Raw genomic sequence first — 72,089 nt, forward strand, 5'->3', positions numbered from 1 at the left:
ATCTTTTGTGAGTGTGAAGAGGAGTGTCTGTTTCCTCAAAACATTACAAAAAGACTCTACAGTAAATGTATAAACTGCCTAGGAACACCAATTACATAGAATGTACAGCACAGAAACAGGCCATTCGGTCCAATAGGTGTTTATGCTCCACACGAGCCTCCTCTCACCCACTTTATCGAACCCCATCAATATAACCTTCTATTCCTTTCTCCCTGGTGTAATTATCTAGCTTCCCCTGAAATGCAATCAACCACCATCCACATTTTAAGCCAGGCTTCATAGCGCAATGAACATAAGAACATAAGAAATAGGAGCAGGAGTGGGCCATTCGGCCCTTCGAGCCTGCACCTCCATTGAACAACAATAACAACTTGTATTTATATAGCACCTTTAACGTAGTAAAACATCCCAAGGTGCTGCACAGGAGTATTTTAAGACAAAAAAATTTGACACCGAGCCACATAAGGATAAATTAGGGCAGGTGACCAAAAGCTTGGTCAAAGAGGTAGGTTTTAAGGAGCGTCTTAAAGGAGGAGAGAGAGGTGGAGAGGTGGAGAGGTTTAGGCAGGGAACTCCAGAGCTTAGGGCTTAGGCAACAGAAGGCACAGCAATGGTTGAGCGATTATAATCAGGGATGCTCAAGAGAGCAGAATTAGAGGATTCAATAAGATCATGGCTGATCTTCGACATCAACTCCACTTTCCCACCCAATTCCCATATCCCTTGATTCCCCTAGAGTCCAAGAATCTGTCTCAGCCTTGAATATACGCAACGACTGGCTCCTATCTTCTATGTTTCTATGTAGAGAATTCCAAAGATTCACAACCCTCCAAGTGAAGAAATTCCTCCTCATTTCCGTCCTAAATGGCCGATAAATATAAACTAAATGGAGTTCATACTCCACATGGTGCCTACCCCAAGTGGTGTGAGGAGTCTACCTGGATGGCCATCTCACCTTGCTGGGCGTCAGTACATTGCGGAGTCAGGTGAGGACCTCTCACTCTCTCTTTCTGGAGTATTTGCAGCCACTTTCGCCGTTGCGCAGAAAGGGCGCAGAAAGGGCGCAAGTGCACCCACTGAGGTGGTGATTGCTCCAATTAACGCTGCAAGTGGTGTGTGTGTGGGGTGGGATGAAATTTGGGTCCAGTTAAAAATTAATTTCACCCCCACCAAAACAAACATGGGGAGCAAGAGAGAGAGGGGAGGGGAAAATGGGGAGCTCGGTTGTGGCGCGCACGCGCCTGCAGACGCTGCAGTTTAAAAAGCGGGAAGCTGCACCGCGTGCGGGAATCGGGGGCGCGCGGGGCGGGGCGGGGGGGGCGGGGCCTGGGCGTGGGGGGTTGGTTGATGGTGAGGGACGTCGAATGCGATTGGATGGTGCAGCTCGGGGGGGCGGGGCCTGGGCACGCGGCTGGAGGGCGCCCCGCCCCTCTCCTCCCCGCGCCCCGGGGAAGCTCGAGCTGGGCTTCCTGGTGCAGGTGGAAAGGTGGCCAAGCTGCGTGCTGCTTGCAGCCTGATCCTGGGCGGGCAAGACTTGCAATCCACCCATCTGCTGCTGCTTGTTTTAAAAAATGACACAATGCATGCAAATGCGCTGTAACGTTTAACCCAATAATGATTTTAATATTTGCACGTCATTTTTTTTTCATTTTCAACGTTCAATCCGGATTCTTATTCTGCACCCCCCTTACATATTTCCAACAAAAAAAATAGCTGCGCGTATAATGCAATGAAACGAGAGAGAGAGAGAGAGCCGGTAAAGTTTTCTTCAGAATCGAGCAAAAAAAAAGAGGGGGGTGGGTGGTAATTGAAGAAAAGCGCACGTCGGGAATGGGAGAGGGAGTTATTGGGAGTAACCTCTCACCCGGAATCAGTGCCAGAGAGAAGCACCAGCGACTGTGAATTAACACACAGCAAGAAAACAAAATTACAACCAGCAACAACACTAAGGATCAACGCAACATGCTTCCAACCAGCGCCAAGTGGGCACACACCCTTTTTATATTGCATCGCCTGATATTACTTGTACTTTTTCTTTATCACAAATACAATACAAATATTGATCTATATAACTGCAATAGTTCTTCATTCCATAATACATGCTAATTCTTACTCCCTAAATACTTATTTCCAATTTGTATGTGAACATTCAAAGAAACTCTACATTTCATACGCAAAAAATCCTAAGAATCACAAAGAAATACGCATTTATGCTTGATAAATGTATGATTTTGTTTGTGTTTTATAATTATTATTTATAACTATCATCACAATAATCATTTAAGTTGGGTTTTTTTTTAACTGACGCAGTACTATTACGGTCTACATATATACCCCATTGTTGGACTTACTTCAAAGTGACCCTGACAATCGCCTTCTTAGCAACCAGGCCAGGCTCTGAGCATTTTCTCAATTTAACCACTGGACCCCGCAGAAAGAAAAAAAGCATTTACTGAGTACTTCGTAACTGAGCGAGTTACTTTTGGAAAGTTGCGTATAGTAGAATTGTGAATTGTGGCTGATAGCAAAGAATGACTATGCATGTTACAGTTTAAAATGTGTGTCAATGCCAATAAACAATATGCAAATGAAATATACAAATAAACTATATAATTACGACACTTTTCGAAGTAATGTAGTGGGAAATTAAGTTGAAATGCACACTTCCCTTTTCGTTTGCGTTCAGCTCGTCGTTTGCCAATCAGATAACCGTCACGCAAAATCTTCCTTGGTGCTTCATAATCTTTCCTTAGCTACGTAGTGTTACTGGTTCTCCAACCGGTGTTTTATGGCAGTTTCTAAAATAATGTAGTGATGATTTTTGTTGCTCCCTTTTTACCTTCGGATCCTGCGGAGGAAATAATCTGGACAAATGACAACATACCTAAAGAGATGTATATATTTGAAACGCACGCATAAGAAGAATAAAAGAGAAACCAGGTTCTTCGTGACAGGTCTAGTACTTGTTGGTAAACATTTGCAGGACTGTAATGCATTACTTTTCGAAATGAAGAGTTGGTTGGACGCCCACACAAAGACTGGGCCTTTGGAAATTAAAACATTAGTTATCAAACACACAATCCTTGTGTATTATACAACATGCATTCGTTTTAACTACCTTTGTTGAACTTATGTACATTAGCCATACATCACATCACAGGTGTTTGTACCGATTGCCCCTGTCCTTACGATAGAAAGATAGCCGAGATTTTAATACATACTTTAAGCTCCAAGTTCAAATATGTATATAAAAACTGAGAATATTGCTGTGTTTTAATAAACGTGGCCTATATAGTGCATCTTTTAAAGAAATTAAGACACAACATCACATCAACAATTAAACCATAGAAGCCAGACAGTAAAAGCAATATTCATGTTTTTAATTTTCTACCCGTCTATTGATTTTTACAATACGCATGCAGAAGTTATTGTCACAATTATTATCATGTTAAAGTTTGTGTAACACACGCGGCGAAATATAATATTGCTTTGTTGAGTATTGTCTAGTGGGTGTTTTTGAACCGAAATTAGCAGCTAAAAAATAAAAAAAATAAACTTCACAACGTCAACACTGCATGTGAAAGAAAGCATGTAGTTTTACTTCCAGTAGATTCGAAATGCTGTCCAGGCAAACTGGCGGAAAATTCTACATTAAGCCAGCAACACACCGTTCATTTATTTTGCTTGAATAGTATTTACATGCACTAATATTGTTAACGTTATGATGGTCATGCATTGTTCGTACTCAGTAATAGCGGTTTATAATATTACATTTTTTGTGGCCACGTCAATCCAAACTTTTCCATGCGACCTGCAAATCCTAAAGAGTATTTCATAATTCCAAGGTTAAAAGAATACAAAAAAGAGATACACAATATTATTGTAATGTGCATAAGTCAATTGTTTAATGCATAAGGATTTGTACTTTCGTCGCTGTCTATTCAGAGCCTAAGATAAATTCAGCGAGGAAAAAAAGCTAACAAATCCGCTCACAAATTCTGCGCTTCTATTATTTATGCTGTATTCGTTTTCACTACAGGTGCTTATTTCGCGCGTTGGAGCTGCTACATTATGCGCATCTACACCTATGGTTGTTGCGGCGCCTATATTTTGTGGCATAATTCAACGATTAACAATATTGCTTTTTGACTTAGCCGAAATGTGTACTGTACTTAAAATGGGAGAGTTTATAAACAGCAACAATAAAGTGGGCAGAAATGGAAATATATTATCAATATATGTTAGATTTACTAAATAATTATTATGAAACTGAATCTAAATTAACCCGTATTACTTAAACTGGACCCTGTACACTGTCAAATTGAATAGACTGCGAGATTCATTTATTGTTCTGGCATATGATTAGCAATCTTACTTTCGGTGAAGTCCTAATTATAATCATATATATTATGGACATCAGCAATGCAAATAAAATATACTAGCGTGTACTAAATATACATGTATATGTGAATAATATAGCTTAGGACATAATACAATGCCACTTTGTTTGCCCCTCGATAACAGCAATCAGCATCCACATAGAGAACATTGATTCATCCAACATAATCTGCTTTAAAGATGCAATCCGCACAACGGTGGTTCACACCGGTGATATATTTTATAAATCCTGATAAAGTCCAAATACATTTTCCACAGACAAAAAGAAAAAGTGCTGATTTAACGTGAATATTATCCTGCCGTAGAAAAAAATATGACTTTTAAATCATGGATTGGTGTATATTTGAATAAGTTGGTCATATGGGAACTGATATTAAAAAATGACTTCACCGTATTATTTACACAAACTATCTGAAAATGTTTTTTTAAGTACTTATATCAATAGGTTTAACGTTTTAATTTAGATAAATGCTGTACATTTAATAACTATATCGCAAATCTATAGCTCAAGGAAGCAGCAAAAATAATTTAACATTTTGATTCTGGTTGTGTATTTTGCAAGTATAAATATGTATGCGGGGACATTTAAAGCATTATAATTTATACAGATTTAATTATTGTGGTATCACATTAGCGTGTCTTAAAAGCTGCCGTAAGTGACTGGTAACTAATTTGTCCTGCACGGTGTCAGAGGACAGCCTTTACTATAAGGTCAGTAGATGGTGATTGTAATAAATATTCACCAGCACGTGTAGCACTGTTGGCCACATTTCCACTCAGCACACTGCGCATGTACCGAGACTGGCTGCACCACAGCGCACTGTGACTCCGCCAAAGTGAAGTTCCAGAAATGTTTCACCCGAACAGAAATCTCTCTGGCACAAAAGTCATTTGGGAAGAGAAAATTTTGTTTTTAAATAACCGTAAACAGTATTCCTTTTCCTTCTCCGATTGCCTCGGTTGAAACTATTAATATTTGAACCTCTGAGTTGCCGTGGCAGAAATTGTAACGCGAAATGTAGCATTTTTTTAATGCAAATTCCCCTTAAATATTTTTTTGTGTAAAGTGCGTCATCTGGTAACTCCGTGCTATTTTGTGCTATCATTCTAACGCTGGAATAAATGTTACAAATTAATAACAGCTTCCAGCTGCAGGTTAAAAATAGCAGCGATGTTCCACAGGCTGATCGTGTTTCTTTAGTTAGTGAATTGCACCGCTCTCAAGAGCCTATGGGCAGTCAGCTTGCTTTCTGTAGGTAAACAGGGAGAAATTGTAAAGACACAAAGATCGAAACAGCAGCTTTTAAAAGCTCGGCGCTATTCGGGTTAATTTAATTTACAATGCATTGTTTAGTAAGTGAGCTTAAAAACAAAAATGCACGGCGATATCCTTTTGTAACGCACATACACGTCTCTAACTGAATTGATTCTAGTTACCAATAATGAGTTTCTGTGCGTAGGACTGTTTAGCAGAGATATGTACTATTTCTAAAATAATAACAACTCGTTGCACTGAATATGACAGATCAGAGTGAAGAATGCATAAAGTGCGACCCCCATCCCCCCACCCATCCCAAAACTATACCGGCCAATCAATGCTTGTAGACAAGGCTAGGATATTACACTACTTATTGTTATATGCGTTCAGTTATTCTGTCCCACCTAATAAGGGTAGGAATCGTCAGTTGTAAACACCAAGGTATTCGTTGCTTTAAGAGCGGTCTTGTGCTTGCAGATAGTGCATAGAGACGGAGATAAACATTTTATAAGTGTTTTGCTGTCCCTTTTGTTTGTCTCCAATATTGTATTTATAAATATTGGCAACAATAATAAAGATTCGTGTTTGGAGAACCGGTGATGCAAACAGCACCAACCCGCTCTCATGTTATCAGTACGCGCCTGTTTTAAAAAATATATCGTCATGTTCAGCTCCAAAAAGGAAAATGCACTGAGAGTATTCTGCTTTGGGCCTTCCATACGCTACTACTATATTTTCCACTTAAACAATGCAGAAATCAAAAATAGGTCTGAAAGCATTTTCTCTGAAGGAGGTCATTGACAACGTGGTCCTCGGTTTCTGCTAACTAGTGTTGGACAGGACATGCTATCGCAAACCCTCGTGGGTTTCAAAAATCAATAAGACATGAAGAAAATAGCAATAAAATATATTTTTTAGAATTTAAGCAAGAAATAAAATCCAATTGGCCAATAACGTTGCTCTTGTACTTGCAGGCCCGTTTGAGGTATGCCAAAAAGGTCAAAAATCTTCCGCTGTTTGCGATTCTTTGGGTTTGAGTCGCAATGATTCGAATCGTTGTGTTAGAATTTGAAACAGTTTTTCGTTTGTGCTTCATTTCCATTTATTAAAGCTATAAATGCTAAACTTGTGCTTCTATCGATCGCCAAGTACTCCTAATGGTCGACAAACCACCGATAGGTTTCGAACCGAGAGGGAAATAAAGATAAGATTTCGCATTTGCTATCAATAAAATAAAGGCAAGTAAATTTAAGAATGTATAACGAGAGTGGTCAGGGTGTTTGACCGTCACTCTCCACAATTTGGAGGAGTGGGAAGCCCACGATTGTGTCCGTGCAGTTTCGCAACCTGCAGACCCAGGTTCCAAACACACTGCGCCTTTCACGCAAACATCTTGCCTATAGTGGCCCCAGTTACTGTTGCAGTTTCGCACAGGTACCAAAAGCTAAATCCTGCACATTTGTTTAATTTACTGACGTATCAAAAGTGCTCAGGGCAAAAGTTACAATTTTCACTGTCAATGTTGTGCCTATTAAACAGTACTAGAACCGAGTTAATGTGTTTGTTTACAAACAGTACGCTCTCCTGCACGGCATAGCTGGGAGTTGGGGGGGGGGGGGGGTTTACAATGATGTACATTTACGTAACTCTTAATACTAAATATTTGCACTGAATGGTTTAAAAAGGGTTAAAAAAAATTTCCAGGTGTTTTATTTCCACACACCGATTTTGACGGCTCTGCTACTAGGATTCACAAATGGGCAAATAAATAAAAATATATCAATGCATTTAGGCATATGCAGCATAAAAGCTCTGCGAATGACCTTTTTCATGTTGTTGCTCAGTGAGGCTCCATCCACTCGCAGCTCAGCCTGCCTTCAGAATCCTCACAATCCTTCCTTCTGCAAGGTGGCGCTCTATGATATGATTTTACTTTGAACACTGCTATGGCTGACTGTTACCGGCTGCTGAAAAGCTTAATTTCAAAAGTGCCATTATTCACGAACATACATAAGGCACTTGCTTGTTTTTTTTAAACTATACAAGCTAATGTATTACTAAATAAATGGATGAAGCATATCTTCATTGGGCAGAATCAGCATTCTGCACACTGCCTGTTAGTCAGTTAAGACTATTTCAATCCGATGTTGTAAAACACAAACATTACGTTTCAGAGTATGATTACTGAACTAATATTTACGAATGTAATTGTACTTGGTGCTACATTGCGCTTTCTAGACCAGATGAACTTATCTTTTTCTCTAACCCGCCTGCTTACCATATAGCACTGGCCTTGCTAACCCTAATCCTTGAATAAGCAGTTAAACTATCAATCTCATCTCCCGGAAGGTCAGTTTCTGTTATGTACTCTATGGACATCACAAGCATTCGTAACTTTAGCTAGCATCATGATTTGTGTTGTCTGTTGATATGTTGTCTGCTTAATGGGGCGGTCATGCAAGCTACAATGAAGAACAAAGCCCAACAGTTCCAACAAGCGTAGCTAAGTTAGTGGAAGCAGTATAGCCTGCAAATCTATCAAAGTAAATAGCAAAGAAGACAATCTGATTTAGTGAAACAGGCGTTCGGCTACAGTCATTAAGCATAAGTAATTTAGATTTTTATTTTTTCCTCATTTAGTAATTTGCTATCAGAGCATCATCGAATGGAACGGATTTTTTAAAGTGAATGGGAATTAAATAAGTAAAGGCACATAAAGAAAATCAGATTACATAAAATAAATTGTGTTCTTGTAAATTTAATTTCGCACTAAGTGGTTGGGTTTAGAACCATTGGTTATAATTCACAGTAAAGAACATAAATTAAAAATGATTTCAATTAATGCCAGCTATTAACGATTATAATTGCAAAATATGAAACCACGAAGGCCTCAGCTAATTGTAAAAACGCATATATGCATTTTTTGCCCCTCCCTATGGAAAAAAGTTTGAGAAATCTGTCACAATTGAATCTTTAAAAGGTGTTTGTAATTATACATAATTATATAGATATGTTTTAAATTCTGTGGCTTTCAAAAAAATGCAATGCTGATGGCAATATTTATCAGCGCACTTCCATAAACAAATGTGTCCAAAAAGGAGACATTATTCTTTCGCTAACTTCCTGTGAAGTCAGGCGGTTGTCTTTACACGACGCATCAATTAAATGGCCAGCGTTAATATTTATGTCGGAAGAGTAATCTTTTTTGCCCCTCTAATATTTTATGGCTGCTATTGCAAGCTCTGCAAAGTTAATTTAAAATATTATTATATAGTGATCCAAAATTTTGGTTTCATAAATTTAGGTATGAATACTAATTACGCACTAAGCTAATATCAGCAGGGATGCTTTCATCCATCATTTTTATATCTCCAAAGGCACTTTTCTGATGGTTTAATAGAGACAATTCCAGCAAAGTAAAAATATGTATATATATTTTCACTCCGTTTCCTGGGTTATTTTATTCTGTGACGTGCAATAGTTTGCCGTTATGAATAAAAATACTGAATGCAACGCACTGGATTTTGGAATCTTTAATATTGTAGGAAATGTTATGGAACAGTTTGTAAACTAGGTTTTACATACGAATGCATCTTTCATAAATATCGAATATCTGTAACACGTAATACCGGTAATTTACGTACATGCGGATAAATATGGAGATTGGGAATATATACATAAATTTATCGCAACTGCGAAGGCAATAAACAGATAAATTTCTTATTTTGCTTTAATATCAAGTCTTACATAAAACAAAGTTACATTTTAACACGGAGTTCCAAGCTTGCACTACGATTTTTTTGACATAACAAGCAACACTTTGAACACTTCACTACTCCGACTGGACTTTGGGACGAAAGGTTTGCACTGGATACAAAAAGCACATTAATAACAATAGTATCTGCTAGCTTTCTGACGCTCAGTTGAGACTGAAATACAAAGTAATTCACATTTTGGTACACATCGACTATAGTAACTTTTTTTTGCCATCCATAAACAAATAATTGCATTTTTTCCAACCGTCGCCCAGATATGCAAATACCACGTTGACAAATCCCCTGTGATATGTCTATGTACAGGATTCAAACATTAGACTCTTAAACTAGTAATTCTATATTTACAAAAAGGAAAGAATAAAAAGGCCGCTGCCATAGAACACATGCAATTTCAGAGCTTTATCAGTTCTTTCTTTAAACCTAGCACTTGGCAATGGCTAGAGAAATAGCATCGTCCTACATGCATTTTAAGATTCGCTACTACACAACCTTTCAAAGGTTTTGATTTCTTCCTTTTTTTATTCCTTTCGGCGTCTATTGGCAGCTTTTTTTTTGTCTTTGATTCCTCGCGATCGTAACTTTGGAGTCTTTTTTGAAAAGTTTTTTGTATTTTTTTTTGTATTTTTTGATGTATGTTTACTTAAACGTACCATTCGTTAAAGTTCGATGAAAGCGTGCTGTGGTTGGATGTGTGGTGGACTGCAGAAGATGTTGGGGACATTGAACTGTTGGTCTGGTTTTCTGTGGAGGGCGACACGATGGTGGGGGGTGTTGAGGACTCGTAGCCAGAACTTGCCGCAGGAGAAGGCTGTGACCCTTGAGAGGATGCTTCGTGGACCTACAAAAACCATCCACCATGTAAAAAAACAGCCTTAAAGACAACTAGAGCGCTTGTGTGAGGCTTTGTAATAAATTTGTAAAATAGATATCTACACAATATACCGTTTAACATAACAAGGCCTTTCAAAAATTCTATCTAGATTTTTTTTTAATCTGTTGTGATATTCCAAAGTTTAAAGTAAACAAAGGTAGCAAAAATTGCCCGATACAATTTTTCATTGAGATGAAAGCTGTCAGAACTGTAAACGATGTTTAGGTTTGACCTGTGATAGAATAAAATATATTGACCATACCAGGCTATAAAAGGGATACTGGCTCTTTAATGTAATGTGCACAGCGCTGAGCTGTCAGCTATTCAAGATGACCATTCCCTTCCCTTATGCCCTATCAAAACACATTTGTATTTATTAAATGCAACTATAAATACTTCGCAATCCAAATTGCGATTTTTTTTATTTACCTTCATGTGTTTTCGTAGAGAGCTGGGATGAGTGTAGGACTTGTCACACATTTTGCAGAGGTACGGCTTGTCGGAAGTGTGCACGTGCATGTGCTTTTTGCGATCGCTGCTGTTAGCAAAACGCCTGTCGCACCCTTCGAACTCACACTTGAATGGCTTCTCGCCTATCAACGATGACAATTTTTTATTAATACAATTTTTAGCTCTTTGCAAATTCACTATTTATATAAAACCCTAAAATTACGATTTAAAAAAAAAACTAAGCAAAGCAGCCATCATGAAAACAAACACTTATTTTGAATCACCCTTCCTCACCAATCTACAACTATGCCTTGCACATCGCAGAAAACGGCAGCATTTTTTAAATATATGTCCATGCACACAGTTCGGAATATTATGAAGAATGAATAAGGCAAATTAATAAATGTTGATTATTTGCTTAATTTATGATATGGACAGGGACTGGTTACACGATGTTGCAGCTGCCGTAGCGGCCTTACATGCATATATGAATGCTTATTGCCCTTTTAAAATTGCAGTGGTAGGTTGAATAAAGTTGAAAATATGTACCAGAACAGTTGTAGGTTTCTATTTCTTATTTGTAATATTGTCCCTCTCTGATACAAGCATTGCTTCCATGATAGACTAATGTAGCCCTTGTAACGCAAACGCGGAAATAGCATTTAAAAAAAGACAACGGAAATGATTATTTGCTAATTCTATTTACATTTTCGCTTTAATTAAACCGTTTCCAATTCTGTTTATTTAAAGTACGAGTTAGTGGACATCTCATGCAGTGAAGTGAATTGTTGCTAAGTGCCCCTGGAGGTTTTATAGTCGAGAAAGTGTTAAATCTCGACTTTGCAAAATCTTTACAACTACCTAACCACTATGTGTCATTAACATCGACATTGTTGTCGAGTGCTATTTTTTCACAAACGCATATTGTGAACCAAGTTTTAACAAGATTATGAGCTCTTGGGAGCCCAAAATATATGTGTTAAGGCATACACACACATATATATATATATAATATATTCACACACACATAAAAATACGCGCACATATATTTACATGTATGTATACAACGTCTGCGTATCCGAAAGTTGATTTCGCAGTTATACATATACACGCACTTACATATATATATAATATATATAGAGAGAGATACAAATATGCAAACATAGAATGAGGCAGAGAAGAGGAAGCGAGGAATAAGAATATACTCAATTTGTTGGTTGTGAATTTATAACGAAACGAGGTAAACCAGCAACAGTGGGTATTTTTCCTCTTTAGATAAAATTAAGCTTAGTGATAATTTAATTTAAAATAAACTTATCACAATATATTTGTAGGTTAACTATTTTCCGTCAATATTGGAATAATTAAGCATAGCGTCTAATGTTGTAGAATCGCACACAGTGTAATACATTTCTATATATATTTAAAGCAGCGCCCATAATTCCAGTATACAGAGCACAGAGAGTTAAGCAAAATCAAAATACTAAACATGTTAATTTTATTCTGATATAAATATTTATCTGCACATGCATCTACAACACGTTTACTAAATAAATACTTGGAGTGTCCCATTTATTTAAAAATGAAAGTAAGATAGAAACGGCAATAAATGCTTCGCAGTATTTCATTTTCTCCCTCACTCTTTTAAATACAGTCACCATACCTGTGTGAGTTCTTTTGTGGATCTTGAGGTTTTCTGATCTGGCAAAGACTTTGCCGCAGCCAGGGAATGGACAGGGGAATGGTTTCTCGCCAGTGTGGACTCTGATGTGATTTACAAGTTTATATTTGGCTTTGAAAGGCTTTCCCTCTCTTGGACACTCTTCCCAGAAGCAGATATGGTTCGACTGCTCTGGTCCCCCAACGTGTTCCACTGTTACGTGAGTAACCAGTTCGTGCATCGTGCTAAAAGTTTTGTTGCAAGATTTTTTAGGATTCGTCAACTGTTCGGGCTCTACCCATTTACATATGAGTTCTTGCTTAATGGGCTGCCTCATATAACGAAAGAAGGCCCCGGCCCCATGGTGGGCCGCCATGTTCATGTTCATGGGGCCATAGCTGTGTAGCTGGGTCGAGGCGTAGTGGTCCGATCTGGGACTAGTGACCTGGCTGTATTGGTCTGCTCTGCCATACATGTCCCCAGAAAAGCCTAAGCGCATTTGGCCGTTCATTACATGTGCATTGGGAGAAGCGTGGGTCGTCGCCTGCTCGTGAAGCCCCGGGAAGAGTAGGTGCCCCGCAGCGTCAGTATGTCCATGGGGTCCCGCAAAACTGCCCGCAGCCGCCGCCGAAGCGAACAGGCTGTGCCCGGCGCTGGCTGCCGCCGCTTCCCCAAAGCCCCGATTGCGAAACAAAAAGTCCCGGGTCGAGTTGAACGCCGCGCTGCTGTACGAACTCACATGGCTGGGATGGTGACCTAGAGCCGCGGCGTAGCCTGGAGCCTGCGACGTGAAGGCAGTTTGACCCGATGCGAGATCGTGAGTGCTGGGGCTGATTTTAAAAGCACCCATCCCGTCAGCGAAAGGATTTATCCCCAGCCCCACTTCTCGATCGTTGACATCGCCTGTTGAGTGATGTCGGGATGATCCGAAGGTAGTCACTCCTAGAGTAGGATATTGAGGTCCAGCGTCCAGAAGCATCGTCTGGCGATGGGGGTGGAGAAGGAATAATGATACAAAATAAAGAAAAGCAAGCGACAAAGATCTCACAACGAAACTTGCTTAATATAAAATAGTCTCTGAGTCTGTTTGGAGGACTTGCAAAAACTCCTTATTTTTCTTTCTCCCTCTTCTCTCTTCGGCGTGTGGGAATTTGCTGGAGATATTTTTCCCCCTCTGCAAACGCAAATCATGCAATATTGTCTTTTGCGGTTTATCTTCCTGGGGAGAAACTTTCACCTCGTCAGCCGGGCGGTGAGCTCGAGAATGATAGCGGCAATCATTCCTGCAGATAAATGAATTGAAAAGACAACACCATCCCCTTGATGAATGGGAGTTGGGGGAGGAGTCACGTGGCGCTCGGCGTCTATGCCCATTGGCCAGCCCCGCGCTGCCCCGTTGCGCCCTGCCGCCAATCAACGGCCCGCGGCGCTCGTCCCGCCTCCTGATTGGCCCGCGCGCCTCATCAATCCCAGGTATTGTGCGCGCCTGACAGTCGCTCCTGATAAATTATTGTCGAGTCCAGATTTTCTTTCTTTTTCTCTTCTCTCTTTTTTTTAATATAATATGGAAAGAGGAGGGGGGGGGAAGGGGGGTGGGGGGAGAGAGAGAGAGAACTGAAGAAAAACTCTTGTCTTCTTCGACTTCACAATTCAGTCACCCCTTGTCAGACTGTTTGAAATTCGTTAATGTGCCACAACTCCAGACGAGAAAAAAAGCGGGCGGCTTCCTTTGTTGTTCAGTAGCTTTTTGATCGCCGGTGAAAATTCACTTACCCAGATGAGTGAGCAAAAAGAGAAAGAACACTCTTTTGAATTGGGTTAGGAAAATGCATATGTTTGGATTCAGTACAAACATACAACACTTGGTTGTTTTCGAGACGAAACCCTTGATTAACCTGTCTTTCCCCATGTAAAAGGCGATTGAAAACATCTTGCTTGGGCCTTTTTTTTCCATGGTGACAATGAATTGCTCTATACATATCTATAGGCTCTCAAACAATTGCAGAATAGCTGCAAGTAAGGATTCCCCCCCTTTTTTAAAAAAAAGGTTTGGTGCTCTTTTCATTGATTGCGAACAAAGAAAGAGAAAAATGGTTTATGAATACTCAGCTAAGAAAAATGTAGCTCCTTCCCACGTCATGTTTTAGTTTATACCTTGCCATTCACAACCCCAAATTTGTTAAAGTCCATCTTCTGTGTTTCTGTAAAGTAATTTAATTATTTACGTGAGGCCAACGGTTTGCATATTCATTAAGTCTAATTATATTCTAGTAATAGAAACGTAAAAAGCCAACAAAGAATCGGAATCGTTCAATTTACCTTTTGTTCACCACTTCAATGAGCTTCCTTGAAGCTAAATCTGTGTGTTAAAGTCTTATTTTATAACAAAGAAGCTTTACCGCATCCTTTAATAATTATCTCCGTTAGTAAACCATCACTTTGGAAGGACACTGATTGAAATAGTTGTCTTGTTTCCTCAACCCCCGCCCCTTCCCAATTCAGCCTTTTCTTATCGAAAAACATATTTACACGAACACTTGTGCTCGCTTACTTTTTTTAGCTAATACTTTTTAAAGGTTTTCATATAAAGGTACAACAGGTTAACTTCGAAAAAGGGTTTTCGCGCGCGAAGGTATTGGCGTAAGTGAAAGTGCCGGCGGTTTAAATGACTACCTTCCGACGTTCTACGGCAGCGAAGTTCCAGTTATATTTAACAGCAGCGTTATTGTCCAAGGAAACAAGTTTATCATTAAATGTTAGGAAGCTGAGGGACAATGTACACGCGGGGACCTTGTAGCTGCAAAGAATTTAAAGCGGGTGCCTCTTGAGTGCATATTCCCAGTTCACGACAATTTGGGGCTGTATGCTTACTTTGCCGCAACAATACCAGGCGGTGTGGATGTTTAATAGAGAATTGCAAATGTAGATTTTAGATGCTTTAATGATCTAGAATTGTCTTATGCGAGGGTATCTGTTATAGTTAATCTGACTTATCCGATGCAATAGATCCCACGCTTGTTGTGCACATAATGAAATGTTATTTTTCTGCTTTAGTCGTGTACTCTGCACCCGAAGAATTAAATGGAACGTGATATTGTCTTGCTGAGTGATTACAATAGCTAACATCATAGCATTACTTTAAATGATGCAATATACTGAAAACATGGATATTAAAATCACAGCAGTCAAGTAGCAGAGGCTGGAGTAATTTGATTCAAAAAGATTTACTGCTCATTGAAAGAGTGTGCAAATTCTAAAGGGACACTTTAAGAGTATGAAAAGTAAACGTTTCCCATCGCATAATCTTTAGGCTACATCTCCAAATATACAAAGAAGGGCTGATTTTAAAAGTTGTGGGATGGTAGAAGTTATCAAGTGGGATTTGCGGCGCTCTCCGCAGGAAACGCAGGCTGCTTGAGTTCAAAGCCACATGCACCGACGTGACATATAAGCCATTAAAATATCATCCTGACGGCTCATTTCTGCTTCATCATACATTCCCTAACTGCTTCCAGAAACCTTGAAAAGGCGAAATGAAGAATGACTACCTAGTCAGAGCTACAAAGTAGATTTTTTTTTACTTCGAAGTTACCTGAATTAAAAGATCGAAGACATCTTCTTCAACAGGTGGAGGACGGTAAGAGAGGCACGTGTATTCAAGTGACTTTTACTAAACGACTCCTGACCTCTGAATTTCCATCATCTTTCATGTAAATGCAATTGACTAAAAAGAGAATAGAGATATCAGTCAGATTTTTGTTTCCTCAGAATAGCCCTTGTCAGGGGCCATCATGTTCTAATAAAAACAAAACTAGGTGCGAGTGGCTCTGAATTATGCATTTCCATTCGAATGCACTTGTGTGTACCGATATTATCCCTCGGATTGTTTTCAGTCGATGGATAGCAAAGCATTTAGTTGTTCTGTGAAGGGAGGGTGGGGGGGGGGACATTTGCCTCGGGGTTGAAGTGTTAGTTTACAAAAGGAATTGTTTTTACTTGATTTAAAATTCTGGCTATTTTCATTGAGTCTAATTTAAAATTTAAATTTGATTTATAACTTGAAACGAAGTTAATCTTTCAATCGTTTATTTGCGACTAATATGTATGAACTGTTGCTCTCGTTAAAGTGCAGTTTTACTTGTACGTGCACTTGCACCTAGAATTGTTTTATGCGCGAATGTATGTTTGAGTACAGTGGAAGCTCTTCAAAAAGTGCGCTGAGCAACGCGTGTCCTTTATCCGCGTTCTCCTGTTAAGCAAATGCTTTAGAATATTGAGGTAATGAATTGATGTTTGCGTCCACGCTCCCTTTAAACACATATTCCCATTAACGGAATGCCATTTAAGTGAATTCAATTGTAATGCAAAAGTTATCTTGCAAATTTGTTCCTGATGACTGACCCCAGCACCGCATATTTAATTGATACCTTTTTTTAGACATGATTTTACGCATTATTTGAAATGCCCTGATACTAAATGCCACTGTAGAGTCAGGATTCTTTGTATACCGTTTCCGTGTGTTAGATACCGTTTCGTTTCTTATACTTATCCCTATTAAAACTGATTCGAATGAAGTTAGTCAGTTGGCTTTTGCGCGCTAGGATAGCTCTGATGTCGCCGACTTTTGAAATACCATATCGTTTGACCCCTGACCCGTGACCGACCACATGTGCCAGAGCCACACAATGCCACATAATGCATACCTTCGAAAATATTAGCTGTGCTGAAAGTAAAGTCACTGACCAAAGTTGGAAACAATAGTTCAAAATATAAGTGCTCTTTATTTTGACCAGCAAACGGATTGTATATTTTTTTCCTATTATCACGTTGATATAAATCTGTCCTATAGTTATATCCACAATAGGGGTTCCAGTGGTGAGTGCTTCAATGATTTGTTTCTTTATTGTGTGTTTTTTTTAAACTTTCTTTTCTTATTATTCATGCAACCGAGATTATGTATGATTTGTACACTTGCACTGAAAAAAAAACCTCAACAAAGCAAACCCAAATTTCAGCTCGTATTCCAGCGATGCCTGGGCAAACTCAAGTATTAACTGTGAGTTAAAATAGCACCCAACGCCTCGCATTTAAACAGATTATTATACTTCCGATTAGGCAGACACGCGCATTTCGAGTATTTTATTTCAAGCAGCCCATGACTTTGAATTAAAATTCCAACTGCCAAAGGTTTGTGTTAGAAACTTTGGGGGGTGGGGGGAAGTTTTGAAGGTCACCCTTGCCTTTACCCATTATCCGCTTGCCCGCCTTGAGATCTGTGCCTCACATCACCGTTAGAGATTTGATTGGTATTTGGGGCGATGTGTTCAGACAGAGCTATTTCCATTTTCTGAAATTATTTCCAACATATATAAAAAGTAATATTCCCATGTGAATTTCGCGTTACAATCTTTATAGGTATTTTACCCAACGTGTTGGAGTGTCCCGAGTTTGAAATAAAAGATTCTGACACTAATTCCTCTATCTTTTTACTGAATTTATTCACGGGCGTTTAAAGATTACGCAAAATGTTAAAACCTAGAGAATTCTACATTTTAGGGAGGACAAACTTTTTGTATCCTTGTTTTCCCCTGTTCGGACGTCTGTGGAACAGTAACCCTAACAGAGGCTATGATCACATTGGAAATACGCGTGTTTTTGTTGAAATGTATATTTTCGATTTTAAAAAAGCTACCGTAAAGTATATCAGGACACAAATGCTTTCACGTTGTACCCGAAAATTTAGCAGGTTTGGGGGATTGGGGGGGGGGGGGGGGGGACGAGTTCGTGAGGACTATCTCGGGCCAAACTATCAGCAGCTGTAGTTAAGTTTAAAGTTAAGGAGACAAATCTACAGCAAGAACTGAAACGTCACAAATATATCCTGCAAATAATATGGTATTGGGCCAAATAAAATTCGAGAAAAAAAATGTAAGCAACATAACTGAAAAAATAGGAAGCCATGCCTACTATGGCGGTTTTTGATCAATAATTTCTTCTGGAAAATATTACGTTCACACAGTAATCATTTTTTTTAGTATTACTAGATGCATGCTATACACAAGTAGCCTTTCAACTGTTCAACAGGACAAAGGTTCGCCCCATTAGATTTGTCCAGGTATCCACTGCGACGCTATGATTCCGTTCTTGTAGCATAAAACCTGACTAGAAGAAATTGAAACTAAAAATATAAGCGAACCGTGTCATTTTGTCAGTCTTATTATTTATTAAAAGAACATCTGTATCCTTAAAGCACACGCCCAACAACTTTCAACGTTGCTTCATTGGAATCGCTTGGTCTATCTATTTAGTTATCTGGCTATTTATTTACCTGGCTATTTATTTATCTGCAACATTGTACCAAAAAAAGTTACTACGACTGCACTTTTTTTTAGGTTGTCAAACATCCCATGGTGTTGCTGGCGCTGTCTGAGGTATGTGTAATTTAACGGAATGGACGTATCTTGGAATAAAGTGCAGACTCTTAAAAATTACACTTACAGTGAAAGATGACGCTGCACTGGGTATTTTGCAGGTCTGTGTATTTTTTTAAACTGCTACAGATGCACGCACACACACATACACACACATAAACACACTCATACATACACATATACACTCACACACACACAAATATACACTCACACACATAAACACACTCACATACAAATGCACACACACACACTCACACACACACATGCATACACATAGACACACTCACATACACACACAAAATCATGCTTCAAAAATAGAGTTGCTCGTCACAGTTTTTTGGGAATTTCTTTCCATCGACCTAATTTAAAATCGTGACTGTGTACAAGTTAAAATATAGGCATCGCCAGTTCCAATACAGGTGCGACGTTTAACATCATCGAATGATTAACTTGCAGCTAACTTAGAAATTACACTCACTGAAATCCAGGCTTGCATGTGACTGAATCAATTGTTCATCATATTCGAATTCCCGCAATTATATTTAAAACCACTGTTTATACTAAACGAATGTAATGGGTTGTTTCAGGTCTTACCATGGCATCATTGCACTCTCAATAATATACCAAGGAAGTAAAAGTTGTAATTTGCTCACTTGGTAAGTTATTGGCACAAAAGTTTATATTATCTTCTGAATAAATATGAATACGGTGAGGTCTGTGTAACCGCAATCGTTGCCTGACGAGACTATCAGTATAAAAAAACACTTACCTATGGAATTAGGATCAAACATAAACATTTTAAAAGGCACTGGGACCTCTCTTAACTCGTGGTTTTCAACCTCCAGTCTGTATCGTTGTCACTTACAGTGTTTTATGTGGTCGCATACTGTACAAATTAGTGACAGTACATCCCACAAGCAGCTGTTTGCTGTAGTTCAATGTTCTCTGCGTGGCAGTACTAGAATTAATATTTGACGACCATCGCATTGTAACAACAACCTTCGACCCGGTGTGCTTGGAATGCCACATTATTCTATGACACTTGCTTTCTTTAATTCATTTACGGACGATTTGAGTGTAATGAAAGTTGGAAGCGTATTTGGATCAATTTAAGACTGAGGCTTTGATCTCTTTGATGGGTTTCTACCCGCTTATAAGTCTCGGGGTTACAGGTATCAACATTGCAGTGTTTAATCACAGCCACATCCACTCGGACCGTATCAGAAAAGCTTTCCAAATTTACAAACTGTTTAACAACGATAGAGAGGTAATGTACAGAAGTTAGCAGAAATATATCTGTCGGTTTACTGTCGCCAAAACTAGTTGCTTGTGAAAAGCTGGCAGGAGGAATGGCCACAACTTTGAAAGTGTATTTCTTTTCCTCACAATCGTTCTGTATTTACACCGTGAGAAGACAGCCGCATAACTTGTGGACCCATTTAAAACTAAAGCTATCACAGCATTAATATTTTCTGGCAATACCAATAAGGATATCGCTCAAATTTGTAGACTTCACAAGTATATTTTTTGTAAACTGGTCTGTTGTTGTAAAATATTTAAAATATTCGCAAAGATAGTGCTTTGCATTCGTTACACAAATACAACGGCGAGTTTAAACGTGCTTCTTGTTAGAGTAACCATTCTGCATTGATACAATCGTGTGCATATTATATAGAATGAATGGTGCAAGTTGTCTTGTTTCTAGTTTCTTTCCCTAGCACTTTAGAGTTCCAGCCATACACTGGTTATAGGGGACACAGACCACGATGGCTATCTCCGCGATCAGCGTAGCAGGTAAATGAACGAGTCATATGGTATCTGTTTCTGAAATGGAATTGTGTTTGAAATCTCGCAATATCCTATATTATTGAGGTTCTATGTGCAGTACGTTTACGTTGCGGCGATACTAAAGGTGTAACTGGTGACCTTAAATGAACTATAACTAGAGGTGTATATAGGGTCCCCAGTTTTCTCTGCCATGGTGATAACTTGTTATCACACCCTAACTTCCTTCGATGGGAGAAAGTGTAAAGCATAGTGAAACAAATGCTTGCTTCCGTCTAGTATCTCATGCCTGTAGAATACGACTACACTGCCTCGATACAGGTTTCCTAGCCTTTTATTACTTAAATTGTTATTACAAATATATAATAGCATTTTTTTATTTTAAAGCTGACGTTTGCAACATTGCACGTGTGCAAAGCAGGTATGATGTCGTTACTGAAGCATTGTCCAGGCAAAACCAAACAATGCAATCAATAGGTGCTGCTTGAAGAATACTTTCAATAATGTCATTAACCAACCAACAGTCTAACGGTTATTGGTACATAACATTAACATCGTCAGTTACTAGGGGGAGGGGTCTCTATGCGGCATCATATATAGGGCAAGTACAGAATAAACATTTTTTTAAAGGGAATAAATCGGCAATACAGTAAAGGTAAAGCGTAACCCTGCTTTCAGTTCTTTAACTTGCACCACACTGATGATGCTAATTAACCGCAGTGTATCATTCAGTATGTTATAGTTACTACGTTTCTTTAATCTGGGATAGTTTTCTTGTTTAATTCTTGTTTCTTAATAGGAACTGTTTGCATATTTTGCACATAAACATGCTACACGACTTTTTCTGAATCAAAATTCTTTAACTAAATATTTACAAATGCATCTCGATGAAGGCAGAATGCACCGAATTCTAGCAACATATATGATTACTAATGTAAATCACACACAGCTTGTGTGTGTGGAGTCAATCCTAGCAATTCATAAACTAGCCCATTCTATTTTGCGTTTTTGTAAATGTTATTGCAGGTTTCATGTTCCTCGATTTTATTTTAAGTCCTTTTTTGGATGATTGAATGGGGAAATCATATCCCTTCCCCAGAAATGTAATTGGATCATAGTATTTGTTGACAACGTTCTCAGATTAAACCTTATGATTTAAACTGCAAACATGCACAAACCCATACACATACAACCAAGGCAAATTAATCTGTAGTAAAAATGAAGTATTTCCTTGTTCATTACGCTAAACGTTTGGTGGGAGGGTTGAAAGGTACAAGTATAACGCATGGAATCTTGGGAATCTAAATAACGAGGCTTCTAAGCTGTTTTTTCAAATCGAGTTTGTGATTAAAAAGGGCTTATGAAAATATTGCATTAAAACAACGCCAGAGTTGAGCTTCAGTAAAAAGAAAGGGGTTTCCCTAAACTGCTTTCTCTCAACGCGTTTCTCGAAAACAAATTTCGCGAGAAAATAATTTAATTTGGAATTTACACTGCTCAGTTGTAATATAACCAAAGCGAATACCACGCCTATTTGTTGCATTTCTAATAGGTTTTTTTTCCGCTGGGCTTCACTCTGCACTAGGGTTTAATCAAGGTTCCTTAGCATCTCTGTTGGACTTCTTTAGTGTTGATCCTGTAGTCTGCAAACCTGGAATTCTGCAATAATTTCCTGTTTATAATGGGGTACAGGAAGCTGTGAACTGCCCGCCATAAGAGGGGTATAACGTCTGCCTCGTGTTATTCTGTGACATCTTAATCACATAGAGAAATATCCTGTCGATATCAAAAGTAGTAGTAACACGCTAATTTCTGGAGCATTTAGTTTGGGGCACAATATAAACCATATTTAGAGCAAAAAAAACTTTCTACACTTTATCAACGTTTACAATCTTTGCAAATAAATTAAACGATAAGCTGGAAGGATCAATTACGTAAAATGGAAAGGTAAACCAAAGAACCTTCACCTTAACTGTATCTTTAGATATTAGTGTACACATTATGGTGCCGTACACATATTATACTTAACCTAAAGTACAAAACTCTCCATCTGGTCAAATAACGTTGACAATGAAGGATCAGCAACGTGATCGCTATTTATATTTCAAATGAAGAGTACTGTTTTCTCAAAAGTCCGTTGTAATGAAATAGTCTTCCTTTCTAAGTCTTATATTTCAACAACATTAAATAATATAGCAAAAGTCAGAGCTCCATGTAACGTTATGTGTAATAAACGTATACTTGTATTGCACTCACTCACAAGCTGTAAATTGATTATTTTACAATACGATTACTTAGGAGTTTCTATTACACTATGTTTACGTTTTGGGAAACATTTATATATTGCAACGTGCGTAAGCACTGTGTCCTTTTTTAGGGACTGTCACTTGCGACTGAGAAATTGCTCGAAAGACAACGGACAAACTGACACCAAGGTGGGGGCTTAACCAGGTAATGCAGCAGCACATGTACAAATCCCAGTCTAAGCCTGCAGTGTGAAGCCCTGGAGGCTAAAATACAAACGTGTCAACACTCACAGATCCACATTACATTCTTCTCTATTACACGTTAGAGCTTTGGGTGAAAAATAACTCCAAATCGTGCTGGTTATTAACTCCGTTTTGATTCCGAGTGATGGTCTGAGACAGGGGTTCAACATTATGGCAGATGTAAATAACATGGGTATAAACAGAAAGGAAAATGCCAGCAATTGAAACACTTATTGTGGATAATGAGAAAAATATACAGCGTTTTGCAGCTTTTAATGCAACTTTAATCTAGCCTTGGTTGTACAGCATTAAAATATTCTAAAGCCTTTACTACCTACATTTGAAATGACTACTCAATAGTGAATATGAGTTAATTACATTTTTTGCATTATCTGAATGGCGTGTCTTCAGCTAATTTACGTTTTGGGGTTTAGTGTTTACAAATTCAGCGAGCCCTTCATTATATTTAACTTGCTACGACTGCAGAGAATTGTTTTGAACAACTGTGTGATCTTTTTTCCCACCGCCATACCCCTACCCCTCCCCCACGTGTTCTCATCTGATCATACTTTTTTTTTAGCATTTTTCTTTCTTGTTCGGAGTGTTTGCCTGTCTCTGGATATGTTCCTCGCACGTATATAGCACTGCTTACGTCTTTCTACTTCTTATTTTTCTCCCACCTTAAATTTGCACTTTCTCTTCCCCCCCCCCCCCCCACCCCACCCAATCCCATAAATTTCTGCCCACGCTATTGCTCCCACCTCCCTTTCAAAAACCTACCTTTTTCTCTCTCTTGTATTGTAGGTCTGCTGTGCGCTAGACTGCAGGCTTCAAGCCCTGTCGCGGATCAGCTTAGGACGGCGGCCTAAATCCACGGATATCGCAGCACCAGGTTTCCGTTCCCCCTTTAGCTCTCTTGCTGAACAATCTAAAGGGCTACAACGTACATATTTGAGTTAGTAGCCCGTTTTGTCATTCTCTTCCTCCCTGAAAAATAAAGCCTAAACTACTTTTTACGTACACGGCGAGATGGTTAGACAGACGTATGTACTCAGGGCGAGTTAAACCAACGATGTGCACTAAGGACAAGTTACAGTTGCAGACATAAGACTATATATTGGGGGGAGGGATTGTGGCTAGCAGTACGTTCTGGTATTAGAAGAAAAATATGAAAACGTGAGGCTGCTATAACGAGCGGAGTTCGGTCTAAACAGCCTCTCATTCATGTGTGTACGGAGACGCATACAAGTCACTGGCAATCTATCATTGCGCTATCTTTCTCTATGCCTCCCGATAGTCCATTACAGTTTACTTTTCTCTCCCCCAGCGATGCGAGTTTCCCATTCGCAGATTACACAGTGTTTATAGATTCTCGAAGCACGGTGTCGGTTCGCCTTCACAAACTGTGTCTTGGAATTGGAAACACGTTTTTTTTGTAAACTGCAATGCACGTTTGCATCCATGTGATGCAGGCGGTAATTCAAATCTCTTGACAATCTGTCGAAACAAAGTATTGAAACAAAAAAAAAACTTGCCAAGCCTAAGAAAATAAAAGTATCTCCCCGCCCCATCCCACACCCCTCCATGAGAACCACAGCTTCCCCGGATTTTGACTTACAGAATTACCAACCCGGGACTGCAGGCAGGGAACTCAATAAGTTCGTACATGCTGAGCAAAGTTTCAGACTCAGTCTCGGGGAGAGAGAAAAAAAGTGAACAGATGCCTTTGACTGGGGATCTCTTTGATCGTCTGCGCCGCTAAGAACAACCAGCCGTCTGATTTTGTCAAAAAAACATAACACGCCTGGAAGTCGGCTGGTGTCAGGAGAGATAAAAATCACTAACTAATTTCCCGCCTGAGCATAACAGGCCATAACCTCATTTTCAGTTCAGTGCTGTCTGCGCCTTCCTTCTTTCCCACAAAAAGCTAAATTCTTGCATAAGCCGCAGGAGCTGGTGCGGATAAATAAAGGGGTGTGCGGGGCACGGTGCGAGATATTACTAAGTAGATGGCGGTGTTTGACCGGCTCGATGGAAGGATAAACTTTCCAACGCTTCTAACTGTATATTTGTTCGTGAAACAAACACCATTGCAACACCTCATAAATTATCAAATCCTGCTGCAATACACTTTTTCGCTGTCCTCTTCAGCCTGATAGACGGTTCCATATCAACACCATCATAAAAGTGCGAGTAGATGTCTATTAATAAGCAGCGGATCTAATTTAATTGCATAATGTAAGGAAACTTTACAAATATATAGATAGATAAATAATTAAGGAGTAACCTTCACCAGAACCGTTAAATCCTGTCCCAATCCATCGTTGGTTGATGGATCTTATTGTCTTCCCCCTCCCCTCAACACTCCAAGAAATGAATTACAAAATGATCAAGTGTCTAACGTAGAGGGTTAAAAAAAAAACACTAAACATTCACTCTTTGCGGTAAAAAAAAATCCCGCTCAGATCAACTTTTAAAATCTGCATTGTTGTTATTTAAGGAAAAGTGGCCTTCAGCAGCAGAAAATCTGTTAAAACGAGCTTACAAAACAGTTACAAGGTTTTGCTAATAAAATTAGTATGGTGCAAGAAACCAACAAAACAAAACCCACATCCTGCAGCCAAAAAAGACTTTTCTGTGTTCTGTTCAACACCCCTCTCGCCGCCCCCCCCCCCCCCCCCCCCCGCACCCCCGGTGTAATACGCATGTGCCCTGACTGGGGTCCGTAACTGGCGCTGTCAATCATCGGAAACTGACCAATGAGATTGCGTGTTGCTCGCGGAGCTCGACGGGCTGCAAAGCTGTTCATGAATCTCAATTCAGTTTCTCAATGCGTCCTGCTGCTGCTATCCGTCTGCACTCTCTACACCGAATGGCTATCCACGTTGGCAAAGAGCGAGTTTCTAAAGTTCGGTAACTTAAAAAAAAAGTTTCTTTTATTATTTTCCTGCTGTCCTGCATTATGAGCATGGATGCTTTGGGGAGTCCGATGATGGACCCATCATTCGCCAAAAGAAACCCAGCGCTGAGATTAGTAGATTTGGCAGGAGCTCACCACCATCATCATCACCATCCCCCTCAGAGCATGACAGGCTTCCCGGGGCTCAGCGGCCATCCCCACTCAATGGCACACACGCACCCTGGGGAGAGTACTGGAGAAGCCCGCCTGGGGCCGAGTCCATTCGGGCCTGAACACATGGGGCACCCTGCAGCCGCTGCTGCGCTTAAACTCAGCCCAACCCATCCCCACCACCATCACCACCATCATCATCACCATCATATGGCAGGCCACGCTGAGGTTGTCTCCAATCCAACGGCAGCTTTTGGCCCAGCGCAGGCAGCAGCAGCAGTCAGTTACTCGGTCTCGCACTCCCACGCCAGCTATACTGCCCAGGCTATCTCGGCAGGTAGAGACTTCCTCATCCGCAGAGATCTGACATCCTCAGTCATGCCTGGGCTCACTGATCAATATCCTGGCACAAGTTCTCACCACGGAATGTTTGTATCAACAACAGGTAGCTACCCCGGACACCATGGTCACCCCGAGGCTGGAAGCCACTCTTTATTCCCTGGACTCCATGATCAGGCTCCCCATGCAGCCCCAACTGGACACCATCTGAACGGACAGTTAAGACTGGGGCTACCTGGAGACATGTACGCCAGGTCTGAGCACTACAGCCAAGTGGCAAGTTCCAGGAGTGATCCCTTTGCATCTTCCCCTCTACATGGCTACGGTGGCATGAATATTAACATGAACTTAACTGCCCACCACGGTCCAGGTGCATTCTTTCGCTACATGAGACAACCCATCAAGCAGGAACTGATCTGCAAGTGGACTGAACCGGACCCTGTCACTAAAAAGCCATGCTCAAAAACTTTTAGCACGATGCACGAACTGGTTACTCACGTAACCGTGGAACACGTTGGGGGACCAGAGCAGTCGAATCATATCTGCTTCTGGGAAGAGTGTCCAAGAGAGGGAAAGGCTTTCAAAGCCAAATATAAACTTGTAAATCACATCAGAGTCCACACTGGCGAGAAACCATTCCCCTGTCCATTCCCTGGCTGCGGCAAAGTCTTTGCCAGATCAGAAAATCTCAAGATCCACAAAAGAACTCACACAGGTCAGTATTTTCGAAGGATCATTAATCCATTTTTATTTCATTTTCGGTGTACAAAAGTTAATAAAATAATGTTTTCGGTTTAATACCGGTGGGAATTCAATCCAAATGCTCAGCGAAGCTGGGCTTTATGTGGCTTGGAAAATAGCCTATTTTTTTTTACAGCATTTCTATAAATCACACAGCTCTGAGAACTTTGTAATGTTGTGGATAATAAATAATTAATAATGTTTTAGCTGTAAACGGCTTTCCGGTTACAGATAATAAAGCTGTCCTGATTCAATTTCTACCGAAATTAAAAGCCACTAGATTTCTTCCTTTCAGTTGCAGTTAAAGGTTGTTACAAAACATGACACTCGGATCTCTGCGAACACTGTTTTGACGTTAAGTAGGGTTCAGTGGAAGCTTTTGCGGATGATTTAGAATTATTAAAGAGTAGAATACATTGTCTATTTTGTTCTGTTGTTTTTTGTTAGGATCCACACACATAACAGTATTATTTTTAATCATTGTATGTTGTATCTGTACTGCAAGTGTGTATGTGCTTAGGGTAATCTACTGGCCATAGTTATTTTTAAAAATCTAAACATGTTATAGGCCTAAGACTAATGAAAACAAATGTGTAGGCCTATGTTTCGAAAAATGTCATTTGCAGAACCATTTGTGAAACTGGGACATGTGTCAAAAACATCTGCTAGCTCCACTTAGCAGCGAGTAAACTGAGTCGATCGAAGCTTATTCAAAGCTACATTTGAACTTCCCAGGCCAGGGTAATTTATAAGTAATGAAACCGCACTTATAAAATTTTCACACTCCCTGGAACAGCCTCTATTAATTGGTTTTTACAGCAACGGTTCGATACTTGCTCCTTGTATTGTAGTCTGCCTTGAGCGCGGCCTTGCTCGGCTACTAGACATTGCAGGGAAATTGTAGATCTGAACAATTCCCCACCGAGTTACTCCTTAAACGTTGGACATTTTTCAATGTTATGATCCATTCTATGTTAGCAAAACGTGTTTTCTTGGTTGGTTTCCTTTACTTCTCGAGTATAGTTGGCGGAGGGGAGGATGGGGAGGAGGGGGTTGGGGGGCGGGGGGGGGGGGAGATTCTCCGTGAAATCAGTAGACACAATTTAACCCGAGGCACTTTGCTTCACTAAAACTTGTAAACTCTTCCCAAACTGTCCGCTTGCGTTCTTTTCTTCGTTCTGCCTCAGTTATATGCTGTATTTATTCGCTCCATAATTGTGCCATGTTGGTTTGCTTTTTATTGGAACCGAAGTGTATTTTCAATGTACATCGGATCACGAGGTGGTTTGTAGGCCTTTTTATAGGTATAACCCTGGTTGCATTTTGAATTCAAAACATAATTTTCCCTTTACAGTATAAACTAAACATCGCCGATGGCGCCAATAAATTGAAGCGTATGGGTAAACAAAACAAAATGCTTAGAGCATTGTTGTAGCAGTGATAATGTGTAAAATGGATATTGCAAAAATATTTCACGTAATGATGATATTACGTTTAGTGCTTTTAAATAGTCTAACGTATAATATAATACATATAAATGCATGTGTTGTGGGTGCAGAATAGGCACACTGACTGTGCGTATCTGACACTTGATAGCATTGTATTGTGCCTGCCTAAACAAACTTTCCCAGCACTTCATCGACTCCAGTTCAGCAGTTTAGAGTGCTGAGCACTTAATTTACAAGAGCAATTCATTCGACCGGCCGTATTGCTATTTATTTAAAAATAATGTAGTAACCAATAGAGGAGCTGTGTGTTTAGTAGCGTCGAATGCTTACACATTCCCATATTTCAGTTAAATAGCGATCTCCATATGTTGCAATTAATCACTGTAATTGTGATAAATATTGCATTTCTCTTTCAGTTTAAAATTGCAAACACTAATGTTACTAAATTCTTAAATAAAAAATAGCAAGTATAGTAATTCTATTAACAAAGTAATTATCTTGTAAAATATTCATGCCGTTTGATTGGCTTCAGTCCTTTATAGGCAAATTTTATTGAATTGAAATCCCGTCCCTTTTACATTATTTATTTCAACAAGCATGAAAAGATCGCCTCTGGGTAAACAGAGGCTTCAGTAGTTTTGTCACCTCACTTATAAAATATTACCGTATAAAGTCTAAATCTAGAATTAAACATGGATATTAAAAAGATTGATTAGAACGCGCAAACAGCTTGTAGAGTTTATCACCAGGTAGCCATTTTTTTTCTAAGTTATCCAATGCAAAGTTTAAATTCAATTTCAGGGAGGCTTTTTTCGACTTATTTATTTTAGCCAGGACTAAGCTAACTGGTGAGATGACACTTAACAAGGATTGGTCGCAGTTAATCTTACATTACTCACTCCTTTATACACAGCATTAATAGTAAAGAAGGAGAAATGTGTAGCCAGAAGGAGTTTAGAGCTCTCGGGAATTGGCAGAGCAGACTTCATGCTCGTAGTGTCGGACGCTCCAGACACGGCACAATAACAGTGTTTATGAGTCTGGGCTTCCCCATGGGTCCACTAACTTACTACTAGCTTGTACTACACTAATATCGTTGATTGGTCGTCTCAACCTAGCAAGTGAAGGTCAAATTATTCTAACGGCTTTCTGAACGTTTGGCTAATTACGGTGTAATATTAAATCGACATTTTGAGAGTTCGGTGAAGGGTCTCTGTTGCAAAGCACGTAGCTTTGCACTGTAGCCGCATTGTTTTACATTTGCCACAGATAGTGTTTTTAAAATCTTAGATTTAATGATGTTGCAATGTTTTATTAGAATAGTTATAATTAAAGTTTTTTTTTGAAAAAGTTTTTTATTCCCCACCCCTGCTGTTTCAGAAATCCATTGTAAGCCACTATGAGCAAGTGACTGCTGTTTAGGCCTTGGCGTTAAACATTGCTTTAACTTTACTAACAAGGGTAAACTATTACTGCACATTGTATCTGCAACAACGTGCCTGCAACATATCACTGCAATAGGAATTCCTCAATTAGCTAATTAAATATTTTATTGAAACGTGTGTTAGCGGTTACGTTGTAGTTTTAATAGTGGAGGATAATACCTTAATGTTAATAATGAATGATAATACCTTAACGTTTGTGACTCATCACTCTGCCCCTTGTGGTTTTCTTTTAGGAGAAAAACCCTTCAAATGCGAGTTTGAAGGCTGTGACAGACGTTTTGCTAACAGCAGCGACAGGAAAAAGCACTCTCATGTGCATACAAGTGACAAGCCCTATAACTGCAAAATAAGAGGCTGTGATAAATCGTACACGCACCCCAGTTCCCTTCGTAAGCACATGAAGGTCCACTGCAAATCTCCTCCTCCCAGCTCGGGCTACGAATCCTCCACCCCTTCGCTGGTATCTCCTTCTTCGGACTCAGGCCGGGACCCCCCGGCTCCAGCCTCCCAGCTTGACCCCATCACATCTTCCCACGCAGCTAACCTGAGCGAATGGTATGTGTGTCAAAGCACAGGAGCAAGTGGTATTCCAACACCTCCAAGCAATGCATCATCACCTGGACCAGGAGAGCACGCTTACAGAAACTCTGACCCCAGAACTATTCACTAACGAGGAACCGAAGGCCACTTGGACATGCATCCACAATAAGAAATATTGACTAAGTCTTTGTTCCTATGATGTTTGCAATGCCATACTCTCTGCAGCATTTGACTTGAGGAACTACTTGAGTTTCTGGAGGCCGAGCGCCTAGGAAACGTGAAAAATGATGTAAAGCACTGGCATACAAAAAAGATAAAGACATGTATTAAAGAGAAAGTATCCCTAATTGTAATCTTACACAAGTTGCAGTTAATAGTCAAGAACTACGCATCTTGAACAACACAGCATCACTTACAAGTGCTCCCCACCATATAGTATTGTTTTCATAAAATGTTGTATAAAGAAAATCGTTGTTCGATTTATCGTTATTATTTTTCTCTCTTGTGGAAAAAAATACACTGCTATATCGATTTGTTAAGAAAGTATGTTGCATTTCTTTTTGAAAGCCAGAAGGGTGTTAGAAGATATTCTGTACACCTGATGTGAATAGTAATGAACAAAGGCCTTTGTAGGCCGAAACAAAATGGATACTGTCTCTTTAAAAGCCTGCCTAGCCTTTGACTTTGTTTAAACATTTCTGCAAACTACATTTTCGTGTTAGACGTTTTTGCAGAATAAGCCTATAAAAACATATAAATATTGGTATTGACATATACAGCGTACGTCTGTGTTAAGTATTTCGTTTCTTTTTCTGTTTTGTTTTCCTTGAAATAATTTATTTAAAATGTTACAATAAAACACATTTTGTATAAATGAACCAAAGTGTTTTATTGCAGGGCGATTAGACAGTGTACATTTTTTTCTTAGATGATTTTAAATAATTAGCGTGTGTTCTGTAAATTATAGTGTTTTATAAATGGAGGTTTGACTATGTAGGATCATTTTCTTTCTGTATTTTTGATCCTGTTTTGATATACATGGGTACTGGTTTGTAATAAATTGATAAGAATAGAAATACTGTTTAAAAACTTTTAGAAATGGACCCATTTGTTGTTAATATGTATAGTAAAGCATTGGTTCTGTCTTATCTCTGTGACATATATATTTAACCACCACTAAAGAGCAAGCTCTAACTCATTGACTTGGTCTAATTTTTTTGTAGTCAGGAGCAACACACATTTTAGTACTTTTGTTTTACGCTACAAGCACTGTTTTTTTAAAGCGCATTCTCGTTAAAATGTAACATCGGCGAAGCACATTTTTTTTGTGGAACCCTTAAAAATAGTTGGTGAAAAAGTTGTAAGACCGAGGTATTGTTACGGTGAAATCCTACTGTTTAAGCAGAAATCGTTGTACTGAAACCACTTTGTATTTTGCCAATGTACGAATGAACTGTGCATAGTTTATAATTGTATTGTCAAAAACTCACAAGTAAATGCGTCTTGTAAAAAAATAAATTTTGTAAAATAAAATTTAAAAATGGCTGTTTGTTACACTTTACAATGAAAAGATAACATCACGCAGATGCCTACTACACATTATACATATAGATGATAGTAGATAGATAGATACATACATACAGACAGACAGACATAGGTAGATACATAGGTAGTTGGTTGATACAAGGAAAATATATATATCACATTTAAATTCTTTTGATTAAAACATCGCACAAAACATTTAATCAACACAAAAAGTTGATAAACCACGACTGTGCACAAATTAATTTTGTATCAGTTTAGTGCAAATATCCCCTTATGATATACTTGATGGCTCAAAGATCCATATTTCACAAAAATAGTTATCCTTTGGGGATCCCATGAACTGGAAAATAAACGTTTTTTTTACTCAAATGCAAGTAACGATTTATAATTGAAATATGAACTCTCTTGCTTTCTCTCGCCATTCCTCACACACACACACAAAGACTTAACGAGGGAGTTTAAGGTTTGTCATAAGCAGTTCCCGAAGACTAGTCGTTTTCTCTTCAGGGTTTTCTGCTATGGGGCCTAGCAAATGGGGATATAACGTGTTGCACAGTAAGGGGACTAGGTTGCTATGCAAGATAAATAAAATGGGGTTAATATATTCGTTTCTCCCTCAGAGAAAGCCTAATCTACTATATATTCCAGTAAAGTCGGGACAGCTGTGAAAAGATATTAATAATCCAATCATCTTTTCCTCAGTTTGCTCTGCTGCACCGCCAGTGACTAAGGCTGTCTGACTTCCTTCACAGCTTATTAAATACGTTAGTTTGCTCTCATGCCTTAATTATGTTTTCCCCGAGATCTGGCGCAGAAACCATTGCAGGCCAAAAATAAAAGTAACCATGAAAATAAAATAAAAATAGAGGACAGACATCTTCAGAAAGACGTGGCATCCATTTCTTACAATAACCAAATTCACGTGAAAGACATGGAGAGCAACCGAAAGTTCCTTCGCTGAGCAGTTGAGGCAGAAGTTGAGCCAACGGAAGAATAATACTAAAGTCCATAAAAGTTGAGTAATAGTATGGATAGTAACGCTTTTATTTGTTGTAATCTACTTTTGATCAGATTATATTGGCGTGTGATGCATTCGCTAGGAAACGATAAAACTAATGACATGGGCTTTTGGGCAATTTTTCAAAGTTTTGGAGTCGCAGATGGTACAAAAAAGTAATTTTATACCCAAGTTTATAAATTGAATTCATTACGATGGGTAGTTCTTCACCTTTAATTTTTCATTTACTTGTTGCAGATGTCCACCCAGTTGCTATAGGTAATCCAGGCAGCCGCAGCTCAAAAGCCTGAATATCCTCGTGGAGACATCAAAGCAGAAAAATCTACAAAGAAGTATTTCTTCGCAACGGTGAATCTTCATGGTGAGTTAGGATTTCTATGGCAATAGACAAGTCATACTTAAATACTGAAAGCCAAGTCTGGAGCTAGTCCAGTCTTTTCATTAAGGACGGAATGTTTACGTCTTAAGAACCATATGTAAGCAAGTTTGTGTGTGTATCTATATGTGTGGATATATATATATATATATGTTTTACGCTGTTCAGCTCATTGTTATTTAACTTTAAACCGCAAAGAAAGCCTCACGCGAAGCATGACTTGTACCAAATTCAAATAAAACGTCAAATATAACCCCCCAACCTCCCCCCAACAAGAAAGCGAGGGCTTGAGTTAGAATGTCAATTAACTTGTTATTTCCCGTTTCTATCTGATATAGTTAATCAGGGAATGAGTTAAACTTTCTGTAAACTTTTAAAAGGACTAGGAGATTTTTTTCTCCAAAGAACGAGAGAGAAAATAAAAGACACAAGGACTCTAATCAGACTCGGGCTGTTCAAAGAGCCGGGTTTTAGAATTCCAAAGTGTGAGTTTTATGGTACATCAGCACCGCACGCTAGGATCGCTATGGTAATGAACGGAGCAATGGCAAACTGCCTTCAAAGGAGGCACACTCGATTCGAGACACTCTATTAAGATACATTTGCGTTGACCTTTGGTTTCATGCTAGGTTAGTACAGTCAATCTTCACTTCATCATAATCTTTAATATTTTGGGGTTGGGACGAATTCTCAGGCGGATTAGGGGCGGCCTGAATCGAGCTGGCTTGGTTCCTCGGAGAGGGAGCCCAGCGGGTTCGATCTGGGACCTGTGAGCAGATAAGTTGGGGATTCGTCTTTTAGTAATTGTCTTGTTGTTTATTTTATACAAGTACCCAGTGAATGGCGAAAAATAAACACGGTGAAAAATAACCAAACACTCGAGTCCTCTTTAGTGAAAACCCTTGTGGCTGAATAAAAAGGATGGTACAATCTCTATTCAGGGCAGAAGTCTTTGAAGTGGGAGTTATTATCTAAGGGATTCTTCCTCGTCGTCTTAACGACGCTGATGAAACGGAAAGCGTTCTTTGTCACCGATTTGTTCTCCTCTCTGTCAAGCGTTTTCTGTCCGTTAGTTCTGAACCGTTTCTAAAGAGATAAAAGATGGAAAGACTTGTATTACTACCTTGAGCAGACAGGACAGTGTTAGAACTGTTGCTACATTTTAGATTGAACGACAATTGTGCTGATGCTTCTGGCGTACCTGTTCAAATCCATGATCAAACATTAGTGCAGTCCGGAAACTTCAAAATGTATATAACTGTTAGAATAACTATTCTAGAAACAGAGCGATGACCTAAAGGGTTACTATCTTTGAGTGATGTGAAAAGGGTAATTATTTATGATTTTTCCTGCCATTTAAACATGCATAAAATGAAAACTTCCTGCATTGAAATCGAGCCTTTTATTTTCTTGCAGCAGTGTAATATCAACGTTGAGAAACATTCTTTAACAAATTTCGGGTTTTGTATTTCAAACTCCTGCACGGTCGCCATTTTGTTCAATGCAATTTACTCCAGAATTGTATTAAGCTTTAGTTGCAGTAATCTCTATTACTCCGAGGCATCTTCTCGTTTTAGTTCCTTTCCTTCCTCTCAATTCTATTAGCAAAGCCGGTTTCTACCATTTTGTCTTTCAGTTCCTTTTTTTAAGTTTTAAATTGGAGACTGAAAAAAACTTTATTGAACAAAGTGTATTAAAAGTAAATCCAATTGGCGCAATAATATGGCTTGCGTTGGATATGAATTAAATTAACTCAGTACACGTCACCGTTTTAGTTTACAACTCATTTACAGAATCATTTTGCACAGAGCAGTAAAATCAGCACAATAAATTGGGATTTCTTTTCCCTTGCTGTTTACTATCCCTGAACGGATTTAGGGCCGAGTTCTCCTGGGTAAATGCACTCTCCACCCCCCCCCCCCCCCCTCCGCTCTACAATCGCTTGTAATGTCTGCATCTTTTGTTTGCTGTTCACTTTTTGATTATGTAGTTTTTTTTTTCCAAGAACACGGCAAATCGGCACTATACAAGGAGTGCTGGGCATTAGATTGCGCCTGACACCACTAAAAAGGAATCTGTTAAAAAGCATTCAACCTGAAACAGATTCTTTCAGCCGTTTTTTTCACAAAACCTTGTTTAACAATATAAGCTAGTTTTAATTAAACTATTCATAGCTCTATCCCTGTCGCCTTTAAAACTGGCCACAATTCCGTCCTGTTAGTTTCCATGTTAAAGTCCACGCTAGGTTAGGCTTGAAGAAACAATGGGCATCTAACTTTTAATCATGAATTCTTTCGGGAGGGATTATTATAGCATCGCGTCGCAAATCAATCGTTTCCAAATTTGTGTAAATTGTCAGTGAAATAAGTTAGCAGCTTACTCTTTTCGTAAATAGCTGGTTCTCGACGTGACAGACAAGTTGCAATTTGCAGGAAAGCAATTTTCTAATGAATTCATTACCATGATTACAGAATTTCGTCCAGTATAACCCTCCCCCAAGTCCTGGAAGCATTTTCTTATTTTGCATGGACGTTTGGGGGCCTTAAATTGAAACCTGGGTCTCAGACAAATAATTCATTATTGTCAATCAAGTCGGAAGGAATTATTGGCAGCTGCATTAAGTACATTGTGGTTCTTAATAAAATATCATAATGGATACAGAAAATCACATCGAATTGCTGTCAAAAGTGCGAGATATTTATTTTAATCGACAGCCTTACACACTCTTGCTGCATACTGATGACTCTTAAGGTCAGCAAGTTTTTACAATAGTTACTCAGACAGAGTTTGCTGACAGCAAGTCTCTTAATGTAGATGTTAAATGACTGGGGGAGACATTTCCTCGTATAACTATAACTGAAACAAAAATTAGGGATTGTATTGCATTATATTATCTTTGTATGAATTGCAACACGTAGCTGACAACTTCAAGATGTGATCTCACTCTATTACAATATTGTTTGATTACATCGTTTAACTCAAATTGTTTTGAGTCATGTGGTATCACGTCGAGTGAGCTGCTTGCCCCAATCAATAAATAGAAAACTAATGGAGCTTTTATATGCATATCTTATAAAAGTGTTGCATGCACAAATTTTCTTTTGGCTGGGACCGGTTACACGACAGTGAAATAAATGGCATGTGATGTACTCAGACGCTGGCAAGGCATTCAGCAACACGATTTTGTTAACAGTCGGTTTTATATCAGTCGAATGGTTTTGTCTTGATGGACATATTTTAAAACATAAGCGTAGCAGCAACGACTAAACACGTAAAACCATTTTAGTTCACCTGAGCTCCCCGTTTAACATAAAAATCACAGCCCAGCTCTATAACTCCGTTAAAACACGTCGGAATCTAAAGCTACACGCATGCGCTCTGTTTTACGATATGGTTGATGGTGAAGTGAGCAAGCAATTTTTCCGGTGACTTAACAATTTTGGTGTCGTCTCTAATTTATGAACCTTTAAGGACCATATGGATTCTTAAGTTATCAAAACGGTGAAAATCGAAATCTAATCCCACATTCGCTATATGTTCACACACTTGCTTACTTTGAAATTTGTCCAAAATGGTGGCCAGAAAAAATGAAGAGGTGACAACACTTACTAATTAATCCACACGGTGAAAGGCTATAATGCTTGACTGAGGATATGCAGTTATTACACTTGACTATAGTCAACAAGAGATGGAAAGGCACGTTGGACAACATGGTGAGAGACGTGTGGCCATCATTAGTGGTTCTTTTATTGACACTGGCTTTTCTTTCTCATCATTGACAAACCATTTTGGAGGGATTCATCCCCTGTTGCTTCCTATCATCCACCCCATCCAAGCTTCTGGAGAGTATTAATTAACGTCCATTCACTGATAAGTCCTGACAACAAAGCAATGCATGTATAAGGACTAGCACCCCGAAACAATACGGAGACCAGAATACAAAACTATGAAGTGGGCAAAAAGTAATCAACTCATATTTATACCCCGCATCCTGATTTTCTAAGTAATCCTTTTGGTAGTGCAGGTTTTCGATTTTGCACGTGAATCCAAAAACACGGTGCCTTGTTGCCTCGTTTCTAATGACTACTATGCATAAAACGTGACGTCAGAATTTATAAGCTAAACAAAATTTCAGCAACCGATCTGTTAAAGCACAATAACCGCACACTCGGTAACCTTCTGAGCCAATATCCTTACGATAAGCAGACCGTGCTCTGTCTCCCTCACAGCCCTGCATTTGTACGAATTAGATGAAAGTGATATGTGATCGATAATGAATGAGGCATTCTATAAACAGCGATTTTAATTTCACTTTTCCTCCTTAGGTTTCTTAAGCTTTTTTTTTTAGATTTTAACAGCTTCTTGCGGTGTCGTTGTATAACGTTTAGTTTGAGGCGTGGATCCACAATGTGAACTGTTGAAAAACATCACAGACATATCTGGTACAGATATAAAAAAACACCTCAACTGTGGCTTAGAATGAATTTCCCAGGGAAAGGCCCACCTCTACTTAAGGCACCTAATGTTAATAGAGGAAGAGTCTCTTTGGGAATGATAGACATCTATGTCATTTTAGTCAATGCTAGTCTACAGATATCAGATTGCAAGACAAGCAAATTATTGGTCCAACATTTCATGTTCGATGCGCTCTAACTCAACTCTGTTTGATCCTGCCACGTTCATTATCTTATTTTTTTTATCTTCCTTTATATATGGAACAAGATGCGCCTTGCAACTTGGTTAAGAAAAAAGTCGCCACAATATAATTTGAGTAATATTGCTTAATAACTCTTGGTTATAGTCAAACTAATAAGAACTAGAAATAACGGAAGATCGCTTCTCACAAACAATATTTGTCCGAAGCAATCACCCCTGGTAGAGATTCTGACGTCTTCAATGTCACCCACATGACTTGTTAAGACCGTATAGCTTCGGTAAACCTTTGAAGCTGTGGACCATATGTTGATTTATACAGATCATAATAAACCATGGTAACATCAGATATTATGTGGTGAATGCGGTACCTAAATACGCGAGCGAAAAGCGCGCTAGCGAGTAAGGACAAAAGAAGGCACTGTTTAACTGACTAGTAAACATTGAACTGAGACTCCATAGAATCTAAATGATAGTTAAAATTTATTTACTCTCCCAAACAGGCAATAAACATTTCAAAATCTTTTAAATAGTTTTTAATTTTACGGCCATTCCAAAAACATAATTAAACACTTACATCTGAAGACCGCTTTTCAGTTTTATTTCTATGTAACCGATTTTTATAATAAAGAGGCAAGTCTCAAAGATATCGTGAAATTTACTTTTCTTTTCCTACTTCTGGTGGAATCATTCTTAAAAAAACGCACCAATAATAGAATGGGCCTTGACATCTGTAAGTCTGTAATCCTGACATTTTTAATATTTGAAGGATTACATTTGCAGTGCATTTAACAAAATGTTTAAGCAGCAAAACTCAGTTCTACTCAGTTGATGAAATAATGACATTTTATGTTTTTAGATATTAAAATAAAAAAGGTACGCTGTTAAGATTGGATAGTTCTCATACAGCTTACATACACTACCACATACACATTACATGCATATTCTATACATACTGGGATTCCGTGTTACATGATAACAAACATTAAAGCTAATCTTGTTGGTGTTTACCAGCTGTATCAAGTATAGACCCGATTAAAAGTCATATTTACAGCCCTATTTCTAACAAAACATTGAAACGGACCTTTAAATCATGTTCACCGCGACAGATATTTCAGTGGCGCAATTATGAATCGGCACAGTACAGTTTAAAATACCCAACATTTCCAACATTTCCATTTGGCGTGTGAAACACAGGAAGTCGAATGAAAACATAGTAAAAATTCTAATAAATCAACCACAAGTAAGGTCGCGTTCGCCAAAATGATCTCGACGAATGAACCCAGCGCTGTTTTCTTTTTAACATCTACAAATGTCTTCTGAATTATATTTTCTTTAACTATTGTCAACAAATATTGTGGAAAAGATGTCTGGATAAACAAATTAGGATAATTGCGGTGGAGTATTTCTTAAAGGTTCATCCAATGCCACTGATAATTTAACACAACATTTTTGTTGGGTTGTTTAAGAAAAAGAACATTTCTACACTGATATAGATTTTAGAAAATTACTGTTGTTCTGAACAACGACATTTAACGTCTTAGTACAGATAGACCCAAAATATAGACCTTTAATGTAAAAAAAAGCCCACTGATTACGAATTAGCTGAAATTATCATCGGTTGCATTATGGTGCATGTTTTATAGGTTTTTAATAAATAAATATAATAAAATTATGACCGTCAAATGTTTTGCTCTAGATATAATGGTGCAATATAGTTTTTGCAACATGTTAGTTTATAGAAAACTTGGTATGCCCCACAAATATCAAATGACTTTGAAGTCCTTATTCGGGGTACAGAGACACAACTGCAATTCAGGTAATGCAAGGGTCGGACGATATACATATGGTGATGTTCATTTTCTAAAGTTGAGATTAATAACGTGTAGTGGTGTTTTCATACGCTCCAGTATTTCTTATCCCTGCATCTGGTGCTGCTCTACATACATCAATCAAGCGTGCAAACTTCAGCTTTGCAGAAATGACAAATACAGCCAGTCTGGTGTTTATGCAGCATGTCTTAATCACGAGTATATGTCAATATGATTCTTGGTATAATATTACTGCTATGTTATATCTTGTGTGTGTATGGGGAAGTGAAAACCCCACATTGCATTTACCGATATTTGCAGGTGTATAGTCTGATGTCTATATCGGATGTATGTGACATTACACGTATATATTTTATATTAAGTATTTGGAAACAGTCAAAACCATATTATATATATATAGATATATATAATTGTAAATATACCTGCTGTAAGGCAATCAATTGGAGTCTAACTCCATTTTAATAAAATTTGAACGAGTTACAATATTTTTCTGGACCCAGAATCATATCTGTTGGGAAATAATTTTAAATGGTTTAATTGTCGTTTTGCCTTTTCCCTTGCTTGAGTTCTTTGGGCACAGCAATTGCATTCCGAGAGTTTCAAGCTTACACTTTTGCCTCCATCATATTGCTGTGAATTTGGATACACCGATTTATGTATTTTTTTAATACAAGTTTATCAGCATAGCATAAGATGATTGGAAAATTGAGTAATACTGAGTCGTGGATTCAGTGGCTGAGTAGGAAAGTTCAAATTTATATTTCAATACATGCAGTCAAATAGTGAAATACCACATTAGAAAAGAAAAAAAAGCCTGGTTTCTTCATTGCATTTTTAATTACGGCTGCGGGTAAGGAGATTATTGTCATCCTGTGTTCATAAAAGAATCAAGCTCCCCTTTAGATTTCTAATTTCTGGAAAATAGAGGCTGACCTTTCAGAAGCTGTTATAGAAATACAGAGGTTCATTTGAGTGTGAAATATCATTTCATTGAAAAATAATGGAGTCGGTAATCCCACTTCCGGAAACTGTCCTGAATTATTTAACAAGACTCCTTTAATAGGGGATTAGTAGGAGCCTTAGAAAAAAATCTTTGCGTTCTATTCAATGTCTTATTTTATGTTATAATTACTAGATATAAAGATGTACAGATTAGTATGCAGAAATCGTCCTGACAACACGCAGGTGCTATTCTAATCATTCAGCTTTCTTAATTAACGAATCATGTAAGAAAATAGAATAATAAAAACATTTCCGTGAAAGCTGAGGAGGTTTTGTTAGAGACTGTGTGAATGATGCCTTTAACAAGGAGCTGAAGGGTCAGACAGCAATGCACTGACTTACGACCTTTTATGTGGAAACAATCTCCTTTAAGTTTTAACTTGCAGCTTGTATATTAAGGAGACTCTACTTTTTAGTAAATTGTGTCTCTTCTAGATTCAACATAACTTAGTCGTCTCAAGTCCGTCGACAAACGCAAGATAAGTTCTGCTGTCAATGCATTGAAATTAAACAACCCCACTGGGGTGTGTTGCAAGTCGAGATATCTAAAACTGCAGTCTTCAGTATGCATCGCACCTCTAGCAAAGTTCAGTATAATTGCCGGCAAATGTTAGACATTGCCTTGACTCATGCTCTCGCTAAAAATATGGACGCCAAACATTCGTATATTAGCCTTCACTATAAAAAAGGGACTGTTAATATTTCCTCTTGACAAGGTTTTGCACGTGACGTGAAATTTTGAGGTGGACACTAGGTATATTTTAGTTAGAGTACAGATTATATGTACCTGAGATGAATGGAAAATGGGAGAAATAATTGATCACAATGGTTATTTAAACTCATAACATTAACCTTAATAATATATTTATTCCTTTGTATATTTAGTCTGTTTATTTATTTCATTTTATTTTGGTCTTAGTGTGCAACGATTTTTTTTAATTTAAAAAGAAGAACATTTTGAAGTTTACTTACATTACGTTCAGTCTAGTACTGGTCGTTTTTGGTATTTATTTGCACATATGTGTATATATATGTGATATTTGGATATATATTATATATCTATGTATGTATAATAGTTTAAATTATAATACAACTTCATTGTGGCACTATTTGAATGATAAATAACATTACCTCAAAAATGCCCCTGAGCACGCTGTGATCCCTAAATGGTCACATGACTCACATACACTCAAGAATGAGAGGATCCATATTTTTCCCAATAATATTGGGACCAATTACAACGAGCAGTTTACTAACTGAAATAACCAGTCGACACATGAGTATGCAAGTACAGATCCGATTAAGTAGGATTTATATAATCTCCCTGTTTACTTTTAATTGCTTTTCCCCCCCAAACTTGTCGGGCTCCTGCGACCACTCATGTGTTTTTATATTCCTTTTTTTTCTCCATTTGTGCCACTTACCTCGTTCATTCTGACCACTCCCTCCCGTTTCCTTCCTCTTTCTCGCCTCTCTCTCTTACACACACACACACACACACACACACACAGTGTCAATACTCATTTCTAAGATTAGTGCAGCGGGTGTAAATGATAGGTTTCTAAGAAGCGATGCAAAGTACTCCAGCAGTTTTAGAACACAATAAAAGTATTAGGATATCAGCCGCACTCCAAATGATCACGCGTTAAATTATTTTGCTTTCACGGATGAAGAGGCTTTCTACAATGTAAATCAAGCGCCTTCGTTATTAAGTCTGAACACTAATCTCTAACAACCTTTACATAATGTGGCAGAATGTGCCACACTATTTCGCACCTGCACTATGAATAGAACCGTCTTTTGAATATAAGACACGCTTGTTGCCCTTCTGTTCCAAAGCAGTTGTCTGAATAAGTCAAGCGTCCTGAATGCCCATACTTGCTTTTCTGTTCCCCCTTTGATCACAGAAAATTTCTTCTAATTTGTCCTTTTCTTTGTAACAACGTTTCCAAATCTTTTTTTTTAATCACTTTCCAAAACGCATTTTGTAAAAAGAACATAAATCGGCAGAAAGACAAAAGTCCTTGGGAAACATTTAAAGTCATTCAGGGTTTTGTAAAGCTGTAGAATACAAGAAAGATTGTTGCATGTTACTTGACTGAAAGTGATGTTTAAATGAACATAAGCTTGAATACCAGTGCCGGGCAGTTTGCGGGGAGAACATTTTCACAAATATCAAACATTGTTTGGTCAAAGCTGACCCATCCCTTTGTTTTTAATTAATCGGGCTGATTAAAACGGGAGGGTTACAGAAACCCTGGTCTGTGCACACTAAAGATTAAGGGGCTACAGCAGACTTCGCACAACATTATTCGACAATTTGTTTTTAAATTAAACGTGGGCTTTTCTCCTGGACCCTGAAGGAAAGACGCTAAAATATGAAGCAACATCGCAGCTCACAATCCATTGTTTCCTTAAACTTGTCAGCACATACCCAGAGCGTTTTCAATACTGCCTGCAATTATATTCTCCCAGTACCATAGTCGGCATCTGACATTTTATTGTACTCTACACACAGGGAAATACTAAAGGGGTTGTTACATGTTTGATTTGAACACAGATTATTATCTATTTATTTAAGTACGTTCAATTTCATGCCAATAAATGTACATAAAGGTTTGTTTTCGAGCGCGGGGGGTGGGCGCTTCTTTTTTGTAACTAGACTAACTAGCAGTTCACCAAGGAAGTTTTTTTCCCGGAAGGTGTGGCTGTGAAAACCACTTCAGGATCAGCTGCAATGGAGTGCCCTGGAACTAAACAGCAAGGGTAACAGGCTGAGTGACCCGGGGTTGTTCGAGGTCAAACGAAAGACCAACTGGAAGGCAACAAAAATCATATTCTAAGTTATGAATAGAAAATGTAGAATTATTTACAGGACCAATAATTATGATGCAGAACACATAGAAAAGCCAGGCATTTGTTATAAATATTCCCTATTTTAATAACCGGCTGTATGTAGATATGTATAGATGTAATGGAAAGTAAACCAAAGATTTGTGATTAATGCAACACTCACCACTTTTTGGTTCAATATAAAGAACACATTTAAAATGTTATATTCCAACAAATCTGTGATAGTCTGATTGTCCAGGCAGAATAATATAAATGATCAGAAAGGTGCTAACAAGACGCGACCGATTACCCACGTCTATCTTCAAGCGCTGTACACAGGTTGATACATTTGAAGAATAGTCTATAAGTAATTTGCTCTATTTATATGCTTAGTTTTTGTTTATTTTTTTCCCTTCAGCCCCAATTCTCCTGCAATAATAAATGTATTTCCATCTTTTGGAATTCTACCACCACGACCAGGAAATAAACCTACAGAGCAAAAGTCAATATTTGTTTTTTGTGCATCAGGTGTTCAGTTGTCTCTGGAAAGATATCGCAACTTACTTTCTCAGTTCAGTGTGCAACAACCACGGGGGTCTAATACAACCCAAATAAGGGCGATTGCAGTGGAAACAACTCACTAAATTAGCGCCACGTCTCGACTTCATTAATATGTAACAGGGCTGTCTGTTAATCTCCTAAACCTGTGTTCTCCCTCTAAAATGGCACTCTGGGACAAATTGTACATTAGATCAATCACGCCTAATGCAGCAAGGTTTACTGAAGAAAAAAGCTATTTACACCTTCAAATGGAAGCTTTTCAGATTTAAGAGAAAGGGTCATACATCACCAAGAACAAATGATTATGAATTGGTAAACGTGCCCTCCAGCGATTAGTTCTTCGACGCTATTTATCATTTTTTTTTGTCTTTTAAAATCATCTGGCAGTCTCGCAGGAAGCATGACGATCAGAGAAGAAACTAACACTGCAGGAAAGTTTGTTTTATGTACGTCCTATAAGTCACCAAAACCCTCCCGTCAAAAACAAAACGAGTGCCACTCTGTCCCAGGGCAGACAAAAGTGCCCCTCAGCTTTTCTCTGTTATCTGAACACAATGTTGGTACACAAGAATTTCCATGTCACACTTGTTTGGCAATTAAGAAAAAAAAACTTAGGTCTACGCTTTACACAACAAACAAATAACAAATATGGTGTAATAGATAAGTGCGCTGCACCCATTCGATTGTGTTTAATAGACTGGTAACATAAACTGGCATGTCACAATCCAATATCTACTGTAACCACCATTGTTATTTAAATGAATGCTGTTGCACCAGGCAAAATGTCACTGAGATGAGGAAGTATAAAACTTCAAGTAAATTATAAGTCGAAGATGAGCGGACCAGAATATGAAAGATGGGGGAGGGGGATTGAGGATAGGTGAACTGCAGTAAACGTGTTAAAACGATTACATTCAAATGGCCAACCTATGATGTCGAGAAACACAGGGAGAAAGGGTGCTTTGTAATACAACCCAGACTGCAGCGCAGTCCAAAAGGTCTGTTCAGCAACAAGTTTCATGCAAATCCTTAGGGTTTACTCCGAGAAAGAATGGAAATAAGCAACACCGAGGCCGTTTGAGCATTTAAAAATAAATGTACATCACCAGAAATTGATAATTGGTATTTAGTTACACTATAATTCTCACCTTAGACTCAAAATGGGCAAGGTGATGATAAAACGGTTCGGAGAGATGTTTCACCTACTACATTAATTGAACAAGATTAAATTAGACAATTGAAGTCTGGTTTAAGTTCTGCTTCCCCTTCCCTTCACACATCATACGCCAGTATAAGTTACCCTTTTATAAGATATGCAAAGAATAAAACGATATCATGACTTGGGTGTAATACTATATGTGTTCACAAACGCTGGGACAATCCGAGGGGCCTCTCTCCCGCTGTTTAAATACATCAAGATTCTGTTCCTTCTGCATCTTGAAGTGACCTTCGTTCTCCTCTGTGCAAAAGAAAAATCATTAGTTAATCGTTACACAGACGTGCCTGTTGTATAAATAATTAAAACAGCTAGTTGCTAGAATATGACGCCCTTTTATTAAGCAAAGTTGGTCCTCCGACAAAGAATGAACTGCACAGAACTTTGGATTTCCTCACCTCTTTAAGAGCCCCGCCCGCAAAGTGCAGAATATTTGATACAGGTCATAACTGCATTCGAAACATTTGAGGGCTTCATTTTGTTTCTGACAAATCGTTTTTTTAAAAATTAACAATTTGATGCAGGTGTTACATATGAGCAGCAACGCCCCAGAACCGACAATTTCAGAATCGGTAGTCAAATGTTTCATATTGTTGTGCCATCAATCGGCTTTCAATAGTGTGACAAGTATGTATTTTCTTAAAGTATCAAATTTAATACGTCTGGTGAACATGGATGGTGGCTATAACTCTCTCAGTAGGAAGTCTTCGCTTTTAGGTCGTCGTGGTGTAAACTTTTAACAACAGGAACATTGAAATATTCACGAGATTACTCAATGAGGTAACTTCCTCCCGAAGTATGTTTATCAGGGGCTGGGGTGAGGGGCTACACCTTTAGATATGCTCATGGGAATTTTTAACGTATGACGTAGATTGTTTCCTGCACTTCTGCTTAAAAAACTCTGAAGTTTTGCTTTTTTTAAAAAAAAAACGCAAAGGTTTTGACGATATAGGCAAACTTTTAGTACAAATATTTGAACAAACGTGTAACGAAATAATTCGTTTGTGTTCGTTAAAGACGCTGCGAAATTGTTAATCAAACAGAAACTTCTGGCTCTCGCCAGTTCGCTTTTATAATTCCGAATAAAATTATTGCAGGACTTTGCAGGTAAGTGGGTTTTGTTAAGGTGATAACTCCAGATAATCTCTACAATGACACTGTAAATATCCAGATTTAATTCGTTCGGCAACGTAATTAATCAACGACAGGTGATGACGACAAAGTACATTTACAATATTGATTTTGTGAGCTAAACTGACTGTAACTAAAATAAGTATGGTTTATTCAATCTACAGCAAATGAAATGCAACAAAAATCGTACTATTCATATTAAGATATTATATGTATATTTTGCAAATGAACCCTGTTCTCAATAATTGCCTTTAAATTACCAAATTATTTTGGGGAGAATATTACAGATAAGCATTGCAAATAAATTAAATTAGATTTAACTTATTATCTAAACGATCGTATCATCTAAGTATAATTTTCTTCTTCGTATTAATATTCGATACACAATGAGTTGTCTTATTAAAATGACACTTTTTTTGCCAATTTAATATTCGGACGATTTTAATTGCATAAATCCTATAACTGACGTTTTCAGGTTTAATGCGATGAATTCATAATTAATTGCTAGATTTTTATATGGGTGGATTGATAAATATACATGCAGGTATGCAAATATGTATTACAACATATTCTACAGCATTTCTTGCACTGTTTTACTTGATCAAAATAACTTTAGCTGATTTGTAATATTCTATTATTTCTGAATACTTTGACTGTATAACAGGCTTTATAAAAAGTTTTAACATGGCATACAAATGATGCAGGCCGACATGTTTTGGTGCCTATTCGTCCATGTGTTACAGAGAGGTAGTCATCAGAACTGGCCTCTTGTGTTGTATACGTACCCTGGGCGATATTGGTGCCGTATCAAAGGCAGCACGGTGGAAACAGGTGCGATGTAAAGAGGTCGAAATAATACTTGCACCGTCGCCCTCACCTCATGCAAGATGTGCAAGAGATGAACAGCTTGTTCCTGTTTTAAAATAGCTCACATTGGTTTATCTGCACTAATTCACACGTCAGTTACACAGTGTGTTGTGTAAAGTGAAACTACTGTTCCAGATACATAAATTCATCTTTGCGCACTTTACGAGGCATCATACAGTTTGGGTCATTTTGTGGTCTCCCGCAGAAAAGACATTATGTCTCCCATATTTACATACTTTCTAATATTTGTCAAACAATCATAAATTATAAATTAATGAAATGTTGTGTGGTCTTTGGAGATCCGACTAATGAAGACATTTACCTTTTTGTGATTTTCAAACGTCTATTTGCAGGTTTAATGACATCTAGGCTATCACGGCTTATTAAGCTTTATTAGATTTTCTCTTCACTCCCGCTGTCACTCAGATGTCTCAGCGTCAATGTCACCTGCTACAGGTACAAAAAACGCGCAAGGCTTTCCAGGCTAAAATGTGCAAAAAGCGAATGCTGGAGCTCCCAATGTCTTCAAAAACATTAGATTACAATTCATTTGATATACCAGCTGTGGCACTATATGCACTATTTCCCCCTTCATCTCAATTTAATCTCAAAATTCATGCTGTACAGTTGGAATATAGTGCTCCTCCCCGCATGACATCTATGGAGACAACAGCAATACAACAGACTTCTATTAATCAGGGACACAAAGTACAACCATCCAGTAGTCTTGAAACACTATTTTGCAAAACACGCCATCTTTTAGAAATATGTTAGCAATTATTTTCGTGATTTCTTTAAACACTTTGATTGCGAATAAGACAAGTTGTAATTCTTTCTCTTAAACTCTATGAATATTAAAATGAAATACTAGGCAATGTCAATCAATTTTTGTGAGTAATTCAATTTCTCTAACCAGTTTTGCTGGGTTGCCTCGCAACAAAGACACGAAGATATAAAGAACTGGGATGGAAGCTAATGCAATCAAGTGGTATAATTCGATTGCTTATTTTACAAATTTCATGAGCATGTGGTAAAACAAGTACTCTGTAATGTGACTATTCGAACAGACACTGATCAAACCTCCCTGTGCACGGTCCACATGGAATATCATTGGTGCCTGCTTGAACCCAGGCACTCCCTTAATTTAATTCCCCCCTCTTGCGATCCAGTTGGAAAGAAGAAAAAGTAAGCGTCCCCATTAAATTATTAATCTCCTTCTGTACTAAATAAATCACTATACCATGTGAGGACATACTTTGTGTCAAACTAGTTACCTGCGTCAACAGAACCTTCTTGAGCATGTTTGACGGCTCCAAAGGTTTGTGGTGACTGGGAAAGCAAGTCTAAATCTCTCAGACGTAAACGAGAGACTTGGTTCCACACTGATTCAAATAAAATCGAACAAAACAAAATAAAATAATTGCAGTGTAAATTAAACTGTGGACGAATACAAAATCGCACACGAGTTACATTTAAATTACATTTCGAATTTCAATTTGCTTTGACCGTTTGTTTTTAGAGTCTGCTATTTATTCCCAAACAAGAAATTACTTTTAATACACAGAGGAGAATTGCTAAAGTGCATGTTGGTAAAGGGAGCATGTGTTCTGTAATCATCAAAAATTGATATGTGCCGCCAGTAAAGTAATTATACACCATCCTGAGAGTATGAGGACAGTATATTGTTAATCCACTTGCACACCCGTTGACTTGCAGCATCAGGCTGCAAATAGCTTAATTAAGTCTTACACGTGGAATATAAGCATATTGTTACTTTATATTATGCACACTATATCTTAATTTATGGGGCAATTAATGTACGTGACAGAATGCGGGCGAAAATGTTGACTGTGGAGACCTAAGTTGCTCACTGCTGGCAATTGTGTCAGGATGTATAAAATCAGTCAGGGCGATACCTGCATAGTCGAACTAATCTGTTCACTTTATTTCTTAATGTCAGCTTGCTTTAAACCTGTTCAAATATGGAACTTCTAGACTGTCCGCATGAAAAACAACAAAATCTTATCAAGCATCTGAGCTCGATGCAATTTCACTGTGGCTCCCTCTGTCGACTCTTGTGTCATATAAGATATAATCAATACATGATATGAACAAACTTCACACCTTTATGCAAAGGGTCGACATATTCTCTTTGATCCCAAGCAACTCCAATACTGTACATCATTGCCCAATGTCAAATTGAAATGTCCCGTTATAACTGAGTGCAAATAAGAAAACAATGTACTGTCTCTTTACTGCCCATGTTCAGCTTTCTATCAGACAATGCACAATGCCTATTATATTTATGTAGACGATAGAATATATACAATGCATTTTTCCTTTTTTTGTAAAACAACTATATTTGTTGTGATAATTATTAAAGCTGCGTTAAATATCAATATTTGTACTAGTTATAGAAACATAACAGAAAGGGCAAAACATGCGTCTATTTACAGTCAAGAGCCAATCAGAGCTTTGAATTTTGAACACCTGCACCAAACGAACAATAACTGAATTCATCAGGTGCGACGGGCTAAAGTGATGACACCACAGCATCCTGAGGCTCGCAGGCTACTTAATCCAAACCATTCTACTCCAATCAGCTCCTAAATGGGCAATAACTAACCGGTGACTAACTGGTTAATGTGCGAGACTCGTGGTTTAATGACATCTACATGCACTCGACATTTATCGGAAGTGAATTATTTTTTGATAATTGAGTTGATTTCGAAACAGCTTGTTTCTTTCGGGTGCATTTAGTGGAAACTGTGTGAAAGAGTGAATATATTTAATCAGAATGCTCAGTGGAAAGGAGTATTGCCCTTGGTAAGATGCTGTCAGCACACTTTGTGCTGTAAATTTTCTTCTACGGTCGCAGTACAAGTTCAAAGTAATCGGCAACTTGCAGACGGAAGCACGTGACATTCACCTTTGTCTCTAATATGTGGTACAACACATTGATATTCTATATACTATCCTCACGTCCAAAGTTTGGATTCAGTTTGAACCTATTTCATTGTTGTATTTCTGTCTAGAATGCAGAATAGGAAGAAGCGTAAACATTGCTTTCAATGAACATCTAACGCTGTACAGTCTATTTTCTGAAAGGTCAAAGAATAGAGAAAAACAAATGTCTTTTAAATGAAATTGTTTTATTCCATTGAATTAAACAGAGTTCAAGTTATGTTTTCTGCAATGTTTTATTCGCATATGCATTGAACATTCACAGATCAGGAGTTCACGGTGTAATGTATGTGTTGCACAATGTTTACCTGTTTATTTGCAATCGACAGTTTTCAAAATGTTGAATTTGGTGTTTTGAATAATAGAAGTCAAGTAACATTGTTGTACAGTAGGTGACAGTATACGATCCATGCTGTAAATATGGTGCATTGTGCACTATGGACAAAACAGTATCGAATTAACTGGTGCTACCAGCTGAAATGATCCACTTAGCAGAAACTAATCCACTGAAGTAGATAGAAATGTTATTTCAATTATCAGGTGCTGCCTTAGGGTACAGATGTTCGACCGCTTTTGCGTCGACGTCAAACAGTTCTGGGTGTAATGCATGGCTACAGTGCGGGTATAACTTTGGATTCCCTTGTTTAGTGCACCAAAGCTGGCAGATATGAAGACCCCTGTAGGACGCCTTCACGTATCACGTTGAGTTCCCACCGGAGTGCAGCATAACTCCGGCCGGATGCCAAGTGGCTTATAAAGTTACTTTTCAATATTTTTAATGTTATTGAAGTGGATACTCTGTCAACTCTCATCTAACATATGCATTCAGCCACCTGGGTTCCACATGCTCCCAAGCATGTATATGCAGTGGCTTTACTGGCAGTCCTAAGTGAAACTCGCAACCATCGGCAATCGACAGTATAACTCTAGTCTGCCAGTTGAGATGAAAGTCCACTGATATCAGTATGGTTCATCTAGTTGTAACATAACCACAGCCTAAAATGGAATCAAATATATTGTATATAAGCAATAGATTACCATAGATATAAACTTATAAGACTGTGTTAAATTCAATAATCATTTGACTGATTTGACAATTGGTGAAAATAGTCGCTCTATGCGTGTTTATGTGGCTTGTATGTGTATGTAAGAAGTTGTGTTTATATTTGCTTGTATCTATAAATATGTGGGTGGATGGTTGCGCATATTTGTGGGGTTTTTGTGTATTTGTCTCTTGTGTGTCGGGGAAACGATTTCACTGAAGTTTGAGATACAGAGTGAAGCACAAGCAGTTCTATAATAATACAGACCGGAATCTGAGAACAAACACACGGGGCACAAGGTACACAAAAGATTTGGTAATCCACATTAATGAGATTCGCACAGTGTTATTTGAAACAGATTGCATTTCTGTGAGAACAGGGAAATACAATTGGAGTTTCTTTTTCAAAGCCGCACAGGGCAGGTACAGCAACCCTTTCAATGATAAGGAATTGCAATAAAAACAACCCTTGCTCCTTTGTAAAAAAAAAGTATTATTGTTTTAGATCGGACGGAAGGAGGGGGCTGCGAGCTAAATAGTTTGGTTTCTCGTCGTCCATATGACAAGCAATTGCACAGCCTAGTAAAATCAAACATAGTTTACCCAAACATGTTACTGATCTTAAGGGGGCTTTGGTCTTAAACGTGATGAATTATCATTGAATATAATAATTCTGAAATGTAATTTTGCCAAGATGGCATTAATCTGCTTTAAAATTGTCGCTATTCGATGTAATTATGTTTAAAAAGTCGAATGAAAAGAAAAACATTCATTTTTAGTTCCTTTACTCTCAATTTAACAAACCAAAAACAACACTTTTTCAGTAATTGAATGATGAAATCGTATAGAATTAGATCACTGTGAAAAAGAACAAATGTAATATTATCAAAACGTGACCCATTGAAGCATAACACAACCAAACAAGTTTCCAAGATCACTTGAGTACTCTGTCTTTGAAAACATATTTTCTGCCCTTTCAGTTTGTCCAACTCCAAAGCAGCTGCCGGGGCTGTTTACCTTGGAAAGGCAGAGATTTACCACAGATAGGACCATCTGGTTGTTTTTCGGCTGATAACATCTTTTCATCTCTCACCCATGGTATATGGCTGAAGCTTAAATTCTCTACCGTCTCTTTTTTTTTTAAAGAAAAATTAATTCATCAGAAGCGAAGTTTCCCTGAGATTTTTAAAGGGCTAAAATAATAAGGCGACCACTGTGACATTCTCTCAGCTTAGGCCATTTTTCATAATGCAGCTGATACCCTTTGTGTAGCTATAGGGACTTCACAGATGAATAACGAGAAATCTCTTTAGGAACTCTCTTGCTCTTCATATATGCTTAATAGTTATATGTTAACGGAGGGTATACAGTATCTGACGTTCAGATAACAAATGGGAGAAAATAGTGATTTGGTTCCTTTTGAAGCCATTGTAAGGGCAACTTTTTCTTCCATTTGTTTCAGTAGCAAGTTGCAAAGCATGTACAGAAACTGCACAGGTGGCGCTGAGAGGATCAGGGTCACTGGGCTGTGAAGACCTGTTCACAGAGAAACAGTTTAATACAGAATATCATCCACCCCTCCCCCCCCAAAAAAAAGTTTTTATCAAGACTAGGAAGACAGAGGACCCCAGTCTGGAAAAAAAGATAAGGCGGCAGTGACCGCCTGGATGAGTTAGACCAAACTATACTCCTTAAAATGATTGGTAAAATGACCCGCACCTAATTATTCTGGGTAAGTAACTTTCCCTTTCATTTACATTATTTTTACAACAACATATTAATATAAGTGTTTGATGTATATTATATATGGAATAATGATTACTTATTACATTTGGATGATCAGCAAGCCGCCATTCCATATTTAGATAAAGCCATTTAATATTCTCGGCACAGCAACAACAGGTATGGTAGGTGCCCTTGGTGCTGCCGAGCCATCGATGTTCTTTTCCTCATCAAACATAACAAAGTATCAGTTATTAAAGAGCTTTTTTTGCAGGGAGATTACAAATGATTATTGATGTAGTCTTTGCATTTGTAGAACGCGTAATTAGAATGGGCCACAGTGCGTGTCCCCGGAGTTACTCCTCAGATGGTGGGAGCTCTCGTTAACCGAGGGGCCTCGCAGTCCACCACAGCCAGTGCACATGCATTTGATAAAATCGCAGGGTTGCGCCAGCTTGTGCGTGGACGTGGCTCGGTCAGTGGGGCTGTAATTAGCTCTGCTGCTGACGGACCCACTCTGAGCTCCCAGGCGGTGCCTTCTCCCTTTTAACTATTTACTTGTTGTACACTTGCGTAAGTGTGAAGCAGGAAACTGCAATAAGTGGCGCTAATTAAAGCACTCGCTTACAAAATCAATGCAAAATGACTTAAAAGGAAGTTAGCCTGAACTCCTTCCGACGTGGACGTAACCTACACACTAAAACTGACTACAATAATAATTTGCCTTGCGTAAACTGATCAGAATGTGTTTGTAGTGAACGAGTTGACTTTTTCGTCTCCGAAGAAACGAACTAATTTTACGTTCACGGTTCTGCCATAATGATAAACAGAGGCAGACTGGGAAGGAACCCTTGTATCTCCAGTAAATAAATCCTATCAATGTAATTCGATCCATTAGCCAGTATTCCATGCACTATTAGTGCAGCATATTATTAACTGCAGATGAACTAACCCCACCCCCACTCTTACACCAGGGGCAGTTCAACATTTTTGACACAAGTAAGGAAGAAGACTTTCTCTCCATCCGTTACTCCTCCCTCATCAATTAACAACGACTCACACAACACGATTTTTTAATGATTCTTTTTTCTTCAGTTGATTTGTTCATTAATCGTTCCCACTGAAACACTCAGTGTACCTTGAGGGGAAAATGGAGAATTGTCCTTTCCTGCAATAAAAAGTTGTAATTTTCTAAAATATGGACGAGATTTGCAAATGTCTTTTTTGCGCCAATGACCCGGGGTCCTGACAAGCACATTTCGCCATCATAAGTTAGCAACTTCACTCTTGATGGCACATGACTGATTTTGCCCATAAATCTCCGAACTGATTCGAATTAATAGTGAAAACGGCAGGGAATTTCAGCGAAAGACCTCAGGACTCTTAAGGCTACTTGGGGAATGAGATGTGAACAGGAAAGGAGAGGGATGGTTGGTGGCGCTTCGGCCCCTTTCATCTTTGTTAAATGTCTACGTTTGAGATTGTTAAAAAATATAAAACAAAACAAAAAAGTAAAGACTTTAGCCTATTGTTCTGGAGATCCGCGCTCAAGAAGGCAAAGGGCAGCCCCGTCATGAAATCTCAATTCCACCGAAGTCAGAGATTTTAAAGAGGTGCAAATTATTGGTCCCATTGAATCCAAAATGTCAACAAATTTGTTCCGCTTATTAGAGGTGAACTTTTGCAAAATGAGTAAAAGTGCCGCCGCCGATCCTCAGGCTGAATGTGTAACTACTGGAAAAAAAAAGTGAACGATAAGTTTGCAAGTCGTGGTTTTGTTATATAGGGAGAAGTTTCCAAAAAGGTTCGTCAAATAATACCAGCCTTGTTTATAATAAAGCTGTCTCCATCACATAGGCGCAGCGTGAGGCGGATATGGAATAATTGTCTTGTATGAAAAAAAATCAGTTCATTTATTCATTGGCATACTAAACAAAGGAAGCTATTTAAACTGTTTAAATTATCTAATTTTCAAAAGGGTATAAAGTGTCCACGTCAACTGACCCGCGGACATACTTGGTAGATGCATTCAAGAATGTGGTTACTTTCATTCTGGGAAAAATAATCAGTTCGCCTATCATCCTTTTTATGATGCTGATACAGTGCATCAGCACTTCTCCATCCTATATCTTAAGGCGCGCTTCATTAAAATATGCGTCTAACATGGCAACCGGAGATTAAGACTTGTTCATTGCGTTCCTGAAAACTATTTTCTGGCAGAAAAATAATCGCGACTCGCCAGAAATAGATAGCCACATATAGCTCACTTTAAAATAAAACGGAGAAAATAGCGCTAATTCAAGCATTCCACTCAATCGAAACAGGAGGAAGATAAAGTAAAACAGTCCGAACAAATAATAAGGGGGGGGGGGGGGGAATGCAGGGAAAGTTTTTTTTCTATTGAAATAACTATTTAAGTTGCTGAAATAATAAAGGGCATCGGGTGTCGTGGCCTTAACTTTAATCACAAAAATAGATATGACTCTTGCTAAAAACTGTAGTCATGTGAATATGATTATAGTTTTAAGTAAATATCGAAAATGACCACCAGAAACCAATTCATCAGTGAAACCCAATGTAATTCAAATTCACAGAATAGGCAAAAACGACCAGACAGCCACGACATTATATAGACAGTAAAGTGAATTGATAAAGGACGATCTGTGGTAGAATGTAAATATTGCACGTTATGTTTGGGAAATAGAAGCAACCACGAAGGTCATTTATTTGAATTACTTTACCAATAAACACAATTAATATAGAAACCCACAGGTTAAAATGCCTGGAGGCGCTGACTCTCGTTTAATGTGTCCATGTACCACGTAAAATGATTAAATATAAGGTCTGGTGTACGACAAAAACAAATACTGTTTCATGTTTACAGAAGCGGGGCAGTTCCGACAGATTGAAGATCTGCCAGCATCGCCCGAGCTAGAAAATAAACAATTAAACAGATTCGCCTCTGCAATGGTGTAAATAGGACCATGGACTACAACACTGTAGCGTTATCAGGATATTACACGAACTTTTCAACCCTTATCAGAAACAACCTTCCAACCCCTCCCTGTTAACATTGACTATGGGAGATAATGGACTGTTCACTGGATAGACTTTGAAGTGGAACGCAATGCAATAGCTAAAAAAAAAACAGGATTTAAAAAGGTTGCCAAGGAGCCAGATATTCATTCGGTTTCTCCATAAAATCATTTAGTGCCGCGATTTCACATTTACTGGCAACCACTTGATGATGTTAAAGTCAGAAGGAAGCCCTGAACACCATAATTGTAGAGGGCATGCAGAACAGCGCCACACCAACCAAGTCTGTTACCGAATGGTGCCCAGCAACAAGGGTACGAGTTTATTACTCAGGGTACTTTAACATGTAGAATTCGAGCTAAAATGGTTAACTTATGAAATCATCACTCGCAGAGAGATCGTTCCACTTCCTTTGAAATATATCGGCCGCATCTTACACCGTTATAAAGCGAGAATATTGCAAAAAAAAGTTATGTTTTTCGATAAATACTGGTTTGAATACTGCAACGTGATTATACCAGGGACCACTTAAAGATGGCCACTGAGTTCTGTTGCACCGTCTTTCATGACGTTCATATTAGGTTCAAAGTTTCTAAGCTTGATTATCGATTACTTCGGAATGGCCTAACGGTAAACGTCATCGAGTACCAACCCAAATCAGTACTCCCGGTGAGACGGGAAAATCACCACTCAACTTTTCTCATGGATTACTGCAGCCCCCCTTTTGGCGTGGGTGCTAGAATTTAATAATGAGAGAAAATCCATCGCCATTTGTGTATTTCACTCTTCCCATTAGCATCATCACATTCAAAGTAAATCTAATCACGAAGGTACCTGCAATTTGTCAATATATTTGTTTAGAAGCGTTTCAGGGTACAGTTAGCTAAAACAAACACAATTGTGTTCAGGATAGAAAACACGAGAACGAATAATTCTAATTATCCGAGAGAGATTTAGTTGATGTTCAAATGTAGGACACTGCGAGTCTCCATGAACTCAGCAGAAGGGTTACATTCTGTTAAAACACTCCAAGAGCAAAACTCTGAATTAATCTTGAACTCATCTCAGTTTCGCATGGCTAATAAAGGGAATTCTACCCAGCAAAACAAAGTGTCACGATAACCGCCAAACTCATGACCATGCAGTATATATCCAAGGCAAAATTATTAGTAAGTATCGCGTACAACTTAATTAGAATAATGGTCACTTTCCAAAGCTGAAAATGTGTTTTTCATTTCGGCACAACTGAATGGGAACTGATTCAAGCCAACATGTTTCCAATAGCCCACTGACTGATGTAGTCTAAACAGCGAAGGGAGGCTCCATTCGATGTAAAGTGTTGCGGTCTTGAAGCATAGGTGGTGTAATTTCCCTCTGCTTTCCGCATTTATTATCCTTATTAGTGAAGAACACAAATAAGCATATAAAATACAAGCATACATGGACCTCCGATAAGGTCAATGCAACTGTGTATTCCAGGTCCTTGAACCCTAACTAGATGACTGGATAGTTGAACCAGCAAACAATTGTTCTGAATAGAAGTTGACCTCAGTTTATTGATTTGTTTGCACAAATGTTTGCCTAAAATACAATCAGTCCTGACAGGAGTGCCCCCCTGCTGCGCGGTATTGAGATTTCAACAACCACATTATCTGTAGCCCAACACTAAATAACTGTTGATAGATAGATAGATAGATAGATAGATAGATAGATAATTATAAGGAATGCTAAAAGAGAGGAAAGGTAAATATACGCATATAAACTGTTAATAAAGATAGAGTATAGATGCAAATCGATGCATGGACAGATTGGCAGAGAGAGGGAAGGAATGTGCGAGAGTTAGATTCATATAGATTGCACTGTTTATCAATATATCTACTTAGAGAAGCATCAAAGGTTAAAACCGGTTCTGGTTTCCTTTCTCCTTCAAAACAATAGGGAAAAGATACACTTTACTCCTCCCAATAAAAGACGATGCAATACAATGATTTGTATTTATCTTCTTTAGCAATATAAAAAGGAATCAGTTATGACATCTAACTAATTTAAATCGATAATTTAATTGGGAACCATCAGCTATTCCAAAGATATCCAAAGCCATATGTTTTCTCGAAACCCAATAGCGGTTCGCTTACGTGGGTACATACCATACTTACTTTCCCTGTCCCCCAGAAGGTGTTTGCTTTTCAGCTAAAATACGGCTATTAGTTTTGCCGACTCAATGATTTTTAATTGGTCTGCAAAATAACGGTGGCTCACCTGGTTTCACCATTCCCACATCACAGGTTCCTTAAATAAGGACGAACCCAAACATTTTCATAACTATCTTTCTTTATTTTCTCTCTCCTTTCTTTCTTCTTTCTTCCTCTACATCTTTCTTTCTCTATATATCTTTCTTTCTCTCGTTTTTCATTATTTCTTTCTGTGTGCATGTATCAATGTATGTACATAATGATGTGAGGACTAGACAGAGGAAGAGAAAGGAGAAAGTTAAATTTGATTTATACTCTGTTTCTCCCTCTGTCTGTATATTGTAAAAAAAATCTCCATAATATATTTCTATTATGCGATACATCACTTTCTTTTCTCTTTCTCTCTCTCTATTCCATAGGCGTGTGAGACTGTCTCTGAGGAAAACTTGGTCATTAGCCATATTAACTGGACTTCAAGAGTTGCATTTTTATACAATTTTTAATAATTGAACTCTTGTCGCATATCAATAACGTTGTTTTTACTTGTTTGTGCGCTGAACGTAACCTTCTAGTGTATCTCAAACATTTGAGATAATTGGACAAAACATTGGACATGTAAGATTCCAGATTCACATGAACTCTGTCCATCTTTTTGTTTTATTATATTTTCAGCCTATAACATCGCCGCTTCTTTAATCAAAGTTGAAATTAGGTTTTAAACTTGCTAATTGAAGAACTTCAATTTAATAGAGATGTTTAATAGAGTATGTTCCAGGTAAACAGCGAAAATTGAAGTTAAATATCATTTATGAGGCGGTTTTAAATGATTCTAATTTCTTTGTGATAGATTTGAATGTTCACGTTAAGGTCGGAGACTGTAATTATGAATCATGATTAATAGAATAAAAATAATATTTTTAAAGAATAAAACAAACTGATGAATGAATTATCGTTGGAACGATTGGCAAACTGATATTTCCTTTACTGAACAAATCCCACTTTGATTGGTTTTAGACACATCAGTCAACATTTATTGTTACAGCTTTCTTAGAGGACAAAAGGGTGAAGAAAATGAAAGATGAGTTTGCATGGTAGTCAATTATTGTAGGAAAAAAATAATGATTTAACAATAGGACACTGATTCCGGAGTGCTCTCTTAGAACGACCTATACAGTCAGCTTAAGTTTGGCGTCATAAATAAAATGGTGAAAAAAAAAGAGCAGGTAAATGAAACTGCACACGTTTCCCACACATCGGAGGTCTTGCTCTCCTGGTTCAAATTGGTACAAACTCGTTGGTGCTTGCGGACAATACCTTTGAGGCTTTCACAATTAATGTTTACAGTAAATTGGACCAGGTTTATACGACCGCATCAGTGTAAACATTGCCCAAACACTTTCCCGGTCTGGACGCTGATCATTTAACCCTCATGTCTAATCTACTATATCCCTTCACAGGGTCATGTTAAGTCCTGTTGCTCAAGCCCATATCGGCAAATAGTTAACGAATCCGTTGCTGCTGCAACACAGTGTCCTTCTTTTGAGTGCACAACTGATTTTCTGCAATCTGTTTTATGCACTTGGTACACGTAGCAGGAGTGAAGAGAAAGTTTGCTACAGTACGAGATCTAATTAATCTGGAAAAGGCGATATTTACAATAATGGCACTCTAGGATTTCTTGATGAGCTTCCTTAACACATAACTGGCTCGACTCTAACTGAGAGATGGGCAGTTAACAGATTAGCATCTGCAGTGGTGAGGATAGTGATAATGAGTGGAGAGCTATACACTTAACAGAAATGGCTGCCATAAAATGAGCAGGGAAACGTGTTGGCTATAAACCATTTCTATCTCCAATCAATCAAGCCATTTATTATATATCTCCCATATTTCTATCTAGTGGAGTAAGTTTCCCCCATGTATGGCAGGACATCAGAGCCACAGCGCGCATCATAAATATCACCTGTATAAATATCACTAGCATAAATATCACTAGTGAAAGCGACAGACTTGATTTAGATAGAAAAATAAGCAGATTTTTAAATGTGATTTATTTTCACCAAAGCAAAACCTTTTCTAACGAAAACCCCGATGCTGTATGTATTTATTTCAGGTGAAAATCATACATTTCCCCAAGTGCATTAACTCTTCAAAGCCTAAAAAGGTTTTTTATTTTAGTGAAACAATTTGCCACACTTTCCCTTATGTATACACACACACACAGAAAACATTACAGAGCACAAAGCGGCTAAGTTATGTATAGGACGCATGAATCATGGCTCCATTTATAGCGCATTCACACAGTCCTGAAAAGATTAATATTCGCTTTAAAAATCACTGACACACTTGACCCCGATAAGGTCAGTCGCCAACAAAACTTCAAGTGATTTGGATCAAGACTGAATTGACTTCAATAATTGATTGGAACTTTTTAAAAGACATTCTAACACGATGCGTGTCTGTGGTGACCTCTTTAAAAAAAAAGGGCCGTGGGGGTGGGGCTGACTTATCTCCAAAAAGTGAGTGAGGAAATGTTAAGATTTATTAGATTCCGTTACATGAAAGGGTTCTTTTCATTTTGTACCGAGCTCTAGACGCCATTGAAGCATGCCAGGTAGCACATGTGCACACACAGCCGATTGCTTTTTACTGTGGATCCGGAGGCTGCGCCCTGTCACCGGGGAGCCCAGCAACAGGGGGAGAAAGCACACCAAACGCCTCAAGGAACTGCAGTGACTTAACCAACTTTCTCCCCACCACCGCCCCCCCCCCCCACTCTTTTTTTTATTTTGTATTTTCTGACCTCGGGCAATAAACAATGCTAAGATCCTGTTAATCGATGAAGCAAAGCAGTGTGTTACAGACTAAACATGCGCTCGCTGCTTTTTTTTTAATAGACGCATTTGGGAGAGTTCCATGGCGGGTTACATCAGAAGTCAGGGTTGGAAGTGCACTGAAGGCGATAAAACGGCCAGTCGTGTTTATTTTGGCGTCCTCAGTGCTTAGTTAAAGTGGGGGATGAAATATCAACAGCTAACTCAAGTATTGTACTTCAGGAAGGGGCTTTGGACTTTGATGGTGTCCAGTTGGGTGGAGTAACTATCTGGGAAACGTGCCTCTAAAAGCCGCCACTTGTTTTATGGTTATAACTTGAAAAAATATACTTAACACCAACTAAATATATATTGAATTCCACATTTTCATCACGCAGGGTTGTATGATTTAGTTTCAAATAAACAAACGCAATAAGTACACTCAAATCTCTCGCCACCTTCAGACAGAACCAAGATAATTACAACCGAGACGAACTTTTCAGAAGTGATTTGACTGAAGGAGCTTCACATTCAAGATTCGGTGGCATAAAATATTTGTCGAGGAGAAAGGGAAGGGGAGGGAGGGGGAGGCTCGTTAGCGCCTTGGTTATTTTTCATTGACTGCTTTCCCCCTTTTTAGCTTCACAGATCAAAAGGAAGAAAAAAAAAAGTTGGCGACCCGAAGATGTACATTGTTAGAATGACAAGCTGACGATCCCCTAGAGAAGCCGCGAGAGAATGCTTCCTCCATCGGAAGTGGCTGCATGGCAAGCGAAAACTCACTTTTCAAGCTCTTGAAAGTCATTGTCTTTCGGGCTTACCATACAGTAGATTGTCATGGCAACGCAACCTGCTGGTGTTACAAAGAGTTTAAAATGTTGAAAGGCAGCTGAACTGACTAGAGTAAAGAGCAACAGAATAAACAGTATTTTGATTCATTTCGAGGGTTGCAAAAAAAAAGCCGGCCATGAATACCGGCATTGTCCATGCTTTTCTAAATCTGATTCACCATATCATAACCCCTAGGAAGAAGAAAACATCAATATCGCGAAAGGAAAGAAGATGTTTCTATGGAAAACCTAGGAATTTACTCCATAACAGATCTGGTGAAAAATCAAAGAGATCAAAGCGAACGCTCCTGGGAGTTAGATGCGGCTCTGAATCAAAGATGTACGAGGTGGACTCCAGAGTGCTTGGCTTCATTTCAAGTCTGAATCCCAATTTCAAGGGAAATGCTGTCGAAACTTCACCCCCCCCCCCCCAAATCAGTCAAAACCAACACTTCAGCAGGTGCTGATGAAGGCATAAACATCGCATCAGTCTGGCCAATGTGCATGCATGACATTCAAATAACAGTGTTAGAGCCCGTACATTATTATTACTTTGTTCTGCAAATGCACATTAATGAAAAAGAGAAAAAAACAAAACAAAACGACACATTCCCCAGACACCACTGCAGTTAAAGCATAACAATATAACAGGAGTACTGTACTGTAACTTTAAAAAAAGAGTAAGTAACATTCTTATCCTTATCAATTGTAAAAACACGGGAATATACAGGATCTATACTTGTTAGTGCAACTGGCGGGATCTATATTTAGCATTCATTATTGTGTATTGCATTCCTAACTGAAACCTTTCCCCAGTGACCATTAAAAGTGTTTTCATTTCTAAAAGTTATGCTATTGACACAGAAGCATTGTGCTTTATTGAGTTTGAGCCTGCAGGTCTGGCATATTTGGAAAACGAATCAAAGGAGTGGATTCTTTTGACATCTGGTACAATCTGGATTTATTTTATATGATATATAAAATGTTTTCCACTATTAATAACTATAAAACACAAATAAAAGTGGACATGGTTATTGTCCGGCCAAGTTCAGCTTCTGAATAACTTACGAGGAACGATAATAATGACAGTATAAAACTTTTGAACCTGATCTTACAAAAAATGGGGAAACAATACAATCAATTACGGCCTGGCAGGAAGGTCCAAAGAGCCTGGAGAGATCCCGAAAGGGGCGGCACTTTGTATGGTATCTTCTACATGATACAGAAAGTTTACCCAAATCAAAAGTTGATACTTTTCATAAAATTCAAGGAAAACGGTGAAAAATGCTAGCAGTGATATTGCAGCAAGGGGAACAACAAATGCACAATCAAGCGTGGCGTCACCGTTTTGAGAGAGTAAAAAATTATTTCCAAGCAGAGACGAACCATTGGTAAAAGGAGTTAGGGTATCTTTACTTCAAACCATCTCTTGTATAGGGCTAGACGATTACTATTTTAAAACGATTCGAAAATTAAATTTGACATATTTGAAACTCTTACTAGATGGTTTCTTAATTGTATTTTGAATATTTCCAATTGTTTAGGTCATTGCAAACCGTGATAAACAATTACTGGAAACTTCCAGAAAGATTGTGCAAGTGGACACGACGTGCACAACATTATTTATTTTATGCGTCTATCTATAGATATATAAGAAAACTAGATAGATTAGAGACAGGATCATGTTGAGCTCTACTTGCTACTTGCGAAGATGTATTTTCAACAGATTTGCCGTGGTAGAGTTAGTTTGTGGTATATCTCTGGTACAGATTAGGTAGGCCGACAAGGGATACTATATCTTATTTTAAGGGTGTTGGATAAGTGTATGTATAAGAAACAAGTGTTACTTGCAGGTCAGAAAGAGAGCCCTAAGTAAACACGGTTCACAGAAGTCTAAACCCTTTGTGGTGCATGTGCAGCTGGCCAGCCTCTCATTGTCCTGAACTAGACCAAGTGGAAGATCCCTGCTGAACCGCACCAACTGAATGCACAAAAAACAGATTGGGATGTTCTGCATGCATGGGCAACATTGCGGTCCAGAATCCTCCCTTTCCCCCCCGCTCCTTTTGGAGGGATGACACTCCAGACATTTTCTGACAATCACAAAAGCATGGCCTGCTTTAGAATGGATTTTGAGCAAAAAAAAAAGAGGGTGAGAAAAGAATCAAGTTGATAAAAGCCCCAAAAGAAAGGCCGGCCTGGACAATAGGAAAGGAAGTAAAAGACAGAAGTAAAAGGGGAGGCAAGAATTATCTTGTTAAACAGTAGTTCTTTTTGTCCCAAGTTGTCTCTATGAAAGTTGGTAGCAGTATCATGACACAAAAAACAAGCATGGACCCACACCAATTTCAATCAAGGATCATGAGCTTTTAAAAGCCTTGATGGCTTATTTAGGTGACAGAAAAATTAAGGGAAGCTTAAATGACTTTGAAAGGTTACACGGGACGCTTTGAATTGCAGCTCTTCAAAAACACTTGTGCTGCTGGAGTTGACTCAAATTGAATAAATGGTAAACATGAAGTAAAAAGGAATGAAAAGCTAGTTAAAAAGAGACAAAAACAAGTAGACAATGATAAGCAAAGACCACACGGTAACCCAGCTGTTGTCTGATGGATTGTTTAAGACACGAATAAGCAACAAAAAAAAGTGAGTAGCGACAGAAACGTGATCACAAACCGACTCAGTATTTAGAAACAGAAAATGCGCCAACTTCCTATCTCCTGTGTTCGGAACTTTAATGTGGAAGTTTTCAGATATGAATTAAAAAAAACGAATACAACGTCCAATTAGTCGAATTGTTAAAAAAAAACGAGGAAATGCAGCCTTTGTTGAGTTGTAACTGGGGGGGCCTCGGTTTTTCCAGACTTTTACCGGTTTAGTGAAAACAGAATGCGTTTGATGTAAGAGAGAAAGTTACCAGTAAGAATAAAACAAACAGATTGCAGACTAAACCTACACAGTGCACAGAGAACACAACGTAAAGTAAATCGAGGCTAAAGCTTGTGCTTAATACACAAACACATTTTGTGCTAAATCTAAACAGTTGTCTAATAAAAGTGAGAGATTCTTCACCCCACTTGGAGTCTAAATAATCTTAGATGATAAAGCTAATTTAAATTGGTCCCATTTAATTATTTAGAGTGTTTTAGTTACAATCCTTTCTTCAGCATGAGTTAGGATTTAAAACAGAAGGGCGGAATTCGTTTTAAATATTTAGTAGTTAAAACAACTAGTTACATAAATGTAGAAAAAAAACAATCTGAGTATTTTTGGTAGCCGTTTTGTTTTATTGTGTCATCATGGAAATCTGCCATTGGTAAATTATCGTCCTGTTATACCGGTTTCTAGTCTATCCCCGAGTATCTGAGCATTTCTGACCTCTTGAAACTATTCTTCGGGGTCCAAAATGTACAAAACTTCCGTTAAAAAAAAATCCCCCTATTGTGCTGGTTAGAATGGGTAATAAACCTATGGTGATAGGCATTCAGTCATATTCACTTGATTTGTGAAATGAATGTGTTGCAACAAAAAGCCAGAAAGACTTCTGAATTTTCGCGGTTGTTAAGAGAACCGTGCAAACGGTTTGCATAGCCTTTAGCAACAAAAAAAGATGCCTTCACCTATTTAATTTTCAATGGACAGCCTGGGTTTGAATACTTTTGTGGCATAATAATTCTTAAAATAAAAGTAGATTGAATTGAGTTACAGCGTTTGGAATACTTGTTTTTATATCTTTTAGCCCGGTCTTTGGTATGTGCCTGCAGCAGATGAATGGGAAGCGTGGTCCAGAAATAAAAGGAAAGGTATGTGAAGAATGTTGCAAAATGCAAAACCTTCTTTCGGGTTGGTAAACTATGCTTCACCGGTTCTAATTACTTTTGGTATTGGCAATTAAATTCAAAGTTATTGACCAGAAGGTAATGTATACCTTGAAGACATATGGCTTGAAGAACCCTTTTCGGTTCTGGCGGTTGCAACAAATACTGCAGACGACTTTGCCTCTATTTTTCTCCCAAATGTAGCTCTGGAATGTGAAAAGTCTCAAAAATCTTTGGGGGAAAAAAAGGTGCAGTTTTTTGGATGCATTTTGCATTTTGCATTTTAACATCCATGTTGGATGTGTTCCACAAAACGATAGAGTTGATGTAAATGCTGCAAAATGTGAATATAAGCACATCTGTAATCTTTTGGTAGGGATGTTTGTGTACGGATTTGATAGGGTATTTGTACCTTGTAATCACTTCAGATATCTGTTGCTTCTTGATAATCAACTTTCCATTGTCACTTTATAAACTTACACTGACTAGGAATCATTAATCCTTTAGTCAGGATGTCTCCAAGTCGAAACTACATAGATTATCCTGTTCCATGATGTCTGCCATGAAACTTTTGCTGGATGAAGTATAAACCATAAACAAAGTAAAATTCCTCCCACAAAATCTATCATTAAAAAAAAGCATTTAAAAAGAATCAGTAATCTTATCAAGGTGTGGTGGTGCTTATAATGCATTCAAATATTGCTCTGAAGCTTTATGATGCCATATGAATTTACTAATGAGATTGTCTTGTAATCATTCATGGATATTTTATTCTATGTATGGTAATATATTTTTATATCTAGCCTTATCAAACTAGAAAGAACTAAAACAAGATGAAATGCTTACCAAAAATTTGTATTAAGATTTACTAAACTTTAGTGCCAGTTTATTTTTCTGCAATGGTTTGAGTGTAAATTACATTTGAATGCAGTAAAAACACATATTGTTTAATTTCTAAAAACAACTTCTATGCTAATTTAAAATATATACTACTATAATGTTTGCAGACCTAACTGATCATCAAATTATTGGAAAATGCAATGATTTAGCTGTTTCCTCAAAGTGCAGGTGCATTTTGTCCAGTTTTAACAACATGTTATGCAATTTATCACTATAACAGTACAGATCGTATGCTGAGCGAGGAGACAGAAAGTTGAATTAAAAATGTGATAGGTGAGCACCTTAACTATATTGCATTTAGTTTAGATAATTACATAATCTAGCTGCTAGTAGGTAGTTAGGATGGAGGATGGGGAGTGTTCTTTAAACCAATACTGCGGTCAAAATGTAAACAACATTCATAGATTGTGGTAGGGATTGATATGCAATCAGTGACCAATCAAGTCAGAGAATTTTAGTGACCTCCTCTAACATTAGGTCCATACTTCAAAAACTGTTGCTTAGAAGGACATCTTAAATAATTACTTTCCCCACCAATTTGGTTTGTGATTCAAAAACCAAAAACAGTGGGCGTTAATGCATTACAAAAGCTCACATCCATAAAACAATCATTATCTACTAATGACAATGATGAACTTTCCAACATAGTTTGCGCTGGAATAGGGGACAGAGAGTAGATTAAAGCAGGAGGCATAGCTAAGTGCTTTCATCAGTTAAAAGTCCCTAGTTCCAGCATCAAAGATGACAGAAAATTCACCAACTCCATTAATAGATAGTGGTCATTCTAAGGACGCAGATTTTTATTATGGTTTCAAAAGTGTTGCTTCTGCCAATCAAATCAATCATTTTATCTAATGCACATAGCAATTTGCTTTGCCACAGTTATTCAAAATCTTGAGAAACTGATTATTTAAAATGTAATTCTAAAGAATTATATTAATGTATTGATTGGAAATGATCTAAACAGCATCCAACCCAACATTAAACAACCAATACAGCTCCATCTGATACATCTCAAGACAACACAACAAAAACAACATTGCACAACCCAATGCAAGTATATAGTGAAATGTAAGAGGTGAATGTGCGCAACATGTAAAGTGATATACTTTGTCAATGAGTAGCTATTAGTAATGATCATAATTGGCTCACGTTTCGAACTATGGAATAAAAGCATGAAAATATTTTAGTTGTTTGTAAAGATAAACCCAGTGACCTAATGGTGCATTGTGTTGGTATAGCACTGGTGGGATGCAGATTCACATCCATGATTCCCAACATCTTGAGTTCCTCATTTAAGCTGGATCATCCTGGATAAATCATACAGTTAAAGCAAGGCTTTAGAGGGTGTGGTAGTGCAGTGTTTATGTTACTGAACTAGTGTTCCAGAATCCTGAATTGAGTGGAATTGAGCATATAGACCAGACAACGCCAGGTTTGATTCCCTATCTGTACTGAAAGTTGCTGATCTTCATCATGTGGCAGTAGGAATGCTACAATTGGCTTCAGCACGCCGTGACCAGGGAGCGAAAAATTAACTAGGGTTCAACTCCTGCACCCTTTCCAGTAACCCCTGTTGTTTGCACGTGGATGCCAGGTAGGGATCAAGCTCAACAGTGTTGCTCCCACTGTCAAATATCATTCTAACACTCACTACTCAGCTCACACATGAAGAATGGCCTCTTGGGTGGGATACCACAGGGAGCCCAGAGCCTGAGGAATCATTACCTCATCCTGATCCAGTGCCTTCAATACAGGAAGGGAGATATTGCATGACGAGAATAAAGGCACATACATTTCTGCCACACATTCCAGGAATAAACGTAATGGATAGATTTTCCCATTCCTGCACCTGGGTTTATTAAATCACCTGAGTGCAGTGCATAGAGGATATCTGTCAGGGGGATCACACACTCGTAATGGAGTCTGCCTGATTTTCCATCCATTAATTTAAATGGATGGAGAATTGTGGGGGTTGGGGGTTACCTTACGGGCACACGATCCTCTCCAGCTTATTTTCCCCTAAGCCCTGTGCCCAGGTGATCCCATATACTCAAGTGCAGGAACAGGAAAATCTACCCTAATAAAAATGTCAGCCGTTAGTCCCTCACTCAAGGCTGCCATAATATACTTCCTCATATTGAATGCATAAATTAAGATTCTTTTGCAGTTATATATAAAAAAATGATTATCAGCCACACAACATATGTATAATACTTTTGAAACAATTATACTGTGATACTGTACATGGATTGACACCAATGTTCTAATAACACAATTCAGTGCAAAGCATTTGACATGGCAGGCCGTGGCACTCGCACTTAATGATGGGATGTACTTTCCTTCTCAGAGGCCATGAAATTACCTTGTGCTAAGCGTTTCTGTGAAATTCTTTTGTTCATTATTTTAAGAGAGGTATTAATATGTTTAATTCGGATAATTTGTTCTTTTTAAAAAAAAAATTGTATTTGAACAATGCAGATGGCACCTTAGAGAAATTAATGTGCCTGAGAGTGTAAGAAGCATAAACCTGTGAGGATAGTTTAAATGACATTATAACTAAAACACTCAGGGATTGATGGTTCATAAGTATTTAACGATGTTAATTCAGCTTCATCACACTGTTGAGTTAAGTCGCTCCTAGAGACCAGCTCCAATATTTTGTTCTCACATCCAGAGCTGTACAAATGCAACAAGACATATCAGCCTGCATTTTTTGATCAGTGTTTTTTTAATGGTGGTGGTAACCCATTTATTTCAAAGTGCAAGTCATTGGCATTAAAATAACACTTATTGGAAAATCCAGCTCTGTTATCTGAAATGATGATATGGGGAATTCAGCTCTCCATCTTTCCTTGTTGACTGTAGTCATGGTGCTCCCAAAGATGTGATCCTGTAATAAACATAGAGTTGAAGGGTGTTGCAAATTGTTTGTGTTACTGCAAATTGCTCTTCCCAACAGTGCTAAACTTGCATTGTGAGTCTGGATCGATACGGCTTAGGAGCAGAACGAGACTCCCTGGCTTCGGTTTGACATTCCATGTAGGATAAATCCACGGTGGTGTCAAATCTGGTTTACAAAGTGCTCAAGTGGTCCATTGGATCTTCTGGGCACATATTAAATTTAAGTTACCTCAATTTAAATGTATAAAGGGCAGGGATCCTCTCTCTCCTACTCTAAACATGCAAATTTACAACTATTAGGAGAGAACTCTGTTCAGATGTATGATCAACCCACCTGATGGGAATGGTGCTGTCTTGTGGGAAGTGGGGTGGGGTTAAGATGACGGGAATGGTGGTTCATGCCACGTTCCCGATGCAGTCCCACATCCCACCATTTTAACTAGCCTGAAATCAGGCATGGGAAGGCAACCTGCCTCAGAGCAGCGAGGGCTTAATTTAAATGGCGAAGTCATGTAGCAGTGACATCATATGGACATGCTCACCATTTTAATCACAGGCCCAACTAAAGTCCACACAGTTTCAAACCCTCCAGTGAAAGCTGGCAGCAAGCAGGATCCAGGGCACAGGAGACCTAAGTATGCACATTTTTTTTGTTCACTTTTACTGGTTCCTTGTGGGCCAGGTGAAGCAGGAGTGCTCCTCCTGGCCCCACAAGCATACCTTGGATCTCCCCTGCCCCAGGCATCCCCCCCCCCACCCGATCATGAACTTACCGACTGACATGAATCTTGTCATACATGTGGAAATGACTTATGAGATAATACTGGGCGGCCTGCTGGTGGCGCTGTCCAGGGAGAGTATAAATACTCGGGCATGGCCCAGCTTGCTCAGGACATTCTTTAACAGGAACTAGTGAAGGACACAACTAGATCTCCATGTTGAAAAACAGTTGATTAAAGCCTTGTTTAATACTCAGACCAAGTGCCTAGTAGTTTTCTTACATCACCGACCAGCCCCAGTGCTTTACTTACCTTGCCACGGACCATTTCTGTGGTTTCCCCAAAGACAACTCACCAGGAATTCTGACTCCTGCTCGCTGGTGGTGATGCCATTAAGAACATAAGAACATAAGAAATAGGAGTAGGAGTAGGCCAATCGGCCCCTCGAGCCTGCTCCGCCATTCAATAAGATCATGGCTGATCTGATCCTAACCGCCAATCCACTATCACAGAACCATCTCCTGAATCTAACAGAATTAGACACACGAAATAGGAGCAGGATCAGGCTACACGGCCCCTGGGCCCCCTCCGCTACCCACAGGGCCATGACCGATCCGAACCTAGACTCATGTCCAAATTCCTGCCTGCTCCCCGTAACCCTTAATTCCCTTTACTTCTAGGAAACTGTCTATTTCTGTTTTAAATTTATGTAATGATGTAGCTTCTACAGTTTTTTGGGGCAGCATATTCCATGGACCTACCACCCTCTGAGTGAAGTAGTTCCTCCTCATCTCAGTTTTGAAAGAGCAGCCCCTTATTCTAAGACTATGCCCCCTAGTTCTAGTTTCACCCATCATCGGGAACATCTTCCCCGCATCCACCCGATCCAACCCCTTCACAATCTTATATGTTTCAATAAGATCGCCTCTCATTCTTCTGAACTCCAATGAGTAGAGTCCCAATCTACTCAACCTCTCCTCATATGTCCATCCCCTCATCCCCGGGATTAACCGAGTGAACCTTCTTTGTACTGACTCGAGAGCAAGTATGTCCTTTCTTAAGTATGGACACCAAAACTGTACGCAGTATTCCAGGTGCGGTCTCACCAATACCTTGTACAACTGAAGCAATACCTCCCTATTTTTATATTCTATCCCCCTAGCAATGAAAGCCAACATTCCATTGGCTTTCTTAATCACTTGCTGCACCTGCATACTAACCTTTTGAGTTTTGTGCACCAGGACCCCCAGATCCCTTTGTACTTCAGTACTTTCCAGTTTCTTGCCATTAAGATAATAACTTGCTCTACGATTTTTCCTGCCAAAGTGCATAACCTCACACTTTCCAGTATTGTATTCCATCTGCCAAATCTCTGCCCACTTACTTAGCCTGTCTATGTCCCCTTGAAGGTTTTT

At 38.5% G+C, this 72,089-nt stretch overlaps 2 protein-coding genes across 2 annotated transcripts; one reads left to right on the forward strand and one right to left on the reverse strand.

The window, feature by feature from the left end:
• Positions 1–9,932: 9,932 nt before the first annotated feature.
• Positions 9,933–13,971, reverse strand: zic1 (zic family member 1 (odd-paired homolog, Drosophila)). Its single transcript, XM_085989850.1, has 3 exons — positions 12,417–13,971; positions 10,733–10,896; positions 9,933–10,270 (listed from the first exon to the last, which is right to left on the reverse strand). The coding sequence occupies exons 1-3, from the start codon at positions 13,390–13,392 to the stop codon at positions 10,073–10,075; spliced, it is 1,338 nt and encodes a 445-aa protein (XP_085845976.1). The 5' UTR covers positions 13,393–13,971; the 3' UTR covers positions 9,933–10,072.
• A 9,318-nt stretch (positions 13,972–23,289) lies between these two features.
• zic4 (zic family member 4) lies at positions 23,290–32,254 on the forward strand. Its single transcript, XM_085989601.1, has 4 exons — positions 23,290–23,298; positions 23,923–24,073; positions 26,634–27,242; positions 30,395–32,254. Exons 1-4 carry the CDS (start codon positions 23,290–23,292, stop codon positions 30,829–30,831), a joined length of 1,206 nt encoding a protein of 401 aa, XP_085845727.1. The 3' UTR covers positions 30,832–32,254.
• Positions 32,255–72,089: the final 39,835 nt, after the last annotated feature.

Source organism: Somniosus microcephalus, chromosome 6 (genome assembly GCF_052327205.1).
Source record: "Somniosus microcephalus isolate GS21.2 chromosome 6, FLI_Smic_1.0, whole genome shotgun sequence".
Classification (NCBI taxonomy): domain Eukaryota; kingdom Metazoa; phylum Chordata; class Chondrichthyes; order Squaliformes; family Somniosidae; genus Somniosus; species Somniosus microcephalus.

Bases quoted from the DNA above. Each gene is read 5' to 3' on its own strand.
- zic1 (XM_085989850.1), bottom strand. From the start codon at position 13,392: ATGCTTCTGGACGCTGGACCTCAATATCCTACTCTAGGAGTGACTACC. The intron at 10,897-12,416 runs GTATGGTGACTG...CATCGTTGATAG, and splicing joins CCACAAAAGAACTCACACAG to GCGAGAAGCCATTCAAGTGT. The intron at 10,271-10,732 runs GTAAATAAAAAA...TGGTTTTTGTAG, and splicing joins CTCTACGAAAACACATGAAG to GTCCACGAAGCATCCTCTCA.
- zic4 (XM_085989601.1), top strand. The intron at 24,074-26,633 runs GTTAGTAGCCCG...TATCAACAACAG, and splicing joins GCTACAACGTACATATTTGA to GTAGCTACCCCGGACACCAT. The intron at 27,243-30,394 runs GTCAGTATTTTC...GTTTTCTTTTAG, and splicing joins CCACAAAAGAACTCACACAG to GAGAAAAACCCTTCAAATGC.